Source organism: Papio anubis, chromosome 2 (genome assembly GCF_008728515.1).
Source record: "Papio anubis isolate 15944 chromosome 2, Panubis1.0, whole genome shotgun sequence".
In the NCBI taxonomy this organism is placed as follows: Eukaryota; Metazoa; Chordata; class Mammalia; order Primates; family Cercopithecidae; genus Papio; species Papio anubis.
The window spans coordinates 18513601-18585689 of NC_044977.1; the positions used below are offsets into that span (position 1 = coordinate 18513601).

Here is a 72089-nt window from a genome sequence, read left to right on the forward strand (position 1 = left end):
AGTCTTATACCTGAGGTTAATTCTAAGAATTAAAAGAACCTTCACTGAAAGGATAGCGACATTGACGAAGGTAGAAAGTTTTCGTGGTAGCTTCCCAAGGAAAATGTGGCAGAATTAAATGATCCTACTTGGAAACAGAGAAGTAAGACTTGTAACTACAGCAGACCAAGCCATTCCCAGGCAGTAGATCTCACGGGGCAGGCAGAGATCTTGGCGTCTCTCACTCTACCTGGCCCACTTTCCATAGTCCATGCTCTGCCAGTGTTACTGAAACACGAGGGGTTTGGTCTAGGTCCTGCTGCTCACAGCACAGAAAGTCAATTACAGAGACAATGGTTATTGCCAAAGAAGAAGACTTTAATCAAGTGCTATGTCTAGGAGATGGGAGGTCAGTCTCATATTCATCTCCCTGACTGACTAAAATTAGGACTTTATATAGCAGGAAAGAAGTGTAACTATGTATGGAAAACCAGGAACTTGGGATGGATAAGACAGCAATCATGATGAACGCAGGGCCCTGAGTCTCAGTGTCTGGATGTTATGATCTGGTGAGTTTCAGTTCTTTTACACTTTTTGAGAGGGCTGGGGGTCCCATGATCAGGAAGAAACACAGATAAACAAATGTAAGTTTCAAGCTTTAAGAAGAGAAGGGACAATTTCTATGTTTATCCAAAATAACTGTCTACGAAACTATTGGGTGAGTTTCACCAAGTTTGAGTCCAAAGCCTATCTCAAGTCCGGTAATCCATTAATGGAAATGGAATCTCTCTCGCTCGCTCTCTCTCTTGCTCACTCACTCCCTGTCTCTCTGGTTGTACAAAACTCTTAGATCACACTAAAAATGCCTCATATTCTTTCGCGGTATTAGGTGATGTATCAGGATCTCAGGAGGAAACAGACAGCTTGCCAAAAGTAATCAAAGGGTGCTTTCCAAAGAGGATCACAAGGGATAGTGCAGTAGCTTGGGGTTTGTAACAACAAAACTTTTAATCTATGTCCAAAAGAAGAAGAAAGAGCAGTTCTAAGCCCCTGAAAGAAGGCAGCGTGCTATCCTCTGCACATTTCTCTAGAGAAGGCTTCCAACTTGAAGCAGCCCCACAGGAAAAGTGCCAAAATAAGTACCCGCAAAACCAGTAAAAGACATTTTGAAGTCATCCCAGTTCTTGCTAGTTGAAGTACTTTTCAAAGCAGTTCTCTTAATGCTTACAGTTCGTTGAATCCTTACCAAGGAGAAGCCAGAGGCGGAAAATTCTTCTAACAATGCACATGCAAAACAACACTGACTTTCTGATGTGGGTTAGGTATGAGTTCGAATCTTAATCTAAAATGATTTCTTAAATATGCTCCTCTGCCTGAGATTAAGGTACTGGGGGAAAGAAAGTTCTGAAAGTTTGCTACTTGTTATTCTTTCTAATTAAATACAGGAAAAACTTATTTTTCTTTGGATACACTCAGTGTGAATAAAATTAACTCATGAACCAAATTCTCAGATTTAAACTGGAAGGAAGTAAGCTCTAGAGCCCTATCTGAAATTCCCAGCATTGTTTCCGAAGGCCACTGGAGTCAAAACTTTCATAGCCTTAGCGTAGAGTTGTTTCATCTGAGGACCTTCTTGTGTGTCCTGCTCTATCCGGTATATTTCTTCATTTAAAAACTTCAGTTAGATCTTTTCTCTTAATTGCATTTTTACCCAAAAGAATAAGTCAAATTCTTGCACGGTTTAAGAAATATATGGCAAAGTACTGGACTAGCGAATATATGGCAAAGTACTTCCTCACTTCACTCCCATACTCACAACAGATGTGGCTAATCAACTGTTTCCAGTTCCTGGAAATTGTAAAATATGGTAGTGAGTTTCTCTGTCAACAAATTCTCTGTTGGCCAAAGGAAGTAGCTTCTGCATCCTTCCTCTTTTAGTCCCTTTAGGCCTTTCAAAGTGCTATTAATATAAACTATAAAAGCTTTGTTAGGAGCTATGTAATAAATCATTACCTCATAGAAATAGATCATTCCCTGTGATTAAACTTTTACCAGCATTACTAATCAATTATGCTTCTCTTTCTTATCTGCTCCTGTTAATCTTGTAACATTCCGTGTTAAGAAGACATCATAACTAATTAACATTTATCCTTTAGGTAGGCCAGGCTACTTACTAAAAACACTCTGCAAAACAGTTTGTCTTCTTATGGTTTACTGTTTACAACCTGAACCAGAATCCTTCTACTTCCGAGTAAGACTGGGGTTCAGCTGGGGTGGGGAGCACATCAAATGAGGGGGTATGTCATTCCCTCCTTGTCTAATGCTTTAAGACTAATCAAATCAAATTCTGTAATACTAAAGCTGGAAAAGAACTCTCTTGATGCTTAAGTAATTTTTAAGACAATGTAATACGCTTTAACGAAAGGAAAGAAAAAAAGGGGAAAAAAGACAATGTAATACACTTAGAACAAAAGACTTGTCATACACAATACATAACACAAAAGATTAGCTTCAAGAGAATGTAGATAATTACATGATGGTAGATTTTATCTTGCACTTGTTTGTTCAACAAATATTAACCATTACCAAGCCAAACACTTGCCAGATACTATTTTAGGCTTTGTTTATAGGCTCATCCTAGACTTTAAAAATTGTCTGGAGAGTAACCACCAGATCACCATACATAATATCCCTGGATTGGTCTAAAACAGGTAGGATTTGGGTGGATGAATTGTAAATCTGATCCAGTTTGGCATTTCTTATAATCTTATAACAATTCATTGTGTATATTGATTTAAGAAAATATAGAAACAACTACTACCTAATGCAAATTCTTTGATCTGAGTGATAAAGAATTTGTATAAATAGACAAAAATAAACACCCAGACTGAAGTCCTACCTGTTCACTTGATTAAAATTGTATCTCTTTAAAAGACGGATACTTTGGGCAAATAGTCGGCTTTTTCTGTTCTATGTTCTGAGCTATACCAGTTTCTCCAATATCCAAGTTTCCTTTTCCACCACCTTTATTCACCATCCTGCTGTCCAAAGCTCGTATCTTCAGAGTTTCACTTTGTCCCCAGACTTATACACTGAATTCTAGTGAACCAGAAAGAATGCTCATGGAATACAATTAGCGACTAAACAATTCCATAATGCTATTGGTTCGCTTTCTTTCTAGAGGATGTACTTAGAAGAAGAATAATAAAATTTCAAAGGGACCAAAATCTTTCTTCCTACTCCTCTCACATGAATTACCACCTCCTTTGTAAACAAGTGATTATTTACAAAGGCTTGTTAAAAGAGTAGTTTAGGTTTGCATTTCATTTAGAATTGCTCTATTGCTCCATGTTTGGTTTTCTCCTATGATTTAAGAATAGTTTTATTGTACATATCTTTACAAATATTTAAAACAAACAGAATTATTGTAGTTTAAAAAACAGAAAACCAGGGCCAGGCGCGGTGGCTCACACCTGTAATCCCAGCACTTTGGGAGGCTGAGGCAGGTGGATCACCTGAGGTTGAGAGTTTGAGACCAGTCTGACCAACATGGAGAAACCCCGTCTCTACTAAAAATACAAAATTAGCAGGGCATGGCGGCGCATGCCTGTAATCCCAGCTACTCAGGAGGCTGAGGCAGGAGAATCACTTGAACCCAGGAGGCGGAGGTTGCGGTGACCTGAGATGGCACCATCGCACTCCAGCCTGGGCAACAAAAGCAAAACTCCGCCTCAAAAAAAAAAAAAAAAGAAAAGAAAAACAACAGAGGAAAAAACATGGCATGGGTTATGAAAACAGTTATCGAAACAAAGATTATCTCAGGTAAAAAAAAGGAAATTGACAGTGCTACATAAGCAAAAAGATCTTAGATTGTACTTGTTGACCAAGAGGTAACTGGTAATTAGGAGAGTAAACATTTCTGCCCTCATCTGCTATGCAAAAACACATTGTCTTTTCATAAAATTTTGCAAAATCTTACCTTAAAGGGGAAGATCACAGGTTACTACATCACTGCTTTTTTATTCAAACTAAAAATCATACTTAGGTGTTTTTAAGAAGTTAAATGAAATCCAGAAAGCCAAATAAAAGGCCAATAGAGAAAAAGAGAAGGAAGCCAGATGCATGCCTGTATTTCTGGAAGGAGAGTTTCTGAAAGGCTTTTTTTGAAACCTCCTTAGCTAGAGCTAAGGTTTGAGGTTAGCTGAACATTGCGTGCCATTCTTGAAGGGTCCTAGGCACTGACTCATTTGCTTTATCATTTCTCATGAAAACAAGAGGTGGCAGCCATCACCAGAGAGCAAAGGGGTGACTTGGTGACTGATCTCGTTACTGAACTAAGGAGAGCACTCACACGCAAGGTTCAGAACCTCCCCACACCCAGAGAAACTCTGCCACTTCATAGAAAAGAAGTTATTTCCACCCATGAAGACAAGTGGCAACTGGAAACAGATGTGAAGAAAATAAGAATAAATGCCTTTTTCAGCAATATAACAATTGTAACAAATAATCAGAGTTTTTCTAGTTCCCGCCTGTACACCATGCTCTCAACTATATATTGCAAGTTAAAACAGAATTGATCGTGGTTCTGTATTTTTAAATTCTCTCGCTTTCTAAATACATCACTTCACTTTTAACAGTCCAAAGAACTCTTTATAATTTACTTCCTCTAAGGTAAATTTAGGTGCAATTTTAATAGACTGGTAGGGGCAAATGCCTCATGCCCACCCAAGGGGCACACACTCCAAACGAATGAGGGTTGGACACGGTGAGCCACGGGAAGTAGGAAGTTATCAGTGCCCTGTGGGAAATAGTGGGAATGTCACAGGTTTCTTCTTTTCTGGGTCGCTGGGGCATGCCTTTTGATTGAGCATAACACAGGTTAATGTCATTGCCTGTGGATTTTGGAAGGAAATTGCAACAACTTTGGTTGATCACTTACCGGAATGGAGACGGGGACAGACAGAGACTTCTCTACTTTACAGGCATATCTATTTCAATCCTTAAAACAACAGGAGAGTAAATATTTTTATTCCAATTTCAGGATGAGAAAGTGGACACTTGGGGGTAATAGAAAAGGAGAGTAAAAATGATGGAATCCAGGCAGACTGGTCCCATGGTCAGTCTGGAGTCTAAATGTTTCAAAAGGACATCTGCCTTTTTTGTGACCCATAACCAGCATTTTTGTATAACTAAAATGAGTGAAGCATGTCCTCATATATTATCTCAATTTATCCTCGTTAAAGCGTAGCTAGAAGGTGCTATTCTTAAGCTTGTTACTCAGGTGAGAAAAACGAGTTTCAGGGAATTTTCAAGATCACTCATCCAGGAAGTGACAGAGCCACCACCAGAACCCAAATCTTGTGCCTTCAAATCAAATCCTCTCCTCTTTCAGTTTTGCCTCTCACCTCTCATCTCCGCTCCCATCCTCTGATGATTCATGGGAAGGTTGTGAGCTGCCATAGACTCTCACACCCACTTGCAAGCTGAACTGGAGCTTTAGCCCGTCAGCTTTACAGCTTCCTTGTAGCACTTCAATCTTTCATCAGTTATTTGCACCTTAATATGACAAAGGATGTGAGATGAGATATTTTTTGTGACACACTGTAATAACCCAAAGTTGTTAGTTTACATTAGGGCTCACTCCTGGTGTTGTATATTCTATGGGTTGGAACAAATGCATAATGACATATATCCACCATTACAGTATCATACAGAGTAGTTTCACTGCTCTAAAAATTCTTTGTGTGCCACGTATTAATCCCCCCTACTCCTCACAACCACTCATTTTTTTACTCTGAGATGAGTTTTTAACGGTAGGGGAAAAAAATGAAAATTCGAACAAACAGAAATACAGAAGATGAGGGCATTTAGTACTTAAAATATGTGGGGTGATGTGGGTGGGAGAACTGAAGATGTAAGGAGAAACTGTGCAACTTTGTAAGTGAATTAGAGACACATATTTGTCTTCCCCACCCATCCTCACATCTTGATAAAGACTCAGCTCAGTGGTTTGCAAACATTTTTTTAAATTTAATTTTATTTTATTTTAAGTTCTGGGGTACATGTGCAGGATGTGCAGGTTTGTTACACAGGTAAATGTGTGCCATGGTGGTTTGCTGCATCTATCAACCTATCACCTGGGTATTAAAACCAGCCTGCGTTCATTATTTATCCTGATGCTCTCCCTCCCCCGGCTCTGACAGGCCCCAGTGTGTGTTGTTCCCCTTCTTGTGTACATGTGTTCAAAAACCCTCTCTTGAAGTCAAAGCTTACATATATATACATCACATATTAGGTAAGAACATAACTGACATAAATTTATGTTAGAATAAAAGCATAGCTATTTTAATCAGATTTACAGTTCCTATATGTACTTCAGCATTCACTTCAGCTGTTTGGAAAAAAAAAAGAAAAAAAGAACAAAATAAGAAGCTGGATCTGTCTCAACACTTATGTCAAAATACGTGTCTGGTGCGGTGATGTGCTAGAGTTGGCATATATCAGCTGGCAAGAGCCAACTGTGCACATCTTTCCCTAACTCTGTGTTCAGTGAAGTAGCTGGCAAGAGCCAACTGTGCACATCTTCTCCTAACTCTGTGTTCAGTGAAGTAGCTGGCAAGAGTCAACTGTGCACATCTTCTCCTAACTCTGTGTTCAGTGAAGTCACATTGGCAGCTTGAAATCGGACATGATGGGAGTATTTACATTTTGGAAACTGGCAAATACCATAATTCAGAGCTTTTTGTTGTTGTTTTGAGAGCCAATTTTGTAGTCATTGCTACTGGTAGGAAAAAACTGGTATCTTATTAACTCAGAAGATAATATGGGACTTTTCCTTTGAACAATTCCCAGTGTGGTAGAGAAAGCTTTAAAAAATCTAAAATCTTTTTCTAAAAGATACATTTTACACAAACACATAGATCAATGTAACAGAATACAGAACTCAGAAATAAGACTGCACACCTACAATCATCTGATCTTCGACAAACCTGACAAAAACGAGCAATGGGGAAAGGGTCTCTATTTAATAAATGGTGCTGGGAGAACTGGCTAGCCATATGTGGAAAATTGAAACTGGACCTTTTCCTTATGCCTTATACAAAATTAAAACGCAAGAAGGATTAAAGACTCAAATGTAAAACCCAAAACAATAAAAACCTTAGAAGAAAATCTAGGCAATATCATTCAGGACATAAGCACAGGCAAAGATTTCATGGTGAAAACACCAAAAGCAATTGCAACAAAAGCACAAATTGACAAATGGGATCTAATTGAATGAAAGAGCTTCTGTACAGCAAAAGAAATTATTGTTAGAGTGAACATACAACCTACAGAATGGGAAAAAATTTTTGCAATCTATCCAATGGACAAAGGACTCTATCCAGAGTCAACAAGGAACTCAAACAAATTTACAAGAAAAAAAACAAACAACTCCTTTTAAAGGTGGGCAAAGGACACGAATAGATACTTCTCAAAAGAAGACATTCATGCAGCCAACAAACATATGAATAAAAGCTAAATATCACCTATCATTAGAGAAACGTAAATCAAAACCATAATAAGACACAATTTCATGCAAGTCAAAATAGCGATTATTAAAAAGTCATAAAACAACAGATGCTGGTGAGGTTGTTAAGAAAAAGGAACACTTTACGCTGTTGGTGGGTATGTAAATTATTTCAACCATGTGGAAGACAGTGTGGCAATTCCTCAAACATCTAGAAGCAGAAATACCATTTGACCCAGCAATCCCACTACTGGGTATATACCCAAAGGAAAATAAATCATTCTATTGTAAAGATACATGCATGCGTGTGTTTATTGCAGCACTATTCACAATAGCAAAGACATGGAATTAACCCAAATGCCCATCAATGATAGACCGGATAAAGAAAATGTGATACATATACACCATGGAATACTATGCAGCCATAAAAAGGAACAAGATCATATCCTTTGCAGGGACATGGATGGAGCTGGAAGCCATTATCCTCAACAAATTAGTGCAGGAACAGAAAACCAAACACTGCATGTTCTCAGTTATAAATGGGAGCCAAATCATGAGAACACATGGACACACGGTGAGGAACAACACATGTTGGGGTGTGTTGTACGGGCAGGGGGAGGGAAAGCATCAGGAATAATAACTAACAGATGTTGGGCTTAACACTTAGGTGATAGGTTGATCTGTGCATCAAACCACCATGACACATGTTTACCTATGTAACAAACCTGTACATCCTGCATGTGTACCCCAGAATTTAAAATAAAAATTGATAAAAAAATAAAGATACTTTTTACTACAAAAAGTAAACATTTTCTGCCCTAAAAAGATGTATAAACTACGTTACAATAAAAATTTCAAAATGGAGAAAAACAGGCATACTTATAAAAAAGGGCTAATTTTCTTATTATACAAAAAGCTCTAATAGGAACAAAATCAATTCAATACAAAGCAAGTAAAGACATAAATTGGCAGTTAACAGAAATATAAATATAAATTTTCAATGAATATTTTATAAATGCTCAACCTCCTCCATAACTAAGTCCAAGTTGAAAAAAAAAAAACTTTTTTAAAAGTTATAAAATGGCAAGATTCTAGTATGAGCTTCAATGTCGAGGGTAGGTATGGGGAAGCCCACTCATTCACTGTGGGACATTTGTTAAATTAAATTGCATATTATTAAGTGAAATTTAAAATTCACGTTCTTTTCAACTATTTTCAATTCTATTCCAAAGAATTTGTTTTATAGACTTTTGTATTCTCACAAAAATAAGCATACATGGATGATCATTGTGACGTTGTTTGTCTATTAGTTACTTACTGCTGTGCTTAAAAATTACCCCAAAACTTAAAAGTTTAAAGTCATAATAGACATCATTATCTCATAGAGTTTCTGTGTCTCAGTTATTGGAGAGCAGTTTAGCTGAGTGGCTGTCTCATGGGGTTGTAGTCAGTGTATTGACAGAAACTGCAATCATCTCAAACTCTGACTGGGGCTGGAAGATCAAATTCCAGTTTGACTTGTGAGCTGACAAGTTGCAAGAGAGCCAAGTTCCTCAGCCCTTGCCTCCCAATATAACTGTTGGATGATCCTCATGATAAGTTGACTGGCATCTCCCAGAATGAGTAATTCAAGAAACTACAAGGCAGAAGTCACTATGCTTTTTATAACCTAGTCATGGAAGTCATATGTTACCATTCGCACAACGTCTTCTTGTTACACAGGACAGCCTAAGTCAATGAGGGAAGGGAATACACAAGGGCATAGACACGAGGAGATAATGTTTATTGGGGGCCATCTTTTGAGACTGCCTACCACAGTTTGGAAGGATGAAAAAAACAAAGAAAGAAAAAGTATCTTAATATCCATTGATAAAGTACTGGGTAAATAAATTTTTAAACTTAAATGTTATAGAGCATTTAATATATAACTTAATTAAATGTTATAGAGCTTTTAATATATATTTAAGTTATATATATTTTTTATATATGTTATTTAAATGTTATAGAGTTTTTAATATATAATATATATTTCATATAGAGAGAGCTTTTAATATAAAAGTATAAAGTGTTTATTAAAAAGAAGGAAGCAGCCTAAATGTGCTGTTGTGGAAAAATGCCCAAAATACACTAAAGTATATAAAATACATATTTATATATTTATTATAAGACTCCTTCAATATTTTTATAAAAATAGACATTTATGCATAGTTATATGCATAAGAGTGAGAAATTTCCTCAAAGATTTATAAGGAGATCTATCAGTGGGTGGTGAAACCTGGGGGTGAGATAGTAGTTAGGGATATATAACTTTTTATTTTATGCTCTATACTTATACTAGTAATGTTTGGAAAAAAAGTTACAATGCAAATATATTACATTTATACTATTTAAAACTAGCAAAATTATGCTCCACAGATCTCTACAGGACACATAGCCAAAGGGGAACATCATTTGAGTCAAGCTCAGACGGACTTCTCCCTGACTATCTCCTGCTCAGAGGAGCTGAGTATGTAGGCAGGAGAAACATACGTTGGTTTTCTGAATAGAGAACCAAGAGCTACCCAATCTCTAGCCTTCAGCCTTTGCAACGCTGGATTAACAAGACAGTAATTATCCCAAAAGTAGAATTCTATTGTGGCATATTTCTCCCTATTCTGAAGACATAGGGTCCATGAGAGAATCTGGAAGCTGAGAATCTGCAGGGATGGCAGGGTATGTAGTCAGCAGGAGTTACACAGGATCACGCCACAGTGGAAAACCTCTCAGCACCTTGGTGTTAGCAAAACTCAGCTCCAGAGGATTTCCAAAGCATCCACTACTATTATAGCAAGGCCAGGGCATCTGAACACCTGTCTTAGAAGATTTTCAGGAACTGTAGCGGCTGGGAGTTGAGTGATCACTCTTGATGGATTACCTTGAAGTGATGGAGACCAAGGTCAGCCCATGCTCAGCTGATTACAAGGCCAAGTTTGGGGTTTGAACCCTCAAAAGAAATCCTCCACTGAGTTGAGGAAAAGGATAGCTGAGAATCGTCTGCAGCAAGAAACCACAAAACCTCTGAGTCATAGAGCTTTAAAGGAAGCCTTCTAATAGCTTGTATCAAAATGCAAATAATATAACGATAAGAATTATACAGATGCAGTTAACATTTATTGAAGACTTATTTTTCATTTACTAATTATACTCATTTTGTAGATGAAAAAGATGAGAATTGGAGAAGTTAAGCAATCTTCCCAAGGATATCACACACCCCTTAAAATGTTCAGTTTTAACAAATGATTCAAAAATGTCTTTTTAAAAAATGAAATTTTGATCAAACATTTTAAGAACTTCTGAAACATTTCTGCACAAGACAATTGAAAAACCACTGCTTTGCTATTTAACCCCTGGAACGAGTAGGTGGAATTTACGGAACGGTAGATTTCTGTTCAATATAAAATATTACTTTATTCATAACTAAATTATCCAATTATAAAATGAAATTTTCTGAGGGGTAGTTAAGTTCTCCATCACTGGAAATGTTCAAGCAGAATCACTATTATTACCTGTTAGGTATATTAGAAGTGTGAGCAGCATACAATTGGATTTCCTTCCAAAACTAAGAAGAACAGAGGCTCCTTTCTTTCTTTCTCTCTCTCTCTCCCTTTCTTTCTCTTTCTTTCCTTTTTTCTTTCTTTTTTTCTCTTTCTTTCCTTCCTTCTTTCTTTCTTCCTCTCTCTCTCTTGCTTCCTTCCTTCCTTTCTTTCCCTTCTTTTCTTCCTTCCCTCTCTCCCTCCCTCCCTTCTTTTTCTCTTCTTCTTCTCTCTCTCTCTCCCTTTCTTTCTTTTTCTTTCTTTTCCTTGAGATGGAGTCTTGCTCTGTCACCCAAGCTGGAGTGCAGTGGCACGATCTTGGCTCACTGCAACTTCCGCCTCCCCGGTTCAAGTGATTCTCTTGCCTCAGCCTCCTGAGTAGCTGGGACAGGCATGTGCCACCACACGCAGCTGATTTTTGTATTTTTAGCACAGACGGAGTTTCACCATGTTGGCCAGGCTGGTCTCAAACTCCTGACCTCAGGTGATCCAACTGCCTTGGCCTCCCAAAGCGCTGGGATTACAGGTGTGAGCCACGGTGCCTGGCATTCACTTTGTTATTTCTCGGGTTAAACTGAGTCAAAATTGCTGATTGCAGAAGGCTGAACTAAGTATATTTGCTGAAATTTTGGAGTTTTAATATTAATAGTAAACATGTATAAAGCACTTATGTGCTTGGTACTGTTTTAATTGCTTTACATTTGTTAACATTGGTCATCTTTTCTACTGTCCTATTGAGGTATGTGTTATTTATACAGAATTACATTGAATTCTAACCTCAAAATCTGCCTACCAAGTCCATGTTCTTCAGCAGTTTGTGATACTTACGCTCAGCATAGTGATACAGTTGCAAGTATATGACCCTACAAGTGGAGAAGAGTTTAGCTAAAACACTGCAGATAAATGAATAAACAGATGCAGGAAGTGGTTTGTTGCATAATAGGGAGTTTCTATCCATGTTTCTATAGTTGTGTCACCAAACCACAGGTTGGTACTTTGAAAAAAAATCAGTGCTATAAAAGCTTTCGTATCATTAACAATCCTTAATTCTGAACTCAGTAAAAGCTTAATCAAAGATCATATTAGGAGAATACAAGTTCTCTAGCATTTTTCACTTGTTTCCATAACTACAGGATTTGTTTTCAAAGAGCAACAACCATAAGACATTTACAGTTCCTTTCTTGAATGCAAATAATGGTTAGGGGCTGGAGGCACCTAAACTGTGAGACAAGGTCTTGATTCCTATTGAGTTTTCATAATTCTGTTCAGAGTGATGTCAGAGGCCAGACTTGTGTGTGGGGGGGGGTGGGGGGGGGGGCCAGGGTCCCTCTCTGTCACCCAGGCTGGAGTGCAGTTGTGTGATCCCAGCTCACTGCAACCTCTGCCTCCCAGGCTCAAGTGATTCTCATGCCTCAGCCTCCCAAGTAGCTGGGATTACAGGCACACCCCACCGCACCTGGCTAACTTTTGTATTTTTAGCAGAGACTAAACGGTTTCACCATGTTGGCCAGCCTGGTCTCCAACTCCTGGTTGCAAGTTATCCGCCTGCCTTGGCCTCCCAAAGTGTTGGGATTGCCGGCGTGAGGCACGGCACCCAGCCCAGACTACTTTTTGCTCAACACTTGGCTCTGTGGGGGTGAGCAAAAACTTCAACCCTCCACACCTCAATTTTCTCATGCATGCAATGAGAATAACTTCCTCAGGATTATTTCAAATATTGACTAAGTTAATGTCTGGCACCCTCAGTGTTGGGTATTAGCACTGGCTGGTGTGAAGGGAGATGCAGCATTTAAATGTAAATTTAAGTTTACGAAGAGATGAATCATTTTACTGAGTGTTATGTGAGAGTCAGGTGAGAGTTACAGATACCAAATACACCTGGGTTTAAAGAGAGGTGTGATTGTTATGGGTGGCAGTATTGTGGGCCACAGAGGCAGACTCTCAGGGTGAGGCTACTTGAGCAGGGCCAGGAAATGAATTATTTTGTTCACTTTTGATGTGGCCCACATTCAAATGCTTCACAAGTACAACGTTCTCAGCTAAGCTAAGGTGGTCTTCAATATGCACTTGACCACAATGGAAAAAAACAACAAAAAAAAAAAAAAGAAAGAAAAGAATGAAAAAGTTAAACAACAGGTGGGAAGTCAATGCTAAATAAAAAATTAAAATACATAGAAGTTAACACGTTATTTCCTTCCCAAACATATAATATTCTGATATATTTATAAAATACCTATCCTTGAATTGTTTTTCACTTTTCCAGCCAAATTCCCTCATCAAATTACTTAATTTTCCTAGCTTAAAAAATTATTATTTTTGATTTTGACTACAGAAAGTGAAAAGCAATTTACTGACACATCTATCTACATTACATAAATGTACATGCTCATATATACTTTCCACTGGGAAGGGAAGAATCATAATATGAAAATGACTAAACTCTTTCTCTCTGACTGATCTAGTCTCCCCTACCTCCTACCTTTAAAGTGCTAAAGTCATTTGCCCAGCTTTCTATTTATCAAATATCTGATTGTTTGTTTTAATGTCTTCAGTATGGCTTTAGCTGATTTCCTGAATATCTGATGTCCACATAACACTTAACAGCTTCTGAAACTCTTTCCCATATGTTATTTTATTTACTTCCCACAGTAATTTTGGAGGTACACATTACTCGTTCTGTTTTACAGAGGAGTTAAGAGTAGAGTCTGTGTGATGTCCCCTAAATCACACAGCTATGACCAGTCCGAAATATGGGCTCAGGTTGTATGGGAATACTACCAAGATTTCAGAAATGATCATGACGCATTTACGGGTCCTCTGGTGCCTGGTTATAAAGTAAAAGGGTGAACAATTCAGATTTATATTTGAATCTCTGTCTATAAAGTTTGTTTGTGTTATAGCCACTTGTCTTACTTTTATTTCAGTTTTGGTTTTTTCTTCTATCTGAAAGAAAGCTAGAGAGTTATTTCCCCTCACAAGCTTCAAAAACCTGCCAGGCAGAGACTGATTCCCACAACCCCTCTCTGTGATCTGGGCTTCAGGGAACAAGTACAGTGGCAGACCACATTCTTCCTCTAGTAGCAGAGACACACTGGACCACTGGGCCCTGGGAAACTTTTCCCAGGGACTGTCTTTATTGCTCCACCCTCACGACAATCACACACACTCAAACAAGCACTCACATAACCCTGTATACAGTTGCATCAGCACCCAGAAAACCTGGCCTAGTGTAGGAAAGGTAATTCTTACCTTAGCAGAAATGATTCATGATGGGCCTGTAATAATGTAAGGAATGTTTACAAAGAGCCAGGGGTAGGGAACGGGGAGGGGATGGGACAGGGCCATTAGGGGAGAGGTAAGCAGGACACTCAGGATGGACCAGGAACTTATTCGAAAGCAGTCATTAACCACCAGAAGGGAGAGGAATTTCACCCAACCCAGGAAATAGGAACGTGTGGCCTAAGGACCCCTTGGGAATCCTGAGTCTTTATTGGAAGGTGTGAGAAAAAAGGAGTAAAGTGAAGTATAACTGAAGCTTCATGAATTAGAGAAAATGGAAAGGGTGCATGTAGGAAGGAAAAGAAAGACAAGGTGGAGGTTAAAGGCAAGTCTCAGGTTTTATTGGCATGGTGATTAATTTTATGCCAACATGGTGGGGCCACAGTGCCCAGATATGTGGTCAAACGTTATTCTGGATGTTTCTGTAAGAGTGCTTTGGATGAGACTAACATTTAAATAAGTGGACTTTGAGGAAAGCAGTTTGCCCTTTATAAAGTGGGTGGGCCTCATCCATCAGTGGATGTTCTAAATAGAACAAAAGACTGACCTTCCTGAGCAAGAGGGAATTCTAGCAGCAGGTGTGAACTGCAGATTTGGGACTTGCCAGTCTCTATATTCAGAAATTCCTTAAATAAAGCTATATACAGACATACACACATGCATCCTATTGGTTTTGTTTCTGGAAAACCCTAACTATCACAAGCAGGCTGTGGTCATCAAGCTACACAGGGAGGGACATGAAGCTGGTGAACAAAAAACAGGGATATAGCAGCAAGCCAAACTGCAGCTCTATTAGGCAAGCATTTGAACGCTGACCTTGCTCTTGGCCTCATCTTAATTTCCCACCATTAGTTTCCCTTTGTCTACTTTTCTTATTTTTAATTGAATTCATCTCATTATATTTTATGCATTATTATATATGTCACCTTATGTCCTTTCTGGGACACATTAGAAGTATAAATAAATAGATTCTCATCATTGGGAGCAATTATGTAAGACTAGATTTAGACTCTCTACAAATAAAGAAGAGACATATGAATTACGCAAATCTAAGAAAAAATAATGAAGAGATATAGATGATAAATGACATAAAATTTAAAAGACGTGCAGTAGAAATCCAAGTGTGTATGCAAGGGAAAGTAGTTTAGTCATAGGATAGAAAGTATTGAGATTAATCAAGAGGCTAAAACATCAAACCACAGAGATAAGCAAGAAGCAAAAACTCTTCGTTTTTAAAAAAAAAAAAGGTTTACAAATCAGAGAAAATGCATTTTGTGTTAGTATGCCCACCTACATTTTTTGAACATTACTTAATTAAAATATTTTCTGATGGGAGAAAATTAAAAGGTTCAAGAATGAAGACGTATGAGGTCATGAAAACATAACGCTGTGTTCTCTTTGTATGTATGTACAAAGACTATAGAGTAAGACTTCTTACTCTAAAAAAAGTCTGAACTAATAAAAATTCAGGTGTACTTTTGCTCTATGTCAATAAGATGAGTTGATGGCATTTTTGACTTTACCTAAGATTATAGCAAAGCACTAATACATTGAAGAACAATCAACAGTTAACTTAGACTTTCACACCACAAAAGCAGAGTAAGAATGAGAGGACTCCACCCCAGCTACCCACACAAGAACCTGGCCAAGGTAAAAATCCGACTCTGTTGTGGCCTAAGACACACGGTTTGATTTTTACACTGGCCAGGTTCTTGTGTGGGTATCTGGGGTGGAGCTACCCACACAACAGGAACAACATTGAGAGGAAGCCCAAAGATTTCAGGGAGAAGCATTCTTCAACTTGTTACCCATTTTTCCTAAACAGAAAGTGTCCTTCAGTCTCACGCTTTTGCTTATCCCTGTTGTATTTACACCAATCAGACCATGAAGTGATGATGCTGTGGTGGCAGCACAAAAAAACTATGCTGGAGTTTTGAAGCATTGATAGCATTTCCTTCAAACTGTCACTAAAATAGCATTTGAAGAAAATAAGGTAGAGCTGTAAAAACCAGAATATGCTTTTCTCTTAGTGTCTTACTATACAAACAGAAATATACCCAAGTTCCTCTGGAACTCATGAGAGGTCTTCACGACTGAGCCAGAGGGCTGCTGTGTTTAGAAAACCAAAACCTACACACAGTGATCATTGATTTAAATGTCACTTCTAAACTCTCAAGCAAAAACTTTAAAAAGGTCATACATCTGGACCATTGTCCAGCACCCACTTTATGAAATACCTTCCCCCTATACCTTGAGGTGTACAAAATCTGTGACTTAGTTTGCATTTTATAAACAATAGTTTTACTTATTAACATAGACAGAAAAGACATTTGGGTACCACGTATAAAGTTCTATGCATCTTTACGAACGATTGGAACCTGTTAAAGAATACTTTTCTCAGAACATATCTTACTTCTTAAAGTTAAAACTAGTTAGAAGATAACGTGTATTTAACTCAGCTCAACAGTGAGGTCAAAAACAGGAAGAGGTCTTTAAAAACACTGATAATGTAATGTCAACACAGGATAAAAATTAATGTAACAGAAAGGAAAGTTTTTTCTAATAAGAAACATCTATATGATTTTAAAAAATGCACAATTAAAATGCTGTTTTGAGGGCTTAAAAATCCATGGCTTTTACTCTTTCATATTTGTATTAATCTAATAAATACAATCAGTTAAACAATCAAAGAGTAGTAAAAGGTTATGACAAAACCCAGCAATTCCCTTTCCATTTCTGTTCACCCCAGCCCTGCTGCCCAAAAGCAACAACTTCTAAATCTTTTTGGTTGTCTATTTACTTCTGTATTTCTAAGTTTAATCTCTTATCTTGTCTATTATATATTAATTAGAAGACTGCCTGTCTGTGGTCTCTTTACTTATTTTTTCTCTTTCTCTTATATTTGGAGATTTTTCCTCAAATATCTGATGACTCTGGCTATCTATTCTTTTCTTTTGAATGTTTTCTCATTGATTCAAATCATTTTCTTTGCTCTTCTTTTTATTATACTTTAAGTTCTAGGGTACACATGTACAACATGCAGGTTTGTTACATAGGTATACATGTGCCATGTTGGTTTGCTGCCCCCATCAACTCATAATTTAGGTATTTCTCCTAACGTTATCCCTCCCCCAGCCCTCTATCCCCCAACAGGCCCCAGTGTGTGATGCTCCTGTCCCTGTGTCCATGTGTTCTCATTGTTCAACTCCCACTTATGAGTGAGAATATGCAGTGTTTGATTTTCTGTCCTTGTGATATTTTGCTGAGAATGATGGTTTCCAGCTTCATCCATGTCCTTACAAAGGACATGAACTCATTCTTTTTTACGGCTGCATAGTATTCCATGGTGTATATGTGCCACATTTTCTTTATCCACTCTATCACTGAGGGACATTTGGGTTGGTTCCAAGTTTTTGCTATTGTGAATACTGCTGCAATAAACATACGTGTGCATGTGTCTTTATAGTAGCATGATTTATAATCCTTTGGGTATATACCCAGTAATGGGATTGCTGGGTCAAATGGTATTTCTAGTTCTAGATCCTTGAGGAATCACCACACTGTCTTCCACGATGGTTGAACTAATTTACACTCCCACCAACAGTGTAAAAGCGCTCCTATTTCTCCACATCCTCTTCAGCATCTGTTGTTTCCTGACTTTTTAATGATTGCCATTCTAACTGGTGTGAGATGGTATCTCATTGTGGTTTTGATTTGCATTTCTCTGATGACCAGTGATGATGAGCATTTTTTCATATGTCTGTTGGCTGCATAAATGTCTTCTTTTGAGAAGTGTCTGTTCATATCCTTTGCCCACTTTTTGATAGCATTGTTTTTTCTTGCAAATTTTTTTAAGTTCTTTGTAAATTCTGGATATTAGCCCTTTGTCAGATGGATAGATTACAAATATTTTCTCCCATTCCATAGGTTGCCTGTTCACCCTGATAGTAGTTTCCTTTGCTGTGCAGAAGCTCTTTAGTTTAATTAGATCCTATTTGTCAATTTTGGCTTTTGTTGCCATTGCTTTTGGTGTTTTAGTCATGAAATCTTTGCCCATGCCTATGTCCTGAATGGTATTGCCTGAGTTTTCTTCTAGGGTTTTTACAGTTTTAGGTCTTACATTTAAGTCTGTAATTCATCTCGAGTTAATTTTTGTATAAGGTGTAAGGAAGGGATCGAGTTTCAGCTTTCTACATATAGCTATCCTTGGCTATCTATTCTTATAAAGAGGCACTAAGAAGTAATTGGAAACTCTGGGAGGAAAGTAGGTGCAAAGAAAAGAGCTAATCATTTTGTAGTGAAAATATCAAAGCCTCCAGCAAAAAACAGGTTTTTTTCCCCAGAACTATTCATTATCTATTTGGGGAAAAAAAGCCCTTGAATCTCCTGCTCAGCTGGAGACCAAGTTCCCATAAAGAAATGGGGGCAGTTGATAGTTTAGAGCCCTCAGTCAGTAGCTCACTTGCTCACTTTCAAGAAACCCCATTATTTCCAGCCCCAGTCGATTATCTGCCTTTGAAAGTTTTAAATAACAGGGGGAGATGCTTAAGGCATAAAAAATAAAACAGTGAGTATTCAAAATTATATATGCAATATGATTTAACTACATTAAAATATGCATAAAATAGCTAGAAAGAAATACACCAAAATTTTGAGTATTTATGGTTACTTCTAAGTGGTGGAATAAAATGTAATTATATCCTTAATACCATTGTTTATTTTCCAAGAGTTCCACAAGGCATACACACTAATTTAAATATGTGGGAAAAAATACTTGATTTTTAAAGAAACGTATCAGGATGCCAGCAAGAAAATCCACAGAAGTGAATGTTAGTATGAGAGTAAAAGAGTTTTTCTGATCCTAGCTTAAAAGATTTTAATACTTGATGTACACATTAATATTTTAAAAATATGAGTAAGATATTAAGAAATATCCTATTAATATATTGAAATGTTGAAATGGCCACTTGTATATCAGAATCCAGCTGTACAACACTACTAAGAACTTTGAAGCCATCCATGAATCCTGTCTCAGTTCCATTCTCCATTCACCTGAATTTGGTATTTGTCATTAGCTTTTCATTAATTTTATCACTTATGTGTATCTTTAAATAGCCTGTGGCCTAGCTTTGCATCTTTTGAATTTTATACAAATGGAACCACATTGTATGTATTGTTCTGCAGGTTATTTTATCTTCGGTCAATGTCTGTGATATTCATCCATATTAATTTTCCCAGTTGTATAATTTATATACACATGAGTCTATGGTATTTTATTTTATTAATATACCAGAATTTATCTATTCTTCCATTTATTAAACTTGGGTTGCTTTTAGATTTTGTCATTACAAATGATTTTACCTCTTCTTTTCTAATCTTTGTATTTCTAATTCTTTATCTTGCCTAAACTTACTAGCTTAGCATCTCTAATACAATATTGAATAATAGTAGTGATACTGAACATCCTTATCTTGTTTCTGCCTGCTAATTTCTCTTTTTCCTTTTCTTCAGTTGGTTGTCTTGTAAAATTTCTTGATTGAGAAATAGTTTTCATTTTTTCTTATTTATCAGTATAAATATTTAAGCCCTTAAGAAAACACCGCATTAGTTATGTCTCATAGGGTGTAGTAGGTATTATCAGTATTTCCTAGATATGAGTAATTTTGGTTTATATTTCCTCTTTGATCCAAGACTGGGCTAAGAAAAACAGCTGTTTTAATTTACAAGATGTTGGAGTTTTTAGTTTTTTATTTGCTTGTTCATTTTTGTCTTACTGTATTATGATTAGAGAATATTGTCAGTATAATTTCTGTTTTTTAAAATTTCTTATGGAGTTTGTAATTTAGAAAAGAATTTTGTCAATTTTTATGAATGTCCCTAGGTACTGTGAAGGGTTGTGTCTATTTTCAGGGTTCAGGGTTCAAAATATATGTAATTTAGAGATACTTTGTTACTCATGTTATTTAGGTCTTCTACATCTTTAATATGTTTCCTCCGACTTGCTCTGTCAGGGACTAAGTGAAATAAATCAACAACTGCAAGTGTGCATCAGTCTAGTTCCTCCAGTGGATTTTTTTCTCCTTGTGAATATAGTTATGTACTTTGGTCCATTGATATTTACACCTTTTTACATTCACATTTTAAGTACCCTTCTTTTTCTTATGTTACGCTTTTAGATGTGAATCCCATGATAGCTGATATGAACATCATAACTCCTTCATTTTTTTAAGTTTGTACTTGCCTGGTATAGCTATCGTTTTTTACTTTCTGAAGCATTTTGTCTTAGAGGTATCTCTTTTATATAGCATCTATTTCTTTATGGTCCCACTTGAAATATTGTAAAAGTATGTTATGATACTTTTATTTATTGATATGTATGTCATTTTTTATTTATTGATAGAATGGGTATGTTTGCTATGGCTTTATCATACGGTTCTTGTTGTTTTCTAAATTTGTAGTTTAAAGTCTCTCACTTTAGTTTGGTTTATATTTCTAGTCTACTGATTATATTTACTATACTGTATTTAACATGTTCATTCTCCATTTCTTTAGACAGTGTCCATTCGTTTCCTCTAAAACCAATGGGAAATTAGCATACTTTCACTTCCTGCCCTGTAACTCTGGCCACAGGTAAGAAGCCAAGCTTTATGGTTATTATATTCTTTCTTTGGTTTATCAAGACATTCTGCTTTCTTCTCCACTTTCATTTTTAGTCCATCAAATTGTAAAAACACATACACTATTTGAACGAGCAATTCTTCAATTACAAGCTGCTGATTTTTTTGCGCCCAAAATGTGCTTTTTTGTGAAATACCCACCTAATTAATTTATTGTAGACATAATGAAATTACACACAAACAGAGCTTTTGAAATGATAAAAATGTTTTCTTACCTTTCTTCACTGAATCACACATACCCCCTGGGGTATAGACTCTAAATTGAATACACAAATTTAGATGAATAGTCCTCAATCTTTTTAGAATTGTGTATCCTCTGAGAGTCAAATTAACATAATTCACTCTCAGACAAAAATGTTCACATTTTCTCAGGCAACTCACAGTTCAGAGGCGGCCAGGGAACTCAGATGCTAAGCACCGTACTTTAGACATTCAACATTACTGGAACTGTAGACATTGCCAACTTCAGAATCTCCCAGTCATAAAGGGAGACATGAAACACGGTGGAGACATTTGACAAGACATAAACAGCATAGTCAAATTAGCCATGCTTGATTAAATATGTAACGACTCATTTAGATAATCTGTCCAACAACAGCAGAGTTCAACAAGAGCCAGATTTCAGATAATTCTCTCATTTCACTCCTTCTTTGCCTCTCCTCTTTTTCTGTCCTGTCCTCCACCTCTTCTCTCTCGTTTCTCCTTCCTCCTCCCAGGACTTTTTATTCTCCCTCCTTCTTCCTCGCTTTACTTTACTTTCTCCTCCTCCGTTCCTCACCAAAAAACAAACAAAAAGCCCCTGCAGATTAGATTTTCTGCTCCACCTACTGGTTCTTTGAAGAATGTCATAATCTTGAGAAACTGGAGACATACCTGGTATGTTAATGGAAATAATTTCATCATCTAAATTTTAGTATCTGAGAAGACCTTGATCATTTATAGACTAGGATCATTTTTAAATGTTAATTTAAATCCCAATTTATCAAACATATTAACATAGAGTGTAGATCATGTTAACATCTTCTATTAGAAACAACCATTGTAATATTTGAGCCCTTATTACAATCACATCCCACTTCTCTCTTTCAATTTCCTTCCTCCTATTCTATTCAGATAGCTGCTTCTTGGCTGTCTTTCCTGATACCTCATCCTGTGTGCATTTCTCTGTCCCCAGTTCGGTCTCCGATGCTCTTTTACTACACTGCAGGCACTTCCTTGGGTGGCTTGCCTTCTTCCACTTCTTCAATTATTACTTTTACAAAATTGGTAGACTCATGTTTCTAGACTGAGCTCTCCTAAGTTTACATCTCTGAACACTGGTACAGGTAGCTTGCAAGCATTTCAAGCACCTCAAAACTGCTCTTTTCATTTCTGTTAATGACATTTCATCTGTTTCAATTATCTATTGCTGTTTAACAAACCACTCCAAGCTTAATGACATGTAACAGCAACCATTTTATCATGCTCACAGATTCTACAAGTCAGGAATTCTGATAGGGCACAGCAGGGATGGCTTGTCTTTGCTCCACACACGAGGGCACGTCAGCTGAAGACTGCTTCTTGCTGTTTGGGGAGATACCATATCTCCCACACATTACTAAGATGAACATTGGGGGTGGGTGGCAGAGAAGTAAAGATGAAAGTAGCTCCTTATTCTTTGCTTCTTAGAAATACATTACTTTTAAGCACCACACTCACGCTGAATAGTATATAAGATCAAGTACACATTAAAAAACAAAAAGTACTTTCAGCAGAATTTGTATTGAAGTAGTTTTGTTATTGTTGTTGTTGTTTTTGTTTTCTTGTTTTTTTGAGACAAGAGTTTTGCGCTGTCGCGCAGGCTGGAGTGCAGTGGCACGATCTTGGTTCACTGCAATCCCTGCCTCCCAAGTTCAAGTGATTCTCCTGCCTTAGCCTCCTGAGCTGGGATTACAGGCGCCCATCACTATGCCTCGCTAATTTTTGTATTTTTAGTAGAGCTGGGGTTTCACCATGTTGGCCAGGCTAGTCTCGAACTCCTGACCTCAGTTGATCCACCCACCTCAGCCTCCCAAAGTGCTGTTGTGCCCGGCCTGTATTCAGGTGGTATTAATTTAAATGTTCTTTGAGGACATCTGAACTAGTTATTTTTAATAAACTACAGTTTGAACGACAAGGAACTGCTGAATTTGCATACTATACTAATGGTTAGAAGAATGTCAAGCAGCAGATGTGGAACAGATTCTAAAAGCCTGTCTGCCTCATCAAGTCAGAAAATGGAAGCAACCTTGACCAGATCTGAGCATAGATAAATTGCTATAAAGACTTTTATTTATGAAAGCATTATTCACTTGCTATTACGTAAGAGGCATTCAGCCAGTACAGCTTTGTGAACTTTGATACCTCTCAACCATCTCATAAGAAAACACATCCACGACAAAGTCAATGTTGCAACTCTAAATGACTGCAAAGTCAATTTACTTTCCTAAGTGGCTGTATTTGCATCAACCCATTGAAACCATGATGGGTTAGATTATGACAAATTTTATGTTCAAACACATTTTGAAATATGAAGGGATTAACAGTAAAAGGATTATTGACAATACTGATTGAATGAGCTTAACATCTAGAATAGAGCTGGCTACACTGATTGGAAGAGGAAATGCAGTTCAACTAACTTGCTCTGCTGGTATATGTATATGTTAGTGAATATCCAGTATAAAACCACTTGTAGGCCGGGCATGGTGACTCATCCCTGTAATCCCAGCACTTTGGGAGGCCGAGGCAGGTGGATCACCTGAGATCAGGATTTCAAGACCAGCCTGGCCAACGTGGTGAAATCTTGTCTCTACTTAAAAAAAAAATAATACAAAAATTAGCCGGGTGTGCTGGCCCATGCCTGTAATCCCAGCTACTCGGGAGGCTGAGGCAAGAGAATCGCTTGAACCCAGGAGGTGGAGGTTGCAGTGAGTCAGGATCGCACCATTGCACTCCAGCCTGGACAACAAGAGTGAAACTATCTCAAAAAAAAAAAAACCAAAAAAAACACAAACAAACAAAAAACATAAAAACACTTGTAGAAACAGGTCTGTGAGTACATTAGTCTGTTTTCATACTGCTGTAAAGAACTGCCTGAGACTGAATAATTTATAAAGAGGTTTAATTGACTCACAGTTCTTTATGGCTGGGGAGGCCTCAGGAAACTTACAATCATGGCAGAAGGCAAAAGGGAAGCAAGGACCTTCTTCACAAGGCGGCGGGAAGGAGAAGTGCCGAGCAAAGGAGGGAAGAGCCCCTTACAAAACTATCAGATCCTGTGAGAACTTACTCACTACCACGAGAACAGCACAGGGGTGATTTACCCCCATGATTCAATTACCTCTACGTGGTCTCTCCCTTGACACCTGGGGATTTGGGGGATTACAATTCACGTTAAGATTTGGGTGGGGACACAAACCCTAACCATATCAGTGAGGTTTTATGTTGTATAACTTATGACTTGATTTCAGGTAACAAAACAAGGGAATTTAGTCAAGCCATTTACAAAAGTCTAAGCGTCACTAACTTAAATGTGCTAATTTAGGTTTATTATGAAATTGGATTGTTATGTATGCTTCTTTGGGAAGAAAGATGAAATTTTAAAATGTGGGATTTCAAATATATAACTTATACTTGTGGCAGGAATAACACAATACATTCTTGAAAACAATTTCTAAACGAGCTTTTAGAGATACTGGGAACTTCTGTTTTCACAGGCTAGGAATAAGACAGTTACACAGACAGTTAAACAACAATAAGCTTGATACTACAATATACTGCAAAACAGTGTTGGAAAACAAAGATTAACAGATCATTCATTAGGTAGCAGGTACTATAAATAAGGAAAGACCCACTTTCAATATTTTGTAATAAGTGGGATGTGGATTGAATGACTGTAAATAGAATATGTTGAGAGCAATACTAAAAAATGTGCTGAAAGGGCAGAAGAGATTGACTCCAAGGAAGGTTTCTTGAAGAAGATTTAAATTGGGCGTGGAAGGATGAACAGGCACATAAGACATTCCAAGCAGAGATAGCAGCAGCCTGAGAAAAGGCCAGAGCGGGTATAATTTGGGGTAAGTTCAGAAAAGTGGTGAGTGACAAATGTACAGAGTATATGGTCTGAGACTGAAGTGCACAGAGAAATGTAGAAGATAAGGCTGAAACATGAGGTAGGGGTTAAATGGTGGATTGCTTGAAAGTATTAGCTTTATTAAAGTATTATTCACATATACAATAAAATTCCATGATTTTAAGTTCAGTGAATTTTGATAAATGTATATACAGTCTAGTAACCATCACCACAATCAAGATGTAAAACATTTAAATCACCTCAAAATACTTTTGTTCCCTTTCACAAATCTGCATCCCCTGGCCCCTGACGTCCACTGATCTGCTTTCTGTCATTAAAGCTTTGCTTTTTCTAGGTTTTCTTATAATGTAGTCATATAGTAACTACTTTTATGTGTGGCTTTCACTTGGCATAATGCTTTTGACGTTCATCCATGTTACTGTCATTAGCAACAGTTATTCCTTTTCATTGCTTAGTATTTTAATATATGCATATATCACAAGTTGTTTATCTGCTCACCTGCTGTTAGCCATTTGGGCTGTTTCTAATTTTCAACCATTGAATAAAGCTGCTGTGAAAACTGAGTACAAAACTTGCATTTTTCTTGAGTAAAATACCTAGGAATCAGGAACTCTGGCATTAGTATAGTTGAGCCTTGAACACAGGTTTGAACTGCACAGTTTTGCTTCTTTGCAGATTTTCTTCCACCTCTGCCACCCTTTAGAGAGCAAGACCTACTCTTCTTCTTACCACTCCCACTAAGCCTACCCAACATGAAGTCAATGAGGATGAAGACCTTTACGATCATTCACTTCCACCTAATGAATAGCAAATATATCTTCTTTCTTATGATTTCCTTAATAACATTTTCATTTTTTTAGCTTGTAAGAAGAGTATATAATACATATAACACAAAACATGTGTGAATTGACTATGTTATTGGTCAGGCTACCAGTCAACAGTAGGCTAATAGTGATTAACTTTTGGGAGAGTCAAAAGTTATACAAGCACTTGAAACTGCGTGCAGTAAGGAGGAGTTGGGGCCCCTCACCCTAATGTTGTTCAAGGATCAACTGTACTAAGAAATATTTGCATTTTCCTATATTATCCTGGCAACAAAAAATATAAATATTTCTTAGTCTTATTTCATAATAAAATTTATTAGATGTGTTATAAGACAGTTGAAGAATTCATACATTTTCCAGCCCTAAAAAGGCCACACACAATCACATACATTCAACGTGTTCCAAGATAATGATATGTATGAGATGCTGTTCCTTATAAACTTTATTATGAAGCAAATAAAATAATACATTCATATTATTATATGAACAAAGAAGTCACACATTAAGAATCCTGTTGCGATTTTCTCTTAAGAGCAAAGAGCTGCAGAATCTCTAACATAAAAAAGAGGACTTTTCAATGTGTCCATTTTGCTAAGAAATGTGTGCATGAAATGCCTCCAAGTTTCTCATACTATATATATTTGCTTTAAAGAAGGAAATTATTTCTCATTTCATTTTCCAAATGAGAAACATTGCCTAAATTCATGGCATCCCTAGGATTATTCTTAGTCTCAACTTCCACATAGAGATGTCTGAAATAGAAAACTTTTAAGTATCAGCATTCAGGGAAATAAGCTTTCATTCAAAAGGGCAGAGAATCCCAACATTAACAAACAATGGTTCCACAAAAATCAAAATGACAACTTACACATCTCTTAATAGTAATGTCACTTTAGAGTTTACAAACTACAGAAATAACTGAATTGTAACACATGCAGAGATTAAGAATATTTCAAGTGCTTCTAAATACCTATTATAAAAATATATATCTACTTGACACTATCATGTTCTCTGGAGAAAGATGTATAAAGATTACAGCGGAGACTTCAGTATTGACAAAGTAAATTTTTACCTTCAAGTTCTAAAATTACTCTGAAGAGTCAACGTCACTGAATTAATGAAAACAAAATGTATTCCACCACAGATTTTTATGGCAGAAATGAAAACTTTAAAAAACCCATGAAACAAAAACAAGATGAGAAATTTCCTGATACATATAATACTATTTACATTCCCTTATCTCAATACTTGGAAACTCAATGTCCAATTTTGTAAACTAGTCATATAAAATGACACTACAAGTATAAATGAGGTGTCATCAATTGACTCTGACAATCTGCCATCTCACCATTCATCACTGACAGCATCCAAAACATGTTACCATCTGCCCACGAGGTGGGGTGCAGAGTGGAAAAGACTAAGGCACAGGTAACTGCCACACAGTGGCAAAGTGCCGGCCAGTGGCATGGGGAGCACACATCCTGTGCCCTCCAAACCCCCGCACGGCCACTCTGCCTGTATCAACACACCCAGTCCCTTGGATGGCGCAGAACTTCCAGAATTTCAGCTTCTTTGGAATTCTCTGAGGGTGAATGCATGTACTCCCATCTATGCGTGTCCAAAACAAAAGCAAAAAAACCATAAAAAATAATGACATATGTACCTCTTTACTTAAATGAAAAATAAAATCCTAAGAATCAAAAAAAAAAAAAAGCCTTATACTTCTTTGTCTCTACTGTGCCTGATGTGCCTTGTACCAACTTGACCTTTAAAAAAACTATTTGCCAAAAAAATAGTTTCCTGATAACTCTTGGGTATGCTTTGACTAATATTACTATCCCAGAGCCAAAATACACCTTTAACATAAACCAGGGTTTCATAAAGTATAGAACCTCAGGTGATCCATGGGCAAACTTTCTTTAGCTTAATACTTATGCATACCTCTTCCCAGATAAACAAATAGGCAGGGAAAGTCCATCTCACCTCCTAGCCACCATGACTCAGCCTGTATTCTCTCTCCCTCTAGCCTCTCCTTGCCCTCACAGAGCTGTGGCATTCACCATGTCACCACTTAAAATATCCAATTTGATTTGCCTTATTTGACGGTGATTTTCTTATCAAATCAGCAAAGTCAAAACTAACACAGACCTAGGTATGACATCTGCGGTGTTAACTTTCATATTCTGTGGGTGTTTGGGAATTGGGAGTGTAGGGGTAACTACTAAAATGAGTTATCTTCTTACCGGGCAGTTAGAGGTAAAGACATCAAGATACTTTCAATTCTGGATCCTGGAGTGAAGAGGCCAAACTTTGTGCCCCGATCATACAGCAGATTAAATTCTACATACCTGCCATAAATACATCAAATAACATTAAGGGCCAGCTCAGTACAATCTTAAGACTAACCCATAACAAATATTTAAAAAGGGGTGGGTTTTTTCCCCCAGTTCCCATCAGTTGGAACTGGCACAGAGGACACCACCCTACAGCCCACTGAGAGCTCTCCATCTGGACAGGCAGAAATAAAAGGTTATTCTACCCACCGAACAATAGAATACAGAGTCTGACCCAACATAGAGCAGTCACAATACAAGGTTATGTTTTCCCATAAGTAAACAGAATTGACACAAAGCTGAGAAATTTAAAGCACAACAATTAAGAAAAAAAAATGCATCCCTTCTCAAGATAACCCAGCTCCTTCTGGCCTTCCTCATACTCTGGAATGTTTCAGAGTCAAAGATTTCATTTCACTGTCTGTAACTCACGAGTACTACTACCAAGATGGTGTAAAACTTCTGTATCTGAAAGGCCAACTACAGCTAACAATAATCTATTAACAATGGACTATGATATTCTATATATTCCTCTTTCTTAAAGTAGTTAATTTCATTAATAAGCAGTCACATAATTCAGTCTCTTTGCAGATTAATAGCAATCATAATAAAAGGTAGTGTTGAGTTGCAGCATTTTCTTTTTTTTTTTTTAAATACCCTTAGCATCAACTAAAACTTGGTTCAGTATATTAACTGCCCTAGTCAGATCTGGACTCCATCCAGTTTAAAATCCTGCCTCTGCCTTTAACATAGGATGTAAAAAGGTCTTCCTCTCTGATTTCAAAAGGATAATTTCTACTACTCAAAAGCATTTAGACTGATTCAAAATCTGAAAAGTTCAATAAACAGTGCCCCTTTCAGATCATTTATCTAATTCAGAAATTACTCCCTTGGTCTAAACTTCTCTCACATAGTCTTATTTACCTATTGGTTACTGTCTTGATGCCCATCTATAGCAAAATATTCTCTAGGTTCTCACAATAATTTTTTTTTTTTTTTGAGACAGAGTCTCACTCTGTTGCCCAGGCTGGAGTGCAGTGGCGCGGTCTCGGTTCACTGCAATCTCTGCCTCCTGGGTTCACGCCATTCTCCTACCTCAGCCTCCCGAGTAGCTGGGACTATAGGCGCCCGCCACCACGCCTGGCTAATTTTTTGTATTTTTAGTAGAGACAGGGTTTCACCGTGTTAGCCAGGATGGTCTCGATCTCCTGACCTCGTGATCCACCCACCTCAGCATCCCAAAGTGCTGGGATTACAGGCCTGAGCCACCACGCCCAGCCCACAATACTTGAATTATTTAAAAGCACCTTTTGTATATGGAACTTGTCAAAAGCCCTGCAAAAGTGTAAAGAATTTTATCTATGCTCCCTTTCTAACTCTCACCGTTTATCATTGACTTTTATGTACAAAGAACTATTTAATACCTTCTTGTGTCTGTTCCAAAAAATAATTTAAGTGACTCTTCTGAATCCTTTTCTAAGACCATGGAAAAGAATTCTATCTTTTGGCTACCTTTTTCACCTGATATTATGTTTCTGAAACATCTAAGGGATGGGTATGGTTCTCTAGTTTATATTGATGTATTTGAAAACCTACCACAGAGACCCTTGTAAAGAGTCCTAAATGAATTTTCTGTCAGATCCTTTCCTCTATTGAGCGAATGATGCCCCTCTCTTTACATTGGCCTCTCTACCTCCCACCAAGCTGCACTTAGATCTGATCTTTCTTTTTTAAAAAAAAAATGTTTTTTAATAAAAAATGTCCATCTCCTTTTCCTGGTATAGATCTGATATTCTATATATTCCTCTTTCTTAAAGTAGTTAATTGCATTAATAAGTAGTTATCTAATTCAGTCTCTCTGCAGATTAACAGCAATCATAATAAAAGGTAGTGTTGAGTTGCAGCATTTTCTTTTCTTTTTTTTTTTTTTATAATTTCTCATCCTTTTCATACATCTGTCCTCTCTGGGGTGCCTATAAGTTAGGGACTTTAACCAATCCCTTCAATTTAACTAATGCCTACATTTTATCCTGTTTCCCTTTCCCAAAATACAACGAACAAATAAGTTAAAGGTCTTTAATTTCTGTTTTGCTATGAAAAGGATAACTGTAAGACTGACGTTCAAAGTCTGGGGTAGGAGAGTAGTCACTGAGGGCAAGAAACTGGATGAGATTGCCAAATAAGAGACTGTACAGTCAAAAGGGAACGAGACTGACTGCTGTTTGGAGGGGGTGAAAACAGGGGAAGGTGGGTAACAGTAAGTGAAAAGGATAGATAACGGGTCATGACTGCAGTATTAGAAACCAAAGACAGTGTTGATAGCCCCAGAGAAGAGCTGGAGTTATCCTAGTCCCCAGAGTTTATCACCATCTTAAGGCCCAGAGATAAGGGAGGCAGAAAGAAGCTGTCTTTGAAGAAGAGTCACACACCATACCATAGAAAATTAATCTAATACCCCCACAGTTCTGCCTATCTCATGACACCAGACATGCAATGATACACACACAATGACTTTCAGAATGATCTGCCATCAAACGACGTATAAAAAACAAAACAAACCATTACTCCTGTCTATGAAGTTTTAAAGGATTCACCTAACTAGTATTGACAAAATCTGCCAACTTTGCCTATAAAATCTTGTGCAAAACTAGAATACTTTACTTTGCACAGAGTTCTAAATTGTCCTCTTAGGTATGTCATCCCCACTAAACTATGAGACTCTTTATGTCAGGTCCATGTTATGGCCACCTGGTAGCCAAGATAGTGCCTCATCACAGGGGCCGCAAAATAAATATCAAGTGAAAGAAGGAAAGAGTGGTAAAGGTATATTCAAGAAATTATGGAAACGAACAAAAAACATGTTCCAAAATAGATGTATTCTTTAAGAAGTTTCTAAAAATTTACTCTCATGTTTTTCAAGTTAATAAATGGGAACCAGATAGCACAGGCAGTCATAAAAAAGGATATACGCAAATGTTTATCTTTAGACTTGAAACATTATTTAAGTTGACCTCTTTAAGGCAAAAGCTTTACCTCCTTAGTACCCAAAGCTTCTTTTGCCTAACACAGAATTAACATCAATGAGAAAATCCATTTTATAGCCATGTTTCAGTACTATACAGGCATTTAAGGTGGCAATGAGAAACTGATCGGGGCCAGCAGGCTGTGTAATTTGGAGTGGATTTACAAGTAGACCGTGGCGGGAGATAGTCTCAGAATGGACACCCCACTGAGCTCACGAGGCTCACTGCACAGAGCAGGGTGGTTAAGGTGAGTATCATGGTAAGAAGCACAAACCTGCTTCAACTGCTTAACCTTATGCACTACACAGACTACAAGTTTTGAAGTCATTTTGACCCAGTTCCACATCTGAGATCTTATATTTACCAGCTATTTCTCTTGGGCAACAGATTTAACTTTCTGAAAAAAGATGATTACACCTATCTTACAGGTTTGCTGAAAAACATCAGATACAAAATGCCTAATGGAGAGGCCGGCAGAATTTCTGAAATTATTTCCATTAAAATAACTTCTGTGAAATCTTTAAGATGAATGAAAAAAAGTGTGCTTCCAAATTTACAAAGCCGCAAAGACATTAAATGAGGCTCACATGTTGACATAAGGCTGGAGGGTATTACTAGAAGACTAAGAGAAATCAGCAGAATTAAATTCGGCAAGTACTTACTACATGCCTACTATGAGTCTCTAACGTATAGATGAATTAAATAAACTTTGCTATAATTATACTATTACTTTACACAATGTCTTTTAATTCATTTACTATCCATCTAGCTCTGAAAAGAAATTAACACAACTATTACAAAGTATCGGACAACACAACACCTGCTATTATTAAGAGCTGCTCCACCTCCCCCAGTTACGCCATGAAAGAATTCATTCTCCAGTCACTTACCGTCCTCTTCTGAGCTGCTGCCACAGCTTCTCCTGGGGCGTGAATGAGTCATCACAGTGCTTTTTCACAAGGGGAATATAAGAAGGAACTACAGCCTTGGCACAGCTCTGTACAAAGCGAAACACCTCCTCCTTGGACGGAGAGTCAAGATCATCAAAAAAGATACCACCAATGCCCCGCCGCTCTCCACGATGGGCTATAAAGAAGTAATCATCGCACCTGGAAAACACAGCCGCGCCAAACCAGGGATCAAATGGAAAAAAAGAGACGTGAAAATCAATGTGAGACTTTCAGGTTATAGCACTATCCTCAACTAATGTCAGGATAGTGTCCTAATTTGCTGTCCAACTATGAAAATGAAATGAGGATTTTAGACAGATTTTTTACAGGTATCACCAAGGTAGAAAATGCTTATCTTTTTTTTTTTCTTTTTTTTCTTTTTTTGAGACGGAGTCTCGCTGTCTCCCAGGCTGGAGTGCAGTGGCACGATCTCGGCTCACCACAAGCTCTGCCTCCCGGATTCACGCCATTCTCCTGCCTCAGCCTCCCAAGTAGCTGGGACTACAGGCACCCGCCACCACGCCCGGCTAATTGTTTGTATTTTTAGTACAGATGGAGTTTCACCGTGTTAGCCAGGATGGTCTCGATCTCCTGACCTCGTGATCCGCCCAACTCGGCCTCCCAAAGTGCTGGAGTGAGCCACAGCGCCCGCCGAAAATGCTTATCCTCTTATTTTCAAAGCAACCAGGCAATCTCACACAAGTCTATGTAAACGATGTGAAACTCTAAGAACTTTAGTGAACAGAGAAACAGTCCAATATTGATACTGTATTTCTTGGAACAAGCTGCTGCCTTCAGAAGCACTGATGCTTTTGTAGGAGGCAGGAGGCCAGGAATCTTCCACTAACAATGACACCAACTATGGTGCAAAGCCAAGCTCTCTCGAGTGAGTTCTTTATTCACCAAAGGAAGGTACTATACACAATCAGGTCTCTTTCAGCAATAAAATTTGATGGTTCTATAGCATGAATGACAGAGGGAAAAGTTGGTGGAAAAAAAAGATCAGAGAATATTTTTTATTCTTTCATATGTCATATCAGACATATGAAAGCTTACCCTGTGAGGCAGCACATAAAACTATTAATCTGTTCTTGAGTCTTTTCCCCTCTATGGCTACTAGAACAGGTTTCCTAAGAAGCCATTTCCTAACTGTTAAACTCGTAAAATAGTTTATATCCTAAAAGTAGTTCTTTTGATAATCTCTGCATAAGGGTCCTTAAATAGAAAAACATGTTCAAACAAAAACTAAAAGCTATTTAAAAGGTCACCTTAAATACAGCTTCAATTGCTTAAACAACAACAACAACAACAGAACAACAGATGCAGATCCCTAGAACTGCCACATCGGTAGAATTCACCTCAATCATGACTTGTTGGCCTTCTTTATATGCACATTTTATTAACACAGTCTAAAAAAGTATATCCTGAGCAAGACTGTAAAGTCAGTTTTTAACCCAAATCATACCATTTCAAAATCTCTCTTCAAAACATTATAAAATTAAGTAATCTACTTACTTCTTAGTCGGTGTTCCTTTGCTTATAACAGAATTGCTGAAACTGCGTAATTTATAAGTAAAAGGAACTTATTTCTTAAGTTATGGAAGCTGAGAAGTTCAAGTTTGAGGGGCCTCATCTAGTGTGAGCGTTCTTGCCGGTGGGGTCTCTACAGAGTCCTGAGGCAGCACACATCACATGGTCGGGGGCTGAACGTGCTAGCTCAGGTCTCTTCTTATAAAGCCACCAGTCCCGCTCCCATGAATTTAACCCATTAATGCATGAATAGATTAATCCATCCATCAGGGCTCTGCCCAATCACCTCTTAAAGGGCCCAGCTCTTAATACTGCCAGATTGGGGGTTACATTTCGACATGAGTTTTGGAGGGGACAAATATTCAAACCCAAGCACTTATACCAATAACTTCTTTTTAACTAGCTAGCATCGTAGATATTGTATTACCTAACACTGCTTAAAGTCATCTCAGTAATAGCTAGAAAAAAGAACCAAAAGAGAACTGTCTACTCTATTAGTCCTCCTGGAAGGATGCTAAGTTCTGAGAGAGTTTACAAGACAACTAGTATCTGCATGCATCCATGGCTATATACTTTTCAGTAGTAATGTTAAATCAAGAGGAGAATATTCAAATGTTTCATCTTTTCTGGCAATTTTAAAGCTGAACTGCACACTCTTGCATAAATGACATTAACATTCTACAACTATTAGCTCTAAAAACAAAGCAAAAAGACAAAAATTCTTTCTGTTCTTCCTTTTTCAAGAATGTCAATGAGCGCTAAGCAAAATTGAGTCCTTTACTCATATTCCAAACAATTTGTGCCAAGATTCCATTTGATGATAACAAATATTCTGGGTCTTCTTCCAACTTTTGTTTGTTTTCTTATTTTATCATTAGAATTTCTTCAACAAATTCTCCAATTCCTCTTTCCCCTTGGCCAAAATCTCTGCTATGTGGGCATCTCCCTCTAGTGGTTCTCCAACCCTTCCCATGCCCTTACACATTCCCAAGTCAACATCAGGAACAATAATTCTCATCTGGAATGAGAATTTAACAACCCACTCTAGATTAAAAAGCCTCTCATTCTCAAGCATAGATCACCTTATAGTTTACAGTCTATCATTCTAAATCATTTGGAATAAATAGATGTTACTACTCAATTTATATTATAATATTCCTAACTAAATAATTTAATACAACCACTTAAAACTAGTATTCTAATTCTTCTGATGAGTAAAGTAAGAAAAATAGTTCCATTTTCATAAGCAGAAGAGGGTATTTAGTGACATAATAGTTGCCTTCAGAAGGAATAGAATGTAATTTTGGGGTCATGAAAGTTCAGTAACTTTACCTACCATTTTTTAAATTTGGGGTAGAGCTCTGGACCATGCTGGTCACAAGCCTCCTTTAGAGTTCTGTGAAAATGGACAGCATCTTCTTGGTTCAAGTATGTTGGAGTGAGGTCACATCCACCACCAAACCACCACTGCTTGTTGCCTACCAAATCAAGACATGGGATTCTAATGCGGACTTTCGAGCTTCAGCATTACTGGCTATATTAGAAAACTTAATTTAGCAGCTTAATTTATTCAGCATAAAATGGATGACAATAAAAAGAAATTTTAACTGATTTTAGCTCTGAAGACCAGTAAGGCCCAGGCAGAAAAAGAGAGGTAAAAGCGGCCAGGTGCGGTGGCTCATGCCTGTAATCCCAGCACTTTGGGAGGCCGAGGTGGGCAGATCGCCTGAGGTCAGGAGTTCGAGACCAGCCTGGCCAATATGGTGAAATCTCGCTGCTACTAAAAATACGAAAAATAGCCGGGCGTGGTGGCCACCTATAATCCCAGCTACTCAGGAGGCTGAGGCAGGAGAATCGCTTGAACCCAGGAGGTGGAGGTTGCAGTAAGCTGAGATCGCGCCACTGCACTCCAGCCTGGGAGACAAGAGTGAGACTCCATCTCAAAAACACAAAACAAAACAAAACAACAACAAAAAATTAGAAATAAAGTAAAAAGTAAGAAAGTGGAACTTGCAAGGAATTATATGCAGGGCAGTGAGTGATAAAACAGTACACTGGTGGATCAGGAAGTGGACTGCAACTCTGGCTGTAGAGGAGAATCACGAGGAGCTTAAAATAGCTAGATCACAAAAAAGAAAAACCCCAAACAAACCCACATCTCTGACCCAGGAATCTGTAGTTTATAAACACTTCCCAGGAGATTCTGACACTCCTTGTATTAAGAACCACTACCACCCCTCCCCTTTCCTAGAAAGAGTAAAAACACTTGCTGAGGTAACTTACCACTTGAGAATAACTGTTTCATATATTCACGGGTGTATGAGTTGTCAATACTAGTTAGCAACTTTAAACATAAAAGGTTGAACCACGCTGAATGGCTTCAAAATGAAAAGTTAAAGCAGTGACTTTAAATGCCATCACCTACAGAGACACCAATAGGAATAGGCGTGGCACTGCACAGGTACTCTGACATGTGGCATCAGGTAAGAGACAGGTTGGAACTACATGCACAGGAGGCATCATCAACTGCATCCCACTTTAGACCCACTGCTAATGCCCTGGTGACTAGCAAAGCTATGCATACGTAAAATATTTTCCAAAAGCAAGCTCTCAATTTCAACTTAACCTCGTACAAAAGGTGTTCCTTCAGATGTAATGAATTTATGTTTGCAAAGAACCCTGGGCGCACACTGAAGTTCAGATTCATTAAATCATTCCTTCTATGCTGGAGGAAATATGGGAAGATATGGGAAGGTTAGAGTCAGTCAATATCGTTCTTTTTTTTTTTTTTTTTTTTTTTTTTGGGATGGAATCTCGCTCTGTCACCCAGGCTGGAGTGCAGTGCAGTGGAGCAATCTCCGCTCACCGCAACCTGTCACCCAGGTTGAAGTGATTCTTCCACCTCAGCCGCCCAAGTAGCTGGGACTACAGGTGCGTGCCACCACACCCAGCTAAGTTTAGTAGAGAGGGGGTTTCACCATGTTGGTCAGGCTGGTCTTGAACTCCTGACCTCAAGTGATCCACCCGCCTCAGCCTCCCAAAGTGCTGGGATTACAGGCATGAGCCACCATGCCTGGCCCCATTCTTACTTGTCATGTCTTGGGCAGAATCCATTGCACTTGCCAAGAAATTGCCTTTATATGCCTCCTGAAAGACCTACTTAAGACTACTCTTTCTCACTTTTAGATGTTATGCTCTCTTATCTGTTTCAAAATGCACATTTTGCACAATAGTACTTTCCATAGCTCCTGAGACCCTTACCATCAGCTTCTTCTACTTCAAAGTATCTGTAGTTGAAATGGATAGTAGGAGCATGAGGATTCTTGGGGTGGATAACAGAGCTCACGCCCATAGCGCAAAATGGCAATTTACCTGGAAAGTAAAATACGAGTAGTGAGCTATATTCAGTTACCTTGAATGGCTTGATACAATTTAACTCTAATATGATTTCTAAGTCAATTTTCAAAAGCTGATTTTTACATTGTCTCTTAAAAACATAATTTAAAAAAAGTAATTCTCAACATGCAGCATATGAACTCAAATGGCTTTTTTCAGAAGCAGTATTTAATTTATAAATAAAACTTGTGGACAAAATAAGGTTTGCAGGGACTATTAAAGACTGTCGAGGCTGTCTGATTTACCATCTTTAGTCTTCAGAACTTTTCCTCTGCTTCTCATTTGTTTTGCAGCTTCCTCTGAAAGATTTCCATGAACAACAGAAATGCTCACCCCAGCCTTTTCGAAAACACACCCATCTTGAAGTACACAGCTGATGCCACCACCTCCTGTGTATAGAAATGTAAAAAAGGAGGGAATGTAAGAGTATGTGCAAAACTGAAAGCAACCCTTGCATGAAGATGGTCATCTTCCTGTTTCCCAAATCTTTTATATCAGTGTATTTATCATTTTATGTACAATACAATTAGATAACTAGCTCAGCTTTATAACATACACTATTAATATTGGGCAAATACTGGACCTTGTCATATCACTAAACTGAATATTTCTTCAACATTCTCCTGCCATCATCTAAAATAAATCACTGGAATATTCTCCCTTCAGATTCTACTGTTCAGAATGGCATCTATCAGTTATGATATATGAGAGAAAGCTAAGGTTAAAAATGGGAATGGGTAGACTTGAAGGGTGTTCCATTATTACTGAATTTAAGAGATCAATATTGTTTCAAAAATTTCTTTCTCAGTGTGCTGTTTGCCTTTTAATTTTATTTACAGGCAATTAAGAAATAGTAGATATTCAAACTCTGAAGGGATTCAGAACCTTAAAGTGAGACGCACATTAGTAGTCACGTGTATGAGCCTTACTACTAATTTTTTTTAAGGTACTAGGGTCACTGTAAGGACAATGTTTCATCAAAGTTCATGTTTGGCTTGTTTTATTTCTAAGAACATTTAGAGCTGGATGGGAGATAAGATGATCCAGTACAACCCTCATATGTTCCAAATGAGAAAACTGAGGACCAGAGGGGCAAAATACCTTATCCAAGACCAAACTGCTGACGAGTGGCTGCAACAATTTATCTAAATGCTGCTTATGCTTCAGACAATATTCTAAGCACTTCACATATATTCCATCCATATATATGGGTATTATGAGGATTAAATGAGATGAAATATATATATATTTCATAGATGGGAAAACAGCCATAAAAAAAGTAACTTCTGAGGGTCACACGGCTAGTCTAGTACTTGAGGTTGTGTCCTAGTTCAGTGGTCTTTGCTTGAAAACATTACAAGATGGAAAACTAGACTGAACTTCATTTAATATAGATGTAGCAATATCACTGCTCAAAACAGGAAAAGTCAGGAATCCTTCAAGTTTCCACTCAAGATGTGGGGTTTCACTGTATGGGCAACAACACAGTCATGAATGTATGCCTCTATGAGAACTGGGTTCTGATGCTCAGGTATTTTGACATTAGAAGGGAAGATTTTCCTAGCAGGAAATCTGACGCGTGCATTTGGTAGTGCTACTGAGAAACCAATCAAATATATCTTGCACAACAGTAAAAAGAAGTAGGAAGACTCTGACACAATGACATCCTGGCTGGAGGAGTTTCGCCGACACTTAGCGCGCAGGAGATGAGTTCTTTCCATCTCCTAAAGAGGAAAAAGGGCAAATTCACCCAGAGAAGGAGACAAAATGTGTTCCATAATCTATTGAAATTTATGTTCAATAACGAACTTTGGACATCTAAGCTTGTTAGTTACAAATACCCCTTAAAAGTTCTAAAACAAACAAACAAACAAACAAACAAACAAAAAGCTGCTATGGAATTGCAAAGATTTTGAAATGCAGTACCACAGTGACAGCTGATCTGGGTCCACACCTGCAAGCAGAGGGCTGGTGACCCTTTCGTGTCCATCTTTTTATCAGCGGCCTCTCTGTGGGTAACCCCTACCTACCCCATCTCATATTGTGAACTATTATATTTTCTGTCTGCAATCTGGAACCTGACCCTTTTTCCCCCATCTCCACCTCCCGCCAAGGCCCGGCCTCCTTACCTTCCTTCCTCTCCCACCGGTCCACAGAAAAGCTGGCGCCCCCGTCTACCTGTGCCAGAGCCTGACACACCTGGGCCTGGGTCTCCAGGATCAACAGCTCCATCTTGGTCTTCATGTCGCCCGGCCTCCTCCGCAGCTCGCCCAGGTCGGTCACAGGCGGGGCCATGAAGCTGCTGCAGCGGCGGGCCAGCTCATCCTCCTCCTCCGGCCTCCCCAGCGAAGGGGCCCGCGTCCCCGAGCTCTTAGGCACCATCTCCGCCCGCTGCACATGCCCGAGGGCAGCGGCGGCCAGCCCCACCAACCCCGCCAGCGCCGCGGCCAGCCCTGTCCCCAGCCAGGGGCCGCCTCTCGCCGTCGGGCCGTGCCCCAGCCCGCGGCTCTGCTCCGTGCCAGCCGGGCCAGGGGGCCGGCATATGCGTCTGGCTGCGCTGTGCTGGGACCAGGCTCGGAGCCCTCCGCCGCCGCACTGGGACCAGGCGCGGAGCCCTCTGCAGCCGCCCCGCGCCACGCGCCAGCAGGGGCCGACGCTCAGCCTGCCCAGCTGCAAGGCCATGCTCCCGCACTATCACCTGGGGCAGTGCCTGCGTCCCAGAGCCCGGCCTTTGAGCCGACCCACCCCGACCCCGGGAGTCCTGAGCCCGGGAGCTGCACAGGACGAAAGAACCTTTCGGGAAGAGCCACTGCAGCGTCGGGCTCCGGCGGCGGGGGCGGGAAGTGGGGCGTGCTGGGAGCTGTAGTCCGGATCCTATCGCCGCCTGCAGCGTCCCCGCGCGGGGCGGGAGATAAGAATCCGACGCACCCAGAAGGGCTGGTCCGAAGGGAAGAGAGCGGGGCGGGGACGGTGCTGTAGAAGCTACGGGAGAGATAACAGAGGCTCTCTTGTCACGTACAACTTCAGGTCGGCTGTTTACTCAGCCAAGGAGAGAAGATAGAGTCCGGCTGGGAGGCTGAGGGCGGACTGGGGCGGAAATGTGGCAGAGATCCCAGTCCCGCTTACATTTTCAAACAGGGTTTGCAGAATACAGAGCCTGGCTCAGGATCTATGGACTATAGACCCTCCCGTCGCCCTGGGTCCTGGTCCTCTAGAGTTTTCAGAGGGGATGGGCAGGCTGGGAAACTCCTTGCTTAAGGATGATTTTCTAAGGAGAGTGGGAGAAGCTAGTAATGGACTCGGAAGAGAATCTAGAAGACTTTGTGATCGAGTGCACATCACAGTTCTGTCCTTAAGATTTCCCCAGGCCGGAGCCGGGCGCAGTGGCTCACGCCTGTAATCCTAGCACTTTGGAAGGCCCAGGCGGGTGGATCAGATGAGGTCAGGAGTTCGCGACCAGCCTGGCCAACATGGTGAAACCCTGTCTCTACTAAAAATACAAAAAAAAAAAATAGCCGGGCGTGACAGCGTGTGCCTGTAGTCTCAGCTACTAGGGAGGCTGAGGCAGGAGAATCGCTTGAACCCGGGAGGCAGAGGTTGCAGTAAGCCGAGATCGCGCCACTGCACTCCAGCCTGGGTGACAGAGTGAGACTTTGTCTAAAAAAAAAAAAAAAAAGATTTCCCCAGGCCTTGCTTCTATAGTGCCTACTTGATTATTTTAGAAAAAGGAAAAGCAACATGACCGTTTTGGTTAACCAGTAGAAAATTCCTGTGTTTTGGTGATTAACAAATAATTTAAAAAATAGTTATTCTACTACTGTGGGATGCTCCTAAATATTGCTCACGTTTAATACTTACAACAACTGCTATAAACTAGGCAGGGCAAATATCCACACTTCCTCCCACTCTGTCTCCCTTCCCCTACCCTTTAAAGACATGAGGAAAGAAGCTAACAGATTTGACAGGCAAGTCTTTGTCTCCCCTGTAACCATACCAGAGCTCCATGGTTCCTGGACGTAAAAGTGTGAGAACTATTGTCATGGGCTAATTTGTCCCAAAAGTCTCCAGGATGGTTTTAATCTCTAGTAATAGATAATAATTTAAGCCACCGGTAGCTGTTCCCACAAGTGTTTTCTTAGTGGCAGGATGCACTGATGGAACTTCAATGGCTTTTGAGTCAGACCAATTGGCATCTTATCTACACACAACTGCACCTGGCAGCTCTCGCACTGGGACATGATGTTAGCAAGGTGGGTGTGTTTGCCCAAGCCTCACCACTGAGAATCAGTGAAAAGTAAAGGCTTGGTTTTCGGGCGCGCCCAAGATGGCCAAATAGAAACAGCTTCAGCCTTCAGCTCCCAGCATGAGTGACACAGAAGATGGGTGATTTCTGCATTTTCAACTGAGGTACTGGGTTCATCTCACTGGGGCATGTCTGACAGTTGGCACTGGTCCGTGGGTGCAGTCCAACCAGCGAGAGCTGAAGCAGGGCGAGGCATCGCCTCACCAGGGAAGCTCAAGGGGGAAGGGAATTCCTTTTCCTAGCCAAAGGAAATTGAGACATACAACACCTGGAAAATCAGGTAACTCCCACCCCAATACTGTGCTTTACCAAGGGTCTTAGCAAATGGCACACCAGGAGATTATATCCCACACCTGGCCCAGAGGGTCCCACACCCAGGGAGCCTCCCTCATTGCCAGCGCTGCAGTCTGAGATCTAACTGCAAGGTGGCAGCGAGGCTGGGGGAGGGGCGACCGCCATTGCTGAGGCTTAAGTAGGTAAACAAAGCCACCAGGAAGCTCAAATTGGGTGGAGCCCACCACAGCTCAAGGAGGCCGGCCTGCCTCTGTAGACTCCTCCTCTGGGGACAGGGCATAGCTAAACAAAAGCAGCAGAAACCTCGGCAGAGGTAAATGCCCCTGTCTGACAACTTTGAAGAGAGCAGTGGATCTCCCAGCATGGAGGTTGAGATCTGAGAATGGACAGACTGCCTGCTCAAGTGGGTCCCTGGCCGCTGAGTAGCCTAACTGGGAGACATCCCCCACTAGGTGCAGACCGACACCTCACACTTCACATGGCAGAGTATACTCCTGAGACGAAGCTTCCAGAGCAAGAATCAGACAGCAACACTCGCTGTTCAGCAATATTCTATCTTCTGCAGCCTCCGCTGCTGATACCCAGGCAAACAGGGTCTGGAGTGGACCTCAAGCAAACTCCAACAGACCTACAGCTGAGGGTCCTGACTGTTAGAAGGAAAACTAACAAACAGAAAGGACACCCACACCAAAACCCCATCAGTACGTTACCATCATCAAAGACCAAAGGCAGATAAAACCACAAAGATGGGGGAAAAGCAGGTTAGAAAACCTGGAAATTCAAAAAATAAGAGCGCATCTCCCCTCCAAAGGAACGCAGCTCATCGCCAGCAATGGATCAAGGACGGAGAATGACTTTGACAAGTTGAGAGAAGGCTTCAGTAGATACAAACTTCTCAGAGCTAAAGGAGGAACTATGTAACCAGCACAAAGAAACTAAAAACCTTGAAAAAAGAATGGATGAATGTATAACTAGAATAATCAATGCAGAGAAGACTTAAAAGAACTGATAGAGATGAAAACCATAACACGAGAACTACATGACAAATGCACAAGCTTCAGTAACCGACTCGATCAACTGGAAGAAAGAGTATCAGCAATTGAAGATCAAATGAATGAAATGAAGCGAGAAGAGAAGTGTAGAGAAAAAAGAGTAAAAAGAAATGAACAAAGCCTCCGAGAAATATGGGATTATGTGAAAAGACCAAATCTGCATCTGATTGGGGTGCCTGAAAGTGACGGGGAAAATGGAACCAAGTTGGAAAACACTCTGCAGGATATCAGCCAGGAGAACTTCCCCAACCTAGTAAGGCAGGCCAACGTTCAAATTCAGAAATACAGAGAACGCCACAAACATATTCCTCGAGAAGAGCAACTCCAAGACACATAATTGTCAGATTCACCAAAGTTGAAAAGAAGGAAAAAATGTTAAGGGCAGCCAGAGAGAAAGGTCGGATTACACACAAAGGGAAGCCCATCAGACTAACAGCAGATCTCTCGGCAGAAACTCTCCAAGTCAGAAGAGAGTGGGGGCTGATATTCAACATTCATAAAGAAAAGAATTTTCAACCCAGAATTTCATATCCAGTCAAACTAAGTTTCGTAAGTGAAGGAGAAATAAAATCCTTTACAGACAAGCAAATGCTTGGAGATCTTGTCACCACCATGCCTGCCCTACAAGAGATCCTGAAGGAAGCACTAAACATGGAAAGGAACAACAGGTACCAGCCATTGCAAAAACATGTCAAAATGTCCATCGATGCTAGGAAAAAACTGCATCAACTAGCAAGCAAAATAACCAGCTAATATCATAATGACAGGATCAAGTTCACACATAACAATATTAACCTTAAATGTAAATGGACTAAATGGTCCAATTAAAAGACACAAACTGGCAAATTGGATAGAATCAAGACCCATCAGTTTGCTGTATTCAGGAGACCCATCTCACATGCAGAGATACACATAGGTTCAAAATAAAGGGATGGAGGAAGATCTACCAAGCAAATGGAAAACAAAAAAAAGCAGGGTTTGCAATCCTAGTCTCTGATAAAACAGACTTTAAACCATCAAAGATCAAAAGAGACAAAGAAGGCCATTAAATAATGGTAAAGGGATCAATTCACCAGGAAGAGCTAACTATCCTAAATATATATGCACCCAATACAGGAGCACCCAGATTCATAAAGCAAGTCCTTAGAGACTTAAAAAAAGACTTAGACTCCCATACAATAATAATGGGAGACTTTAACACCCCACTGTCCACATTAGACAGATCAACGAGACAGAAAATTAACAAGGATATCCAGGAACTGAACTCAGCTCTGCACCAAGCGGACCTAATAGACGTCTACAGAACTCTCCACCCCAAATCAACAGAATATACATTCTTCTCAGCACCACATCACACTTATTCCAAAATTGACCACATAATTGTAGGGACATGGATGCAGCTGGAAACCATCATTCTCAGCAAAGTATCGCAAGAACAGAAAACCAAACACTGCATGTTTTCACTCATAGGTGGGAATTGAACAATGAGATCACTTGGACACAGGAACGGGAGCATCACACACCGGGTCCTATTGTGGGGCAGGGTAGGGAGGGATAGCATTAGGAGATATACCTAATGTAAATGACGAGTTAATTGGTGCAGCACATCAACAAGGCACATGTATACATATGTAACAAACCTGCACCTTGTGCACATGTACCCTAGAACTTAAAGTATAATTTAAAAAAAAAAGAAAGAAAAGTAAAGGCTTGGATTGAGAAGTGACTAAGCTACTTTTAGGGAAGAAAAACAATTAGCTTTTAGTCCTAGTGTAACCTACCAGGAGGCCAAGTTAAAAACATAGGAAAAGAAATAAGAATTGTCATTGTAGGAAGGGTTGATGGCCTCTACTGGATGCCTGTGATGGGGTTAGGCTGGGCCTGGTGATGATAAATGAACCTCATCAAATGAAAAGGAACCTCTCTGGTATGTTTATTTGTAAGAAACCTCTTCATTATTGCTCTAATTCTGCCATAATACCCGTAAAGTTAGTTAAAGCTAAGTAAGAACAGACTGTTTTGAACATGTGCCTGGTCACAAAGGCTGTTCCTGAGCAAATTGTGTACTAGATTCCAGATTTCCATCCCTCTCATCCTTAGCGTTTCTATGAAAACGGCCTCACTCCTTTCTTCCCCTGGTTCCTAGCACCCTCCCTACTGGCAACCTGTTATTCAATGCTTAAGAAAGCCTTCAATAACTTTGTTAGTGTGAGTTTAAATCACCCTTCTGAGGGTTCAAATTGTTCCCAAGTGGGATACTTATATTTAAGTTGCATTTGTCAGTGTGGTGGGGGGGGGGGAAGACATCACCTATCTAAGTAATTTCTTACATCAGAAAACCAGTTGGGACAAATAAAAAGTTTCTAATAAGTTGTAAAGTGTAAACTAGAAGTTCTTGTCTATTTTTTAGCTTAGTTTCTTGCATTGCTTTGCAACTATTTTTTAGGTGATCCTATCGCAAAAATGATTCTGACTAGCCTTATAGGTATTAGTACATACACATCATTTTTCAAACTCCACATGCTTCTCAGACTCCTTATGAACTTTTCCTTCTCCTAAAGCCCTGTTGAACATAACTTATTTTAGGCCTGCTGGTGCATATTAGACAGAGTTCTAACGTTTATCCCTCTGGTAGCTTTACTGCCTTCTAACAACACACACATGCACCCTAGAATTCTTACTATTTTTACTAAACTATACTATTTTCAAATATTATCAAATTCTGAAAGGCAAAGTTAAGAAATGTATTACCAAATTGACTCAGTTCTGTTGCTCTCAGATAGATACAGAAACTCAGGCTAATTAGTAACAAACTATTGCTGAAAATCTGTGTTTGCCTTGGCATGCTTCTGCCCAACTCATCAGAAATTTTGGTGGGTGATGGGAGGGGTGGTAAGATTACCAAGGAAGTAGAATTTTTTAGATGTTAACTCATTTTTTTCTCCTAGAATTTGCATTTTAAACTTTTAGGTCTATAGTAACAAATGCTTACATATTTTTATTAAAATAATTGGTTCTTAAAGCTGTGTATAGTCTAAATATCCAATGCAATTTAGTGTTGTCGATTTGCTTTTCCTTTAACTGGTATAATTTTAAAATTATTTTTTCACAAAGGTATAGATACCATTTCAGGGAGGTTTTATGAAAGGGACCAACTCATGGTATCTATCCTTTCAGTCCCTGTGGCCTCTCCCTAATTCTTCCCTGTAGTAATATTGATGTAATGCCTGGAGTTGCAGCAACCATTTTGTGACTAAGATTCTGAAAGTCCCATGTAAAAGTTTGCAGAGCAGCTACAAAGAAGGAGCCTGGGTCCTGATGACATCCTTGAGCAGATAAACCAGCACTGGGCCACTAACCTTCGAACTTCTTGTTATACAAGAAAAAATAACTTAAGGAACTGTTTGCCAGCTGTTTTGTTGCAGCTTAAGTCTTTCTGATATAGACTCTTTCCCACCTTGGTTCAAATACCTACCCTAGGACCAACCAATAAAAAATAGCCATGAGTGAAAAAATGGAATCATGTAAGAACATCAACTCTCCTATTAGTGTTTTGGGGTAGGGAAGATGCAAAGTATATGGGATATCATTTCTGGAAAAAGGGAAGTATGATGAGCAGAAAGTACCATAAATGCCCACCAGAGGGAGAAATTTTTTAATATGATTCTAGGGTTTTGAGCCTGCATATCTAAGATTAACAAAAACAGGGAATTTAGAAAGAAGAACTAGCAGGTACAGAGCAGGAGTTTACAGGGAGGACAGGAGATAATCAGTTTGATAGAGATAATTATTAATTTTAATAGAAGTATTCCCACCAGTTTAGCTAAAGCTCTCTGACTGTTCCATTTGTCCAGGTACAGGAGCTTCCTGGCCACTCCATCCCGTCAGTATAAAATGCTCTTACCATCCATTCTCAGAGTCTTAAAAATTTTATGGGCCAACCAAAAGGGTGGGTCATTTGAGAAGATGCTGAGGACAAAGTCTTGGGATATATATAGGTGTTCCTCCTGTGAGGCAATCAAAGAACAATGGGTATTGGGTACCTGCTGAATGGTCTTCATCAGGCAGCGATAAGAAAGATATTTAATATTGTTCCTGTATCTTCCTCCATGATGCTTTCAGGGCACTTGCAGCCAGTAGTACTTGCTCAAGAAACATAAAGCCACTTCCACTCATGTCACTGAGAGTTCATCTCCTCTGGTGGACTGGAATACTCTCTTGAAAAATACACATTTAAGACCTTTTACTTTAGACCCATATCAAAATCCATGTAAACTTGGGAGTCAAAAATCAATTCCCTTTCTTCTCTGCATCTATCTAGAGTGATCTTTTCCCCCATGTCTAACTCTTTAGCCTGGGCCAGGACCTGTTTCTAGAATTAGTGAGGTTGAATGAATGCAGGAGGAGGGAAAAGTGCATTTGAAATATTCTCTTATTGCAGACATGTTGAACTTGAGACATTAGTAGCTGTATAAATGGAAACATGAGGGCAGAAAGGGATGAGGGCCAGAGAGAGAGATTTTTGAGATACCCACCATGCTGGGATGATGAGCTCATTCAGAAGAACTCTTGCAACTAAAAGATAAGTGGCTCAATGTCAGAACATGGGACAACAGACACATTTAGGGACAAAAAGCAAGAAGTCTTGGGGCCTTGAGTGTGATGTCACAGAAACATGGAGGGAGATAGCACCAAAGAGGAGAGTGTGGTCAGCAGGCAGAAAGCTTTACTCTCTGATCATCCAGAGAACAGAAGTACCGAGTAGAGGCTATGGGAAATTATGAAGTCACTGGCTGCCTTTGAAACAAGAGCTTCGGAAAACCTGTTGGGGTGGCAGCTGAAATTAAGGAACATATAGAACAACAGTAGCTCAGGGTGGGAAGTCGTGATGTTGATCTTTTATCTGGAGTGGAGGACTAGAGCATGGTTCTGTTTGTTTTTGCTTAAGGAAATGAGGCAACAGAGAGAACTAAAAATACAAGAATATGTGCCATTCAGAGACCTCATGGTCAGACTCAAGGTTTGTTTTATTTTCTTCTCTTCCCAAATTGCACCATTCAGGCTGCATTCAAGGAGTATAAAGGTCAAGGGGAATGAGTAGGAGGATTGAGCAAAGGAATAGCCATTTGGGGTTCTAATATACGTAACTTCAAAGGATCTGGCTTGCTTTCTCCAAATATTTGTCCTCACCTTCATTCTAACCAGCACTCAGGCAGTCTTCCTGTGTAAAACAGGAACTCAACTATAATTGAAGGGTTATGGGAACTTTGTAGGGTAACTACCCTTGGGCAAACTGAGTCCTGAATCATTTATTCTTTCTATAGACATTTACTTAGCACCTTCTATGTGCTAGGTTCAAATAAACCCCATAAGGTAGAAAGGACCACTATTGTCACTACTTACATGATAGATTAGAAAACTGAAGCTTAGATGGGTTTAGTGATAGACCAAGTCTAGATCTTATCTCTAAGGCTCTATTAACATTACAACACTGCTCTTCATCTGACCCAGAGTCATTGTATGCTAATACAATGTCACTAACATTCACTAAACACCCACACCTTACTAGCAACTTCAGGACACACAGAGGAGCTGCCAGCCTTTCCCATCCTCCTAGGAAAAAGGGATTCCATTTGAGTCACCAAATAATCTCTTCAAATGAACTATTACATAGGCTGTATTCACTTCGCATGGTCTTGTGGGACCATGAGAGTGACCTTGCAAGCAGAAGCCAGATATATCATTCTTAATAATCAATAGGAAGAAATTAGGATTGTTACGTGATCTTTAATACATACATACTTTTTGAGACGGAGTCTTGCTCTGTTGCCCAGGCTGGAGTGCAGTGGCACCATCTCAGCTCACTACAACCTCCGCCTCCTGGGTTCAAGCGATTCTCCTGTCTCAGCTTACCAAGTAGCTGGGATTACAGGCACACACTGCCATGCCTGGCTAATTTTTTGCATTTTAGTAGAGACGGGGTTTCACCGTGTTGCCCAGGCTGGTCTCGAACTCCTGAGTTCAGGCAATCCACCCGCCTCGGCCTCCCAAAGTGCTAGGATTACAGGCATGAGCCACCACACCCTGTTGTGATCTTTAATTTAATTTTTAATAGAAACATTAAAAACTCAGTTACTGTAGGTTGTAGATGAAAAACAGTAAAACTAATTTTGTTGGTACATTGTCATTTAAAATATTAGAAACACTGAGAATTAATGTGTTTTATTTCTTCATACTTCTATATAGTAGTTTGAACAGTGCTTCCCTTCTTTTTGTTATTGTATAACTGAAGATATGAAGCAAGTATCTTTTCTATGCTCAGTGAATTTTCAGACTTTCTAAGTCTGGATCAGCTTTCAACATTTGATCCTTTGTGCCTTCACTGTTGTGAAATATTCCAATAGTTTCTTTAACGTGAAATGGGTTTTTTCTTTTTTTTTTTCCAGCATCACTTCCTCTGAAATCTCTTCATCCAACACAAACACTTTCTTCATGTATGTCAGTAAGTTTGCCTTCACTAAGTTCCTGTAATGGTTAATTTTATGGATCAAATGTGCTGGGCTATGGTGCCCAGATATTGGGTCAAACATTATTCCAGATGTTTTTGTGAGGGTGGTTTTTAGATGAAATTAACATTTAAGTTAGTAGACTTGAAGTGAAGCAGATTGTCCTCCAAAATGTAAGTGGGCCTCATCCCACTACATTCAACGTCAGTTGAAGATCTGAATACAACAGTAGACTGACTTCCCCTGAGCAAGAAGGAATTTTGCAAATTCTGCCATCAGATGGCCTTCGGACTTGAACTGCTACATCAGTTATTCCCTGGATTTCTTCTGGCCCACCCTGCAGATTTTGGACTTTCCCACCTCCATAATCCTTAAAATCAATCAACCAATTCCTCTCTGTCTCCACATATGTAAACACATATACATTCCATTGGTTATGTTTCTCTGGAGAACCTTGACTAATCTAGTTCTTTTGGGTGAATATCTAAGTGCCTCAAAAGGCAACAATGTCAACATTCCCCTGGGTAGCTATTTTTTCAGTAATTCCATTTATGTTCAACTAGAATTTCACTTCCAGTTTTGTTGCTTTCTGTTTCATGCTGCACTTTCATCTTTCTTGACCAATTCCCTCTTTCGATGACCCATTTTTGTAAAATGTCACATGCGTTTATCATGGGGCAAGAAAGAAACAACATAGCTACACACTTTGCATAAATTGTGCATAAACTGAATAACAGATGAGCACTGACCAGTCACCAACAGACTTTGAAAAAAGTAGCATAATTGGTCATGAACATGATGCATGTATGTTATTTATGCAGTGATTTGTGGACTGAAGAGCTAGCACTAGATTTGTATTTTACACAATTACCCACAGTTATCTAATGTGGTAACTAAAATTTGAACTCTGTTGTTAGGGAGCTGGTGATGTTTAACCAAATCATGATAACGAAATGAAATTTGTGCCTCTTGGAACCATGCAATGCCATGACTGCCTACACCTACTTTTGAACTGATTGCCTAGGTTCATAATAAGGAAGTCTCTACCTACCATGAAGGACCACGAAGCAAAGAAAACAAGGTTATCAACAGAATCAGTGGCATCTCTATAAAAATTCGATTATTTTCTTAACTTGAATTCTTAAAATACTAGAGACTTATTTTTCTGCCTATTTTCTGTGACTAGTTGACATTTGTAGAATCACATAAAAATATACAAACAGAAGAAATGGTCTGTGGCAGAGACAGCTAGTTGTCCAACAAAAGTCCATTTTTCTCTTCTTACTTTAATAATCATTCTCCAGGTTTCAGTGGAGCATGTAGTAGCTTCAGATAGCAGCTATAGTAGAACGGAATGCTTTCACTGCACTTGTATCCTCTCTTGAAGCTTATGATCAAATCCTGGCCAGTAGGATGTGAACAAAACTATTGTGTGTCACTTCTGAGTTTATTCTTAAAAGGAATAAATGTGCTTCCTCTGGCCTTTTCGCTACTGGCTAGGATACAGCTGTGAAGGCAGGAAGTGGAACAGCCACTTTGAACCCAGAAATAAAATCTGTGTGTTGAGTGAGGATGACAGAGCAGCACAGGCATCTTGGACTATGACTCTGGAAAGTTCGATCAGAGAGAATGAACTTCACTCTTGTTTCAGCAGCTGAATTTTGGAGTCTTTTGTTATAAACGCTTAACTATGACCTAATAAATACATGAATAGCATATTTTGGGGGAATAACCAATAGCCTAGCATAGTAACATAGAGAGTTTATGCACGTCACACTACATAGTGAATGGATTATCTCTATTCTAACTTTCACTTAAAGATGACAGGAAGAAAGGCTGAGGGCCTCCAGTGTAATGGTATCCCCTTATGAGGGAATAAACTGAGCGGGGCCTTCTGAAGACAATTAATGGTCTAGTGCAACCAACAGACAGGATGAATAAAACCTGCCTCTTGCAGAGTGGATGTGATGTTTTCTACTTAGCATTTATTGTGCACTAAGGCTATTAACCTCCATTCTTAACAACCAGCTGTAATGGGAAGGGGGGCCTCCAATATTTAAATTGAATTTCTAGGAGCTGCTGGGGTCTAACGAGAGAGACAGTGTTTATGGCAATACTGTGTTTATAGAATTTATGTCAAAAATAAATTTAAGGTTGTACAAACCAGCTGAGTCATCGACATGGATGTAATTTATCCAACTACAACCATTGAAATATGTGCATCATGAAAATTGGCTCTTTTTTACAGAGCACATTAGAAAACATACGTTAACAAATGTGTGACACTCGTGTGTGTACGCTAGAGGGCACTCACCTTCTACTAACTGGCAACCAGCCTCCAGAAGAATCACCCTGGGATCTTGTTAAAAATGTATGTTTTGAGGTTGTAGAGGAGCCCATGAACCTGCTTTTTAATGGGATACTCTCTAAGAGCATAGTTAAGGGAATGGCTCATGGAGTCTGATGGCCAGGGTTTGAAAACTGGCTTTGCCATTTGTGAATTTAGGCAATTAGGTAACCTCCCTGTGCCTAGATTTCCTCATCCATTGGATGAAGTTAGAAATAACACCTCTCTCTCAGGGTAGTTGTGATGATAAGTTAACTTAGAACACAACCTAGTGCCTAGCAATATATATTAGCTCTATTATAATAAGTATTATTTTTAATAATCATATTTATTGATTGCATAGCAGGGGACCTGAGAGCCACTCTTGAGAAATACACAGCTATTTTAGAAATGTAAAAAGGGGCCAGGCACAGTGGTTCACCCTGTAATCCTAGCACTTTGGGAGGCCAAGGTAGGAGGTTTGCTTGAGGCCTAGAGTTCGAGACCCCTGTGAGCAACACAGAAAGACCTCAACTCTACGAAAAATTAAATAAATAAATTAGTTGGAAGCGCTGGTGTATGCCTGTAGTCCCAGCTTTGGGAGGCTGAAGCAGGAGGATCGCTCATGTCCAGGAGTTCAAGGCTGCATTGAGCTATGATTGCTCCACTGCACTCCAGCCTGAGTGACAGAGTGAGACTCTGCCTCAATCAATCCATCAATAAATAAATAAAGAAGGATCTTCTTAATAGTGAGTACCCAGTCAGGCCAAAACCTTAGGTTCTGACTCTTGGCTAGAGTGATAATGGAATGGCAGGAACAAAAATTGCAAAATGGAAAATGGAGGGAAATGAGGCTGGTATTTTTATGCTCTGTTAAAGAGCTTGTGCATTATTCACAAGTCCATAGAAATCCATCAAAAGGCATTAAGGTAGAAGATGGCATAATGAGGTTTATATCTGAGATAGATTATTCTGGAAGTGAAAGGGGGGGTAGGAGGCAAGGGAAGAGGCTGGAGGCAGTGTATTGGGGGGCTCGGGTAGATGTAATGCTGCTCCTTTTCCAACCAAGAAAGGGTTTCCAGAAAACTTTAGGATTATCCACATCAGTGACTCATAATAATTTGAACATTATAAATCGTTCCTTCTTTGGAACTCAAACTAGAGTTCAAGCTTGTAATAAAATACTCTGCCTCAACCGCACCCCCTGATTTATACACACATATAGTATAGAGTACCAGGCAGTCATCCTCCCTAGGTTTTGAGCAGCAGACCCTGCAAAGTCCTGTGGACTATGGAGTCACCAGAGAAAAACTAGACTGTCTCTGTAGCACCAGAAGCTGAGAAGGGGGTATATCCAGCATCTCACCTGGTGATCCTGTAGATGTTGGGGTGGATTTTCAGGAACTGTGGTAGCTTTGAAGCATTTGACCTAAGAAATACTGAAATAAACTTCAGTTCTGCTTATCATGCCAGTAACTAGAACAGGAGGAGCTGCCACAGGGGTGGGAGGGGCCAGAGGAGGAGAGGTGATCTAGGGTGCTGTTCTCCTTGACTCTGTCTAGAATTCTGATGCCATTCTGATACCATTAAATTATCAGCTCCAGGGAAAATAACTATATGAATATTTTCTCCAGTACCTGAGGAGTGCGTATGAATGATTTCATAAGAAAGGAATTCATTCCTGGGGGTTCCTCTGCCAGGAGCAGTTCCTACTTATGTACTCAGCCAAGTCTTATGTATCACCCACATTTCTAATCTTTCATCTGAAAACATACAAAATGTAAACAGTGAAACAGCTCTTCTTTCTGTTAGAGTTTTTGAGATTGCAGAATCATGGGATATTGTCTTCGACTGTTTAGAGCTAAAAGGAACCTACTCCAGTGGTTCTCAGACTTGATTTAGTATGAGATCTCTTTAGATAAAATCTTAGGAAGAAGTCCAATTCCTATGTGAACAGAAAGCAGAGGTGCTTTTGGTGCAGGGGTGTCCTGGCTGGGCAATGATTCTCCTGTTTGTCAGCCTCTAACACAGGATTACATGAGTCACTTCTTTGAATCCCTAGGACCAAGAAGAGCTAAGTCTGAAAGTCATGATTAAATGAATTCCTCCATTTTACAGAGAACAAAAATGAGTCCCAGAGAGTTAACAATTAATTTAGTAGAGTGAAGGAAAGTGAAAGACCCTTAGGGAGGGTGCATAGAAATAAGCTGAAGGTCACTTGTTCAAATTAATGGTAGAGAATAGAGATTAGAAATATTTAGGATCCAGGCTCACCGTAACCTCTGCCTCCCAGGTTCAAGCGATTCTCCTGCCTCAGCCTCCCATGTAGCTGGGATTATCGGCATGCACCACCAAGTACGGCTAATTTTGTATTTTTAGTAGGGATGGGGTTTCTCCATGTTGGTTAGGCTGGGGTCAAACTCCCAACCTCAGGTAATCTGCCCGCCTCGGCCTCCCAAAGTGCTGGGATTACAGGCGTGAGCCACCATGCCCAGCTGAGAAGAAGGTTTAATTTAGATCCAGAGAAGGATTTCCAATAGAAATGGATACAAAACTTTGGAACTTGGAAGTCTCTGGCCTGGAATCTGTTCAGTGTAGCAAAGCTGCTTATCTGTCTAGAGAGAATGAAAACTAGTTTTGATTACAGCTTTATATTCAGGTGAAGACTGTCAACCAGCTGTTAGTCACCATCATCTTTGTCATTATCAAACATCCATTAAAGGTCTTTACAAGTTAGACACAAAGGCGCTTTTCCTTCTGGACACAGGTTTTGCACATCCATAGTTTAGACAGACAACAACTTGGTAATTTTCTGATGACTTATGGGAGGAACATTACCCAGTTCCAAACTTTTTCTCTTTCCCCTCTGTGTTGAAAATTAAACTCAAAAGTTACTTGGTCCAGGAAATGTGTACCCACGTGACTCTACTTGCCATTGTAGCAACTTTTATTCTTAATTTACTTTGTTGAACCTCTGTTCCTCACCTGTAAGATAGGAATAAGAAAATTTCTCACTGTTTTTGTATGAGAAAAAGGAAACAAGCTATCTTAGCTGTTTAGCACAGTGCCTGACACTTAGCAATGATCTAAAAACTTTTAGTTTCTCGGCCGGGCGTGGTGGCTCACGCCTGTAATCCCAGCACTTTGGGAGGCCAAGGCGGACAGATCACGAGGTCAGGAGATCGAGACCATCCTGGCTAACAGGGTGGAACCCCATCTTTACTAAAAATACAAAAAATTAACCGGACGTGTGGTGGCCGGCGCCTGTAGTCCTAGCTACTCCGGAGGCTGAGGCAGGAGAATGGCGTGAACCTGGGAGGCGGAGCTTGCAGTGAACCCAGATAGCACCACTCACTCCAGCCTGGGCGACAGAGCGAGACTCCGTCTCAAAAAAGAAAAAAAAAAAAAAAGCTTTTAGTTTATCCTCTGACGGGAATCTCTGATAGACTTATTAATCTGACTCAGTCAAATTTTGGAAAAAGTTTGGAACTGGGTAATATTCCTCCCATGAGTCATCAGAAAATCGCCATGCTGCTGTCTATCTAAACTATGGATCTGCAAATAATTTGAAAAAGATCAAATTTCTCTTTATCTTCCTATCTTTTCTTTCAGAGTCCACTCTAATTTCTAGGCCCTGTTACTTTTTGTTTCATCCATTCCTCCCTTTTCTTTCTTTTATTCTGGAATAATAACAACGTTAACTGATGATATAAAGAAAGTGGAGACTGAAGTTGATACCCATATTCAACACTGTAATTTATCTTTAATTACAAAGTTTTTACAATTTCTTATCCTAAAACATTCACATTTCTTTTCTTTTCCTTTTTTTTTCTTTCTTTTTTTTTTTTGAGACAGGGTGTTACTCTGTCACACAGGCTGGAGTACAGCGTATTTTTTAGTAGAGATGGTGTTTCTCCATGTTGACCAGGGTGGTCTCGAACTCCTAACCTTAGGAGTTCACCAGCCTTGTCCTCCCAAAGTGCTGGGATTGCAGGCGTGAGCATCATGCCCAGCCAACATTCACGTTTCTAATGCTTCTTTCATCTTTAGATGGTTAGAAAACATCTTTTATCATTAGTTAATAAATTCTATAGCTTTGACCAAGGGTAAGTATCTCTGAAGATAAACTTATGGTCAATCGAGATGAGCTAAAATTTACCCATGTTATTCAAGTGGAAATTCTAGAACTGAAAAATTCAATAGCTGAAATGAAAAGTTTGAAGATGCACTTAACAACAGATTCAAGATTTCAAAAGAAATCTGGAGATTGAGGTTCTCGGGATTGAGGACAAATCAATAGAAATTATCTAATCAATATAATAGAGAAGAAAAGAAGATTGAGATAAGAATGGACAGAGCCTCAGCAACGTGTGGGACGATATCAAGGGATCTATATATCCTTGTTGTCACAAAAAGAGAGAGAGAGAAATGGAGAAATGGGGCAGAGAAAATATTTGAAGAGATAATGGCTCCAATCCCTCCAAATTTGGTGGAAAACATCAGTTTACAAATATAAGAAGCTCAACAAACACCAAGAAGGATGTTCTCAATTTCAGGTGTGATGACGCTAATGTTTACTGTGACCAAAATTCCAGAACAATCCTATAAGTATGTGCCTAGTTATCAGACGTGTTCAAATTTGGGAATCAGGAAACAGATGATTATACTTAGGATAATAGTATTTACTTGAATTAACATGGAAGTTCCTAAAAACAGTCTTCTTCAAAAGTTTATCAGTATTACAATATCCATAATCATTCTTCAAATGATGAGATAAAACTTGCTAATTTTGGTCCAAGAGTAAGTGAACTCTATTATTACTATTGATTGTTCTAGTAAGTGCTCCCTAGAGAAGTAGTTTGTAAAATAAACACTTTGGAAAAAGTAACATTTTTATCTGTAACCTCGATAACCTAGGTATAGATCTACTAAATGTTTTATCGGTAGAAGTTCTTTTTAGTCCCTCAATTTTCACAATATATTTTAAAAATCAAAAGAAATGAATTTGCTGTTGACTACATAAACATTTTTAGAATGAATTGATCCTCCTTAAAGCTTTCTGTCTTGATGACCTGTCTAGTGCTGTCAGTGGAGTATTGAAGTCCCCCACTATTATTGTTTTGCTACCTCATTTCTTAGGTCTAGTAGTAATTGTTTTATAAATTTGGGAGCTCCAGTGTTTCGTGCATATATATTTAGGATTGTGATATTTTTGTGTTGGACTAGTCCTTTTATCATTATATAATGTCCTTGTCTTTTTTGATGGCTGTTGCTTTAAAGTTTGTTTTGTCTGATGTAAGAATGGCTACTCCTGCTTGCTTTTGGTGTCCATTTGCATGGAATAGCTTTTTCCACCCCTTTACCTTAATATTATTTGAGTTCTTATGTGTTAAGTGAGCCTCTTGAAGATGGCAGATACTTGGTTGGTGAATTATTATCCATTCTGCCATTCTGTATCTTTCAAGTGGAGCATTTAGGCCATTTATTAATACATTCAATGTTAGTATTGAGATGTGAGGTACTATTCTATTCATTGTGTTATTTGCTGCCTGAATACGTTGCTGCTGTTGTTGTTTGTTTTATAGGTCCTGTGTTTTTGTTTTATAGGTCCTGTGAGATTTATGCTTTAAGGAGGTTCTATTTTGGTGTATTTCAAGGATTTGTTTCAAAATTTAGAGCTCCTTTTAGCAGTTCTTGTAGTGCTGGCTTGGTAGTGATGAATTCTCTCAGCATTTGTTTACCTGAAAAACACTGTATCTTTCCTTCATTTATAAAGATTAGTTTTGCTGGATACAAAATTGTTGGCTGATAATTGTTTTGTTTAAGGAGGCTAAAAATAGGACCCCAATCCCTTCTAATTTGTAGGGTTTCTGTGAAGAAATTTGCTGTTAATCTGACAGGTTTTCCTTTATAGGCTACCTGCTGGTTTTGCCTGACAGCTCTTAAGATTATTTTCTTTGTCTTGACTTTAGATAACCTGATGATTATGTGCTAGGTGATGATCTTTTTGCAATGAATTTCCTAGGTGTTCCTTGAACTTCTTGTATTTGGATGTCTAGATCTCTAGCAAGGTCAAGGAAGTTTTCCTCAAATATTCCCTAAAATAAGTTTTCCAAACTTTTAGATTTCTATTCTTTTTTTGAGAACACCGATTATTCTTAGCTTTGGTCATGTAACATAATCTCAAACTTCTTGGAGGCTTTGTTCATTTTTTAAATTCTTTTTTCTTTCTTGGAGTGGGTTGATTCAAAAGCCTTGTCTTCCAGCGCCGAACTATTTTCTTCTACTTGTTCAGTTTTATTGCTGAGAATTTCCAGTGTATTTTGCACTTCTCTTTTCTTTTTTCCTGAGACGGAGTCTCGCTCTGTGGCCCAGGCTGGAGGGCAGTGGCGCGATCTCGGCTCACTGCAAGCTCCGCCTCCCTGGTTCACGCCATTCTCCTGCCTCAGCCTCCCGAGTAGCTGGGACTACAGGCGCCAGCCACCGCGCCCCGCTAATTTTTTGTATTTTTAGTAGAGACGGGGTTTCACTGTGGTCTGGATATCCTGACCTTGTGATCCGCCCGCCTTGGCCTCCCAAAGTGCTGGGATTACAGGCGTGAGCCACTGCGCCCGGCCGCATTTTTCTAAGTGTGTTCTTCATTTCCAGAAGTTGTGATTTTTTTTTATTTATGCCATCTACTTATCTGGAAATTTTTCCATCCATGCCCTGTAACATTTTTAAGATTTCTTTAAGTTGATATTCACCCTTCTGTGGTGCCTCCTTGAGTAGCTTAATAATCGACCTTCTGGGCCAGGCATGGTGGCTCATGCCTGTAATCCCAGCACTTTGGGAAGCCAAGGCAGTCAGATCACATGAGGTCAAGAGTTTGAGATCAGCCTGGCCAACATGGCAAAACCCTGTCTCTATCAAAAATACAATAATTAGCTGAGTATTGTGGCTACTCAGGAGGCTGAGGCAGGCTAATCACTTGAAGCCGGGAGGCAAAGGTTGAAGTGAGCCAAGATTGTACCACTATATTCCAGCCTGGGGGACAGAGTAAGATGCCTTCTCAATAAAATAAAATAAAATAAAATAAAATAAAATAAAATAAAATAATAAATCGACCTTCTGAATTCTTTCCCTGGCAATTCAGAGATTTCTTCTTGGTTTGGATCTATTGCTGGTGAGCTGGTGTGATCTTTTGGGGGTGACAAAAAAAAAAAACTTTGTTTTGTCATGTTACCAGAATTGTTTTTCTGGTTCTTTCTTATTTGGGTAGACTATGTCAGAGGGTAGATCTGGGGCTCAAAGGCTGCTGTTAAGATTCTTTTATCCCACAGGGTGCTCCCTTGATGTGATGCTGTTCCCCCTTCCCCTAGGGATGGGGCAGCCTGAGAGCTTAACTGCAGTGATTGTTATTTCTCTTCTGGGTCTCTCCACCTAGTGGAGCTTCCAAGTTCTGGGCTGGTACTAGGGAGTGTCTGCAAAGGGTGCTGTGATGTGATCTGTCTTCAGGTCTTTCAGCAGCAATAGCACAGGGAGGATACAAGTTTGCCCTAGGGTTGTCTGGATAAGTTTTGTGTTGGTTGGCCTCCAGCCAGGAGTTGGTGCTTACAAGAGAGCATCAGCTGTAGGTAGTATAGGGAAGGCGGATACAGGCTTTCCCTAGTGACACCTGGATAAGGATTTGGGTTTCTCAGGTGGTGGGTGGGGCCATAGAGCTCCCAGCAGAGTATGTTCTTTATCTCTGGCTACCAGGGTAGATTGAGAAAAACCATCAGGTGGGGGCAGGGTTAGGGGTGTCTGAGCTCAGACTCTCCTTGGGCGGGGCTTGCTACAGCTGCTGTGGGGGATGAGGGTGTGGTTCTCAGTCCAATGGAGTTATGTTCCCAGGGAGATTAAGGCTGTCTGTGCTGTGTCATGCAGTTCACTAGGGAAGTGGGGGAAAGTCAGTGGTTACAGGCCTTACCCAGTTCCCACACAGCCCAAAAGGCCAGTCTCACTCCCACCCTGCCCCCACAACAGCACCAAGTTTATAACCAGGCAGCCAGTGAGCAGGGCTGAGAACTTGTCCCAGGCTACAAGCCCCTCCACTGAGAACGCAAGCAGGGCTTTCAGGTTTCTTGCCTCCCCACCTGCCGCAGCTTCTGTGCTGGGTCTGCACCCTCGGTTCGCCCCTTTCTCCAGGTTCTGTCCCAAAAACCTCACATTGGGTTAAAATTGTTACAAAGTTCAGCTGGAAATTTCCTTCTCCCTGTGGTCTTTCCCCCAATTTCACAGGCAGCCCACCCTAAGGACCCCCGTGAGCAAAGTCAGAAATGGCTTTCCTGGGGACCAAGAGTGCCCACAGGGCTGTTCCCGCTGCTTAGAAGTAGGGACCCCTGTATTTCACTCGGCTCTGTAAATTTGTCTCCAGGTAAGGCTCTGTACATTTGTCTCCAGGTAAGGTCAAATACTTCTCCCATGATTTGGACCTTCAGGTCCCCCAGTGAGGATGTGTATTTGGGGGCAGACGATCCCCCTTTCACACTTTCACACTTGGGGCACTCACATTTTTTCAGCCGTCTCCGGAACCTGCAGTGCCAATCCACTTCCTTTACAGGGTCTGTGGATTCTCTTGGCACTCCTGATATATTCCTGTGATAATTCTTAGAGCAAAAGTTCACAATGTGAGTCTCCATATGCTGTTCTGTCCATCCATTTGGGAACTGCAAGTTAGTCCCGCCTCCTATCTGCCTTTTTTTTTGGTACCATCATTTTTTAATATTACGATTGAAGGGAACTGGTAAAGAAAACGTAGGATTTCTCTACATTATTTCTTACAACTACATGTTAATTACAATTATGTAAAAATAAAATACAATTTTAAAAACAAACTCCCAGCAAACTAGGGATAGATGAGAACTTCCAAATTTGATTTAAAACAATAGTTCTAAAATACATACAACAAACATTATAATTCATGTGAAAATATTAAAAGTTTTTCTTCAATATCATGCACAAGACAAGTACCTGTTCTCACTACTTTTATTGAGCACTCTATTAGAAGTTCTAGCTAGTGCAATAAAGCAAGATAATGACATAAAAAATAATAAGGTCAGGAAAAGAAGAATTAAAACTGTCAGTATTCACAAATAACATGGCTATACATGTAAAACTTCCAAAGAAAGAGAGATAATATTTTAATTAATAGATGCATTTACTAAGATATTGGATGCAGAACCAATACATAAAAATAAATTCCATATGCTAGAAAAAAAATTGAACATGTCATTTTCAATCTAATCAAATAACATTAAATCCTTCAAAGGTTTATGTTACCTCACTAGGTAAAGAATCACAGCCAACTGAGCGACTTGCTGAGGCAAAGGGAATATTGGAGGTAGAGTGGAAGAAGGTAGTTACAAATACGAGCTATGACCACATGACCAGTTACCAAAACCAGACCTATAATTGTCATATTTCCTCATTTTTATTATAAATACATTTGTATGTGTGTGTACAAAGCAAATATTTTTCCTTTCTTGTCACCTTATCATGTAGCATAAGATATATTGACTTTATATCACAGTATTTAAGTATTATTAATGTTGCATCATAGTGTTTAAGTTACAGGACGTCAAGAAGAGCAAACATCAGCCAAAGACTTTCATCTTCTTCTGGGGAAAGGATTGGTGCATTTTCAGTTGTATCCACATAATTCCATGCCTCATGTTGGGTAGAGGTATAATTTTGCTATTGTCCTTATTTGAAGATTAAGTACAGTTGAGGAGATGGGTATGAGTGCCACAGTGACAAGGAGTGAGCTTGTGATGGTTAATGTTCTGTATCAACCCTTCTGGGCCACAGTGTCTGGATAGTTGGTCAAACGTTATTCTGGATATTTCCAAAAGGGTGTTTGTGGATGAGATCAACATTTAAATTGGTAGATTATGAATAAAGCACATTGTCTTCCATAGTCTGGGTTGGGTTCGTACAATTAGTTGAAGGCCTTAATAGAAAAAACAACTGACTTCCCCCAAACAAAAGGGAATTCTGTCAGTAGGTGGTCTTCAGACTTCAACTGCAACATGGACTTTTCCTGGCTGTCTGTGGAGCAGGTAGAAGAGAGACAATGGGGGAACTGTACTTTCTGCTCAGTGTTTCTGTGAACCTAAACACTGCGGTAAAAAATAAAGTCTATTTAAAAAGGAAAATAGTACCTTTCTAACATTATGAAGAAACACCATAAAGGCTTAGAAAAAGGGAGGCTGGCTAAAAGGTTAATTCAATGAAGTAATAACGGTTTTAGTTGAGATAAGCTACAAGAAGTTGGTGACTATACCTCCTAACCTTTTTTTTTTTTTTTTTTTTTTTTTTGTGATGGAGTCTTTGCACTGTCGCCCAGGCTGGAGCACAATGGCACAATCTTGGCTCACAGCAACCTCCAGCTCTTGGGTTCAAGTAATTCTGCCTCAGTCTCCTGAGCAGCTGGGATTACTGGCATGTGCCACCATGCCTGGCTAATTTTTGTATTTTTAGTAGAGACAGGGTTTTGTCATGTTGGCAAGGCTAGTATTGAACTCCTGACTTCAAGTGATCTGCCCACCTTGGCCTCCCAAAGTGCTGGGATTACAGATGTGAGCCACCATGCCCAGCCTCCTCTTAACCTTTCTAATGCTATTTAACTGTCTGCCTTTTAACTGTGAGAAGAAAGATAAATTTAGCCTTATCCTTTTCTGAATTGATGAAAATTAATTTCTAATTGCCAACCTACTAATTAACAAATTGCAGACATATTTATAATGGAAGCAATGCTACAACTGAAATAGCATGAGTTTCATATGTATTGACTGAAAGCATGGCAATAACTTTTGTTTATTGATGGACTCTATATTTTTAAAAAACTGTGACTAGTTCCACATTACCAACAGTAATCCTAATACCTTGAGACATAAAAATACAGTAATAAGAAGTTATCTTTATTTTTTTTAAAAAAAATTATTTAAAGTCATATGGTTGTATGTGTAAACACTGCAAAAGAATTACAGGTAGTTTTAGAATTTGTAAGTGTATTAGCAAAGATACTAGATATGAAGCCAGTATACAAAAATCAATTCTATACACTAGCCAAAGAAGAAAAAAATAAATATGTCATTTACAACATAATCAAATAATGTTAAACACTTAGAGATATATAACACAAGATGTATGTACAAGGCCTCTACGTAAAAATCTATAAGCATTATTATGAAAAATTAAGGACAATCAAGTAAATTAAAGAATATAACACAAATAGATTTGTTAAATCAGTATTATAAAAATGTCAACTTCTGGAATTGACCCGTGGAGACAATATAAGCCTAGCCCAAATCCCAATAAGTTATTTTTGTTGTTATTAAGAAATAGACAAGCTGATGACATCATTTATATCAAGGCAAGTATAGTCAAGTCACTGTTAAAGGAGAACACCAGAAGAGAATCTGCTCTACTGAGTACCAAGTCCTATTGTAAAGCTACAGAAATTAAGAGTGTAGCACTGGCACAAAAACACAGTCAGGCTATTGAAACAGACTAAAAAATGCAGAAACAGACTATGCAATTGTGACAAAAGTAACTGAAGAGCAATGGATAAAGATGGTTTCTTTAATAAATAATGCCAGGCCAATGTATAAATTTTCTATAGCTGTTGCAACAAATAACCACAAACTTGGTGGTTTAAAACAGTATCAGTTTACTATTTTAGTGTTAGGTCAGAAGTATAGCACAAGTCTCACAGGGCTAATATCAAAGTGTTCGTAGAGCTCTGTTGTTTTCTGGAGGTTTTAGGAGTGAATTATTTCCTTGCTCTTTCCAACTTACAAAGACCACTCACGTTCCCACCATGTGCCACACTGGATCATGACCCCCTTCTCCATCTTCACAGTGAGCAAAGTTACATCCCTCTGTCATTCCCTAGTCACAGTCCCCTCTTACTACAGTGTGAAATTGTTCTTCCATTTTAAGAACCCGTTTAATTAGGTTGGGTCCACTGACATGATCTAAGATAATCTCCTTATCTCGAGATCACATCTGCCCACGTCTTCTTTGCCGTGAAAGGTAACATATTCACAGTCTCCAGTGATCAGGACATGGACATCTTTGTGGGGCCATCATTCTGCCTAGCACAGTCAATGATACATTCCTATGTAAAAAATCGGAAACATTTCTCTATCTCTCACCACACACAAAAATCGGTTACAGATGGACTGTAACTCTCAATGTGAGAGTGAAAAATAAAGGTTTAGAAGATATAGAAGGATGTCTTCATGATATTGGGGTAGTGAAGAATTTCATAGCCAGAATACAAAAAACAAAAACCAAAAAAAACCCCATTAAGATTGAGAAATTGACCTAGATTAAAATTAAGAACTTCTTTTTATTAAAAGATCCTACTAAAAAGTGAAATGAAAGCCACAGCGTGAGAGAAGGCATGTGGAGCAACTATCATCAATAAAGGGCTGTGTCTAAGTTTGGGATAATCTGAAAGCAGGGGCTGAGAAAAGGGCTGTGTGCAGAAGCTTCCAGAGATTCTGCTATGCTTATACTTCACAATTCAAATTAACGGAAAACAAAGGGGAAAATACAGTCTTACATGTAATAGTTAACATTTACTAAATGCTTTCTGTGTGCAAAGCTTAGTTCTAAGCATTATTTTGTGCCTCGATTCTCTTAACATTTCAATCAGGCCGAAGAAGTAGGGACACTTATGATTCCTACTGCAGAGGAAGCTGAGTTACAGACCAGTTAGTGTCCTAAAGCTAGTAAGTATGGTTTGTGAAAGCAGGGATTTTTGTGTGTTTCGTTTGTGGCTGCATTCCTAGTGCCCAGAAAATTGCCTTGAATAGAATACAAAGAAAGGATTCAAACCCAGACTGTCTCTGGTAAAGCCTACATTCTTAACTATGGCATTACATAGCTCATAACATCATTCATTCATTTAAAATCTCCTCTTCAGATCCAAGCTATAAGAATGAAGATAATAAAAGTATAGGAAAACAAAAAATAATCACAAAATTTCATCCATTAATCTAGATTTCTTAGAGGAAAGGAGGGTGAGAGAAATCAAAGACCTGAAGAATGTTTTAAAATACTTCTGTTCCCCACTAGGTTTATTTAAGATCATATTCCTGTTGCTTCCAGCCAGCATTTTAGCCCTTGCCAATGAACTTCACAGATTACAGAAACCTACCTTCATCACTCTTCTCCCAACACCTTAACCTAATACCCGCATGACCCTTTTCCAGGTGAAGGACATGTTGGTGTTGGCTGTTAGTTCAGCAGTCCTGTTTCCAGCCATTGGATTGTATTAAGCTGAAATCAAGACCAAATACAGATTCCTCTAAGATGCAGACAGCCAGGGTTTTCACACTGAATACTGAGCATTTTTTCCTCAGCAGTCCAGGAACTCCTGGAGTCCAAGGATGCTGACCGAGAAATGAGTGTCCAAACTATCGATCATTGTAGAAGTGTCTTGTTGACGTTGGTGGTGGTGGCAGCGGGGAGGTGTTTGAAACAGATGTAGAAAAGTTCATGCAATAGTGCACCCCCACTTTAAGGATGATTACCAGTATCTAGGGAGATGGCCATGTTGTATTTTGGTAGGTGAGGGAAATATTCAAATTATTATTCATAATTTTTCATTAAAATGTGCATTTAAATGGATCACAAACCAATATTTGTCAATTGAAGTGGCTACTACAGTGACTTTAGATACAAGTTTTTGTTGTTTGTGATTATGTCTCCAGAGACACCACACAGTCTAAAATACAATTTTCAATTTCCTGTTCATTTTATTTTCTATGAAATATACTTGTGTGTATATATATCCATCATCATATGAAATTAATATGTTTGTTTATTGCTATTTCCTTGAGCCTATTGAAAGTGAATTATGTGCAGTTTTCTTAGCATGCATTAAGCTTACATACAGTAATCTTTCATTCAGTCACAAAACTATATTCATTTTGAAAGCTCTAATTTCACATGCTTTTATTAGGACTATATGTAATAAAGTTCCAGGCTATAGAGAATAATTTAGAACAAACACAGTCATATTTAGAGGACTAAGAAATAAATTTCGATATTGTACATAGGAGTATTTACTATTTATCAAATTGAAGATTTTGTTTACTATATTTTCATTTTTTAATACAGATGAGTTCATAAGAATCACTAAACGCATTTTAAATTTTTGTATCCTAATAGTTCTTTTCATATTTTAACATTAACAAATCAGAAAAAGAAAGCATTTATTTGAATACAATGAGATGAATGATATATTAGAAAGAACCTGGATTTTTAGAGTCAAAGCTGCATGAATTCAAATATTGACTCTGCCACTAACTAGCTGTGCAACTGTAGGTGAATAACTTGACCTCTCTTAGATTTCGTTTTTCAACCTCACAAAAGGAGTAATAATAGCTGCCTAGCAAGGTTGTTAAAAAGGATTTTCTGCATCAATTTTTTCGACACTTAAGCGTTTCTAAATCTTACAACTCTATAACACAAGCATTGAAATAAATAAACCTCTCCTTCACCCACTTATCCTACAGTTGTCAATGTCTTAAAAATGTAGTGCCAAAATTAAAATATATACATAACAAAAATGTGACACCTGAAATAGAATACAAATGTGACAAAATAGTGGACAAAACCTTTTAAAGTACTTATTTGTCTCTTATTACCATATAGCACTGGTCGCCTACTTCTGGGAGGCCCTAGGTATAAGTGTGTGTTAGATGGCTGGACCCTTAGAATATTAGTCACTGCATGGTTACAACAAGATGAGCATCTGTTGGAATATGGTCACTAAACTGCTTCTTGAAAAATGAACAACAGCCATGAAGCTTCAGAAGAGGCTCACCTCCAGAGTCCTCTGCTGTTAAAAGGAGGACTGGTTAGACCTGGGCAAGACCAATGTAATCACCAAAACCAATGTCTATCAGCAGATCCAGAAGCTGACCAAAGATGGCCTGAACACCAGCAAGCCTGTGACTGTTCATTCTAGGATTGACGCCAGAAAAACACCTTGTCCCCCTGAAAGGGCAGCCATATGAGTATAGGTAAGCAAAAGGGGGCTGTCAATGCTTGACTGTCCAAGAAGTTAACTTGAATGTGAAGGATGAGATTTCTGCACCTGCTGCTCAGAAAATGCTGTGGATCTAGTTTAACCCCACATGTTTCATAGCCCATACTTGAACACAAAGGGAAACGTGTTCAAAAACGAGTGGATTCTCATCGAACATGTCCACATGCTGAAGGCCTATAAGGGCTTCTAGCTGACTAGGCTGAGGCTCTCAAGTCTAAGTTCAAAGGAGCAAGTAACAGGGAGCATCTCCAGACCAAGGAGGAGGAGATCATCAAGGCTAAACCAAGAAATAAATAACAAATAAATAATCCCCTCTCTTGTCTGTACATAGTGGCTTCATCCATTATACAAATCAATCATTCAATAAAACAAGTCTATCTACCTGAGAAGGAAAAAAATGAATTGCATTTGCTTTTCTGTCAACTCTCTGGTCATACCGATCAGTCAACCAAGTAAAAATCTAGGTCATTTTCACCTGAACTACTGTTTAATAAGATTTCTTCTTTCTATTGATAAGATACTGATTTACCGATCTGAAATATAGGATATTGGGGGGGGGCAGGGGACAGAGTCTCGCTCTGTCACCCAGGCTGGAGTGCAGTGGCGCAATCTCGGCTCACTGTAAGCTCTGCCTCCTGGGTTCACGCCATTCTCCTTGCCTCAGCCTCCCGAGTAGCTGGGACTACAGGCACCCACCACCATGCCTGGATAATTTTTTTTTTTTTTTTTTTTTTTGTATTTTTAGTAGAGATGGGGTTTTACTGCGTTAGCCAGGATGGTCTCGACCTCCTGACCTTGTAATCAGCCCACCTTAGCCTCCGAAAGTAATGGGATTACAGGTGTGAGCCACCACGCCTGGCTCAAATATAGGATTTTATGTTTATTTTTACTTGTGTTTAATGATATTAACTTTAGCCTATTTGGGTTAACCTGTCAAGTTCTGTTGACAATGTTTCTATCACTCAGCATGCTAATTAGTCCTTTCAGATTTGTGAAATGTTTACATCTAGTTAAATGTTAAAACTCAATGCAGCTAAATTTTTGGCTGAGAAGAAAGGAAAAGAGCACATGACTGAATGCAATGCCTTATATCATATCACCAAAAACTTTTGCTTAATTATTCCCAATCCGATAAATAGCCCTCTTTGATTTTCAGATGCCAATTGGCCTATATTATCATCTAGTGCAAATGTCTTCATCTTGCCACGAAGATACCATAAAAGTCTTTAGCTGTATTTTGGCATTTACCTCCAGTATTCTTTAAACATTACCAATAGTGCTCCCCAAATCACTTCTGCAAGTCATTATTTCAATGAAAGAATAAAGCTCACTTAGACCTGGACATGTATCCTGATCTAAATCATCTAGGCACTCTTTTGTTTGGTACTACCCTACTTGGACTTCCCTACTACTGTACTTATATTTCTCTGTTAATATTTGAGGGAGCTTTGTTTACATATGATTCTCTCTGTTATACAACTTCAGTTGCTCTGCTTTCTCTCCCTCCTTGGTAAATGTTGCACTTTTTGTCATATTGGTGTCTGTCTCCCTCCCTCCCTTGTTCTTGGTCAAAAACTTTTCCCTCTTCTAGCCCTACCATATACTTCTCTCTTCAAAACTCTTTTTGTTGGTCTTAGCTTTAAAAATACATATATATTACCTGAACACACATGAAAGTTTATATTTTCTGATATTCTTTTTTTTTTTTTTTTTTTTAAGACGGAGTATCGCTCTTGTCACCCAGGCCAGAGTGCAGTGGCACCATCTCAGCTCACTGCAACTTCCACCTCCCAGGCTCAAGCGATTCTCCTGCCTCAGCCTCCCAAGTAGCTAGGACTACAGGTGCACCCCACCAGTCCCAGCCAATTTTTTGTATTTTTAGTAGAGATGAGGTTTCGCCATGTTGGCCAGGCTGGTCTGGAAGTCCTGGCCTCAAGTGATCTGACCACGTAGGCTTCCCAAACAGCTGGGAATACAGGCGTGAACTGCCGCACCTGGCCTATGTGGAGCTTCTGTTAGGGAAAGGCATGGTGCTAATTCTCTAGAAAAGACATTTGTTAGGTTCCTTTTTCAAAATGAAAAAATATATATATAATTATAAAAGTTTAAAAAATACAGAAAATAGAAAAAGAAAAAAAGTCACCTGTAAATCTACCATAATAGCACACTGTTACTGATGTTGATGATGTGGTTTTTTTCCATTCTTTTTTTTTTTTTTTTCCCCTGAGACAGAGTTTTGCTCTTGTTGCCCAGGTTGGAGTGCAACAGCTTGATCTCAGCTCACTGCAACCTCCGCCTTCCGGGTTCAAGTGATTTTCCTGCCTCAGGCCTCCTGAGTAACTGGGATTACAGATGCCTACCACCACACCTGGCTAATTTTTTCTATTTTTAGTAGAGACGGGGTTTCATCATGTTGGTCAGGTTGATCTCAAACTCCTGACCTCAGGTGATCCACCCACCTTAGCCTAGCAAAGTGCAGGGATTACAGGTGTGAGCCACCGCACCCAGCCTCATTCTTTTCTTCTACAAATTGCTAAGGTTGGTTTTAAGTGTTTAGATAGCAATATTTCTTAATAAAGTCTAACCACAAGAACAGTATGTTTGTTCCTTTGTGCTGCCATACAGCAATACCTGAGACTGTGTAATTTCTAAAGAAAAGAGGTTTCTGGCCGGGCGCGGTGGCTCAAGCCTGTAATCCCAGCACTTTGGGAGGCCGAGGCGGGTGGATCATGAGGTCAGGAGATCGAGACCATCCTGGCTAACATGGTGAAACCCCGTCTCTACTAAAAATACAAAAAACTAGCCGGGCGTGGTGGCGGGCGCCTGTAGTCCCAGCTACTCGGAGGCTGAGGCGGGAGAATGGCGTGAACCCGGGAGGCGGAGCTTGCAGTGAGCCGAGATCCGGCCACAGCACTCCAGCCTGGACGACACAGCGAGACTCCGTCTAAAAAAAAAAAAGAAAAGAGGTTTCTTTGGCTGATAGTTCTGCAGGCTGTACAAGAAGCATGGTGCCAGCATCTGCTTCTGGTGAGGGCCTCTCAAGAAGCTTTTACTCATGGTGGAAGGCAAGAGGAGCCAGCATGTCACATGGCAAGGGAGGGAGCAAGACTGAGAGGAGAAGGAGGTCCCAGAGTATTTTTAACAATCAGATCTTCCATGGAGTCATTACCACGGGGAGGGCACCAAGCCATTCATGAGGGATCCACCCCCTGACCCAGACAGCTCCCAGTAGGCCCCTCCTCCAACACTAGAGATCAACCTCCCTGGTTCAAGCGATTCTCCTGCCTCAACCTCCTGAGTAGCTGGGACTACAGGCGCCTGCCACCAAGCCCAGCTAATTTGTATATTTTTAATAGAGACGGGGTTTCACCATGTTGGCCAGGATGTTCTCAATCTCTTGACCTCGTGATCCGCCCGCCTCGGCCTCCCAAAGTGCTGGGATTACAGGCGTGAGCCCCCGCACGCGGCCTGGAGATCAAATTTCAATATGAGATTTGAAGGGAACAAATATCCAAACCATATGAAACAGGGATAGTTTATTCATATGTGTGCAGCACTGTGTTTTGGCCCAGGTGGCAGATAGAATCCTGGAATGTTTACATGGAAGAATATAATAGATCACCCAGAAATATCCAAACTCTCATAACATCTTCCAGTAAGAAAAATCTATATCTTTCAGATTTACTATCTTATAGATTTAATAGTAACAGTAATAATTCAGATTTCATTGACACTTGTTCATCTGCTCACATAGGATCCTAATCTCCTTAAAATTTCCCCAAATTTTGGAGGAAGTTCAGGTAATGTTTCACATATACTATGAAAATCAAAAGTTAATTATCTGATGAGTCACCACTTTCTTTCCTCTTCATCCGCTGTAACCTCAGAGGCTGGATACTGCAGACTGTCCTGGAGCTGCCACCTCCCCAGAGATGCTGCCATGAAAGTCCTGTGAGCTCTCACATGCCAAGGCAGTACAGGGGTCTGTGGAGAAGAGGCATAGACTCTTCTCTTTTCCTCTCCTATGAGAGGGTCCACCGTTAGTGCCATTTCTGTCATACTGAATTTTTACTGAAACAGCTTTTTAGGACCGTACTTAAACCCTTACTACTCAAAGTGTAGTCCGTGGACCAACAACATTTGGCAGCACTGTTAGAAATGCAGAATCTCAAGCCTCCACAATCAGCATCTGCATTTTAACAACAGCCCCAGCTGATTCATATGCAAGTTACTCTTTGAGAAGCACTGACTCAAAGCACCTCTCTCTTTTTGGAACTAAGGCATTAAATTCAATTAGGGACAAGAGCAGTGCTGGGTCAGGAAACAAAAGTTCTCAGGAGGCTGCCTCACTCCTCACTGCCTCAAGAGATACACTTTGGTGACCTGCCACTTCTACTTAGGTTCAAGCAGACTCAGCTTAGGCTCAAACTAGGAATCCACTAGATGCATGAGACATCTTGCACTTTACTTACACATGAAATATATTTTTATTTAATCAACATTGTTTCAGCGTGTATTATTTACAGAATACTCCATTATGGGTTGTACATATACCAGAACAAGTGAAACAGTCTTTGCCCTCAAAGGATGCAAATTAAGATGTATGTTGGGGCAGGTGGGACTTTGGGAATATAGTAAAAGGAGGGGCCAAAATATTCCCAGGTGGAACAGACTTCTATAGTTTGGAGAAACCACTAACACCTCTCATATTTACAGCCTATGTAGGCTTGTTTTCCAGGTGGAATGCCCATCTTCCATTTCCATTTCTGTACATTCTTGTTCACTTTCCGAGGCCAATTTAAAATGCCAATTTATTAATAAAATCTGCCCTATTCCCCTCAGCTAATAATGGCATTGACATCTCAGAACTCCCATCATATCCCACCTTAAGATCAATTGTGTGTTTTGGGTCTTACGGAGAAAGGAGGGAGATGTATGCTCCCTCATAGACAAAATGCATTTTAGCCAGTCTTCTTAGATTCGCCATGGGATCCAGCACATGGTGCCATAATAAGTTTTGAAGAAAGAAAAAAAATTAAAGGTAATTCATCCTTTCTGTTAATGCCTCACTACTCCGGAAATATATCAGCCTTCCCAAACCACAATCAGAGAGAAGAAGAGAGAAAACACTGAACACTGACTGGGATAGTAAGAGCACTAACCCCCTTTTCCTTCACTGTTTTCTCTGGTTTGATTGGTTCTTTCCTCTAGAAACAATGTCCTCATTGGTAGGTTAGTAGCTGTTAATCTCAGCTGAATGGAATTTCATCTTATAAGAAGTGGGCTGGCTATATTCCTGTTAGTATTTAAGAAGTCCCTTACCTTAGTGGGTGGTA

The 72089-nt window shown here is 39.4% G+C and overlaps 1 protein-coding gene across 2 annotated transcripts; it reads right to left on the minus strand.

The window, feature by feature from the left end:
• Nucleotides 1-26239: 26239 nt before the first annotated feature.
• Nucleotides 26240-53154, minus strand: CPOX (coproporphyrinogen oxidase). Of its 2 annotated transcripts, XM_003893847.5 has the most exons (9): nt 53029-53154; nt 46874-47047; nt 39311-40163; nt 37427-37570; nt 37047-37157; nt 35122-35263; nt 32196-32414; nt 28193-28297; nt 26240-27557 (listed from the first exon to the last, which is right to left on the minus strand). In XM_003893847.5, exons 3-9 carry the CDS (start codon nt 39861-39863, stop codon nt 27470-27472), a joined length of 1362 nt encoding a protein of 453 aa, XP_003893896.2. In that variant the 5' UTR covers nt 39864-40163; nt 46874-47047; nt 53029-53154; the 3' UTR covers nt 26240-27469. The 2 variants fall into 2 exon arrangements, with proteins under 2 accessions (XP_003893896.2, XP_021789658.2); XM_021933966.2 differs by lacking the exons at nt 46874-47047; nt 53029-53154 and having other exon boundaries at nt 39311-40597.
• Nucleotides 53155-72089: the final 18935 nt, after the last annotated feature.

Coding starts and splice junctions, on each gene's coding strand:
- CPOX (XM_003893847.5), bottom strand. CDS start 39,863: ATGGCCTTGCAGCTGGGCAGGCTGAGCGTCGGCCCCTGCTGGCGCGTG. Junction 32,415..35,121: donor TACCCCAAATTTAAAAAATG/GTAGGTAAAGTT, acceptor TGTGTTTTCCAG/GTGCGATGATTACTTCTTTA. Junction 28,298..32,195: donor CAGCAGCTCAGAAGAGGACG/GTAAGTGACTGG, acceptor TATTTATGGCAG/GTATGTAGAATTTAATCTGC.